The sequence below is a fragment of the Dendropsophus ebraccatus genome, chromosome 3 (genome assembly GCF_027789765.1).
Source record: "Dendropsophus ebraccatus isolate aDenEbr1 chromosome 3, aDenEbr1.pat, whole genome shotgun sequence".
In the NCBI taxonomy this organism is placed as follows: domain Eukaryota; kingdom Metazoa; phylum Chordata; class Amphibia; order Anura; family Hylidae; genus Dendropsophus; species Dendropsophus ebraccatus.
Window position 1 is genome coordinate 108,124,814 of NC_091456.1, and position 70,693 is coordinate 108,195,506.

Consider the following 70,693-nt stretch of genomic DNA (forward strand, 5'->3'; position numbering starts at 1 on the left):
ATAAGGCTACATCTATCTCAGAGACAGTTAAAAAGAGCCATGCCCACTGGTGTGACCCACAGAATTGTCACACGATACGTCTGGCAAAGGGGTTACTCTGCATCTCCTCACCGGCTCATTGACATTTTATCTCGCACTCACACTACTGTCTTTTTGATTTTTAAATAATTTCTAATAAAAGTTACATTTTAGCCACTGGGAAATCGGGTATATCATCTAGACTTTAGAAATTGATCTGAGCATATCTATACCTCCCGGTTTGGCAAGGGTTCAATATCCTGACTTTGGACATTCTTAGCATTTGGTGTCTAGGAATACCCTTCATGTATACCTTGTGTACAAAAATATACAGCATTATTGATGTGTCCGAGGAGATTTAAAATTTGAAGTACACAATAAATCTGTGACCTAAAGCTTACACACACACAGATGGGAGATGGGAATACCTCTTTAAGCTATGTTCTCACTGGACCAAAACCAAGAATCCGACCGGAAAAAAAACTTTGAGAACATAGCCCCATGCAAAAAAAAAATGCTAAAAATAGAACAGGGCCTTAGGGACATCAAGCTTAGTTCAGCTGACTGACAACTTCTTGAAAAGCCTGTAATCAAAAATGAAAACTAAATTGAGATGAAAGTACCAAGAACCAGAGTTAAAATACAGCATCATATTTTACTTACACAAAAGTTTGTAAACAAATATGAAATAGCTATAAAAAGCGTCTTCTCTTTATCATCAAATCGCCAGCAGTGAATCACATGACCTGGCAAAAAAAAGTAGTGAATGAGTCAGATCCAGTGGGGTTAGTTTTAGGTTTTCAAATACTGCAGTAACAATAAAATATTTTTGTCCTGCGGGTCAGTACACTTACGGAGATACCAAACTTGCATAGCGTCAAGGAAAACAAATTTGCTTTGCATTGTTAACTTTGATAATTTTTCTTCTACGGCTAATTATGGTTAATGTGTGGTGATCTGTGGATTTTACCTATACCATTTTGGAGTATGTGACTTTTTTCCCCTCAGATTTTGTACATTTCTGAGTACAGAGATACAAAGGGGTAATGGTTGAGTTTTGAATTTTCATCTGTTTTAGTCCCACAGCCTGCACCTGCTAAGCTCCTGAACCAAAGGTAAGCGGGAGTACATTTTTATTTTTTTTTTGCAAGTTTTTAATTTTATCCATTTTTTTCCCTGACACACAGGAATAAAGGAGCACTCTGTGGATTTTGGAGCCTTTTTTTTTTTTTTTTTTTTTTAAGGGCATTTTAGGTTGGGTTTACACTGCTTTTTGCAGTTTACTGTATCCGTTTAATGGAACAAAATGGATGCAAAAATGGATGCATTTTTGTACATCCATTTTTCCATTGATTTCTATTATAAAAAAAACAAACAAACAAAAAAAAAACAATCAAAACAGATCCATTACAGGAACGTATTGGATTGGCCAAAAACAGCAATTTTGGCAGTTTTTAATTTGTATGGGGTTGTGTGTGGTGTAGCACAAATAACACTATAGTTTTAAAGTTGTTACAGAAAAGGATGCCTAATATGTATGTGTTTTTTTCACCCCATTTTTCTGTTACTAAAGAATTATATTGGAAAAGGGCAATTTTTGTTTACACTTGTTTTATTTAAAATTTTTAAATTTTTATTTTTTGTTGCTCCCTCCCCCCTCACAGGGACTTGAACCTGAGATCGTCTGATAATCAGTATAGTATACGGCAGAACATCTGTACTGCCGTGCTCAATACCTGTCAGTTAACAACGTTACACACCAGGCAATCATCTGGCTTCAAGGTGCCAGGCAACCATCAGGTTTGTGTATGTGTACACTGTGCAACACACACACACACACAATCTCATAACAAATATACCGTATCTGCCATGATGCTAGAACGTGCACCTGCTTATGACTAATATATTTATCATTAGTTGTTAAGGGGTTAATTGTGTTAAGAAATAAATACCTCGTTCTTTCTGTAAACATCCTCCTGAGTCATCCCCTATAAAAAAAAATCCTTCATCAAAACTTATCTGATCATATTTTTCAAAATTGACTAAAAGATGTGATGTGACTGGATAGTACAATGTGCTGCCATTGGGTTTCCACTTCTCTGACTGGAAGATTCCTTTGTTGGGAAGCATTTGTACAAAGCAGGTTACTGAAAAGAAAAAGTGACACATTTATAACACAAATAAGTTTAAACCATATGACACAAGTTAGCCTATAATGGTTATGTTCACACGTTGCATGACATCGGCCGTTCTGTGACCTGGCTGGGTCACGGAACAGCCAGTGTCAGAAAATCATCCTGGCCGGTACTGCTTTACCAGCCGGATGATCTTCACTGCAGTTGAATTCGGATGCGGGTACATCCGTGCGCGCCCGCATCTAAATTCGCCGCTACGTTCCATTGTGTGCACTTACAGGTTTTCTACGGCCACTATTCATTGAATAGCGGCCTCAGAAAACTGACATGTCAATTTTTTTGCAACGCCGCTAGGGATCCCAGCTGGAGTGTATACTATGTGTATACACTCCATCTGGGATTCTATAGAGGGCAGCACAGTGAAACTTCAGTATTAATCTCGACCGTTGTTTAAATGGCCACGATTAATACTGAACTTACGTTGTGTGAACATAGCCATAACTAGTAGATTGAAAAACTACATTGTGGGCAACCTGTCGTAATGTACAGCCAATAAATAAAAAAGGAAGGCAGAGATCACGGATCAGCACCGCTACCCTAATTCAAGCTTTGCCATGGATTCTGAGTTTCACCCCTCCATTCTTCTGATATCTCTGGTTTTCTGTTAGTGTAAATGACCAGATCTGGTGCACTGAAGGCACCCTCAATGAAAAGACATATCTGTGCACCAAGGGCTCCTCCAGTGCACCAAAGATGGTCATTTGTGTGATTGCGATGCAAAGCCACTGGTGGAACTTCAGAGCTGGTCTCTAAAGTGACAGGCCACTCAGCCAATCACTAGCTGCTGTGCCGTCCCATCGCGGCCAGTGATTGGCTGAGAAGCCTGTCACTTTAGAGACTAGCTCAGAAGTTCCAGCGGCGGCTGTGGGCAGAAGTGAGAGGAACACTGGGCAGTGTGCACAGGTATGTATAAAGTTTGTTATTTTACACTTAAGGCAAGGGCTGCACGGACATCGCTAACAATGTTGCTGCATTGCTGCAGGAACCGTGTAATAAGGCTCAATAAGCAAGCGCTGATCTAGCATATTGGTGCTCGCTTACATTGGTAATTGGAATGTGTCATGCGGTCCTGCATATAGCTTCCGGTTCCATCATCATTTGCCTACGAGAGTGATGCACCCTGCATTGTCAGCTGTTTGCTATTTCTCTGCCTGGCATAAGTGTATGACATCCTCTGCTGGGAGGCATGGAGCCAAATGCGGTTACTGCATTCTGCAGTAGACTGAGGGTTTTCTCTATATTCCAAGGAATGGTGATACCCCCTCGTTCATTTCAGTACTGTCACCATGACATGATATAGGTGTACTACATAGTATGCGTGGGCTTTATTGACATGATCATAATGTACATGACAGCAGAATTGAAGCATGGGTTCCATTATAATGGAAGTCATAAGTTTGGGTGTTATTACATACCTTTTGGCTTAGTAGGGCCTTTTACACCTTCTTTGCAACCATTCGAGTCACTAAAATATCCATTCTCATATCTCTTTCTCTTATGAGCTACACCATTAGACTGTACATCACTATTCCATGCAGACAGGCTTGTGTTACACACACCATGGCTGAATGAATTTTCACATTCCATCCCAATAATTTTGTTCACACAGGCTGCCTGGATTTTAAAGAAAAAGAAGGGAAAAAAAATTATATATTTATATATATATATTTATATATATATATATATATATATATATATATATATATATATATATATATATATTATATGAAAATAATATATTTTTTTAAGTGTAGCAGTAACTTAAAAATCTTTTGACACATCACATAGATCACCAGATATAGCTGGGTAAAGCATGCAGTTGTGTTTCACTACTCAGCTTGCTGTGGCTTGTTGCACGATTGTAAGAGACATATTACAAGGCCCGATATTGCCAATAAGTGAGCGCCGATCTGCTAGATGGGAGCACACTTGCAGAGCCTATTACACTGCTTGACTATCATGCAACAAGGGCTGCATAGACATTGTTGGCGATGTCCGTGCATCCCTTGCTTTGGTGTAAAATAATAAAGTTATTACTTACCTGATCACGTTACTCAGTGTTGTCAGGCCTTGTTTGTGGGAGTTTCCTAGTCTCCACAGCTGCAGCTCTCGCTTCTGGTCCCGACTCTGAAATTACAGGCCAGTCAGCCAATCACTGGCCATGGTGCTGTCCCATCTCGGCCAGTGATTGGCTGAGCGGCCTGTTACTTAAGAGACAGGACAAGACATGAGAGCTGCAGTTGCGGGGACCGGGGAATCGCACAGCAAAAGGTTGGTGGACACCAGGGGAGCCTGGACAAGTAAGTAATAGCTTTATTATTTTATACACACAATCATCAACCGTGCTATTACATGTAGTGATGCGCAGTCTGCAGTGGATGACTTTTAAAATGAATGTACCATCAGATCCAGCTGCATCATAGAGGGGCGGGGGTTTCCTCCCACTGAGGGTGGGTAAGCCTGCCTTCAGTGCTTCAGCCTGGGCCTGATGGTACATTCACTTTAAACTTGCCAAAAGACAACAATCAGGCGATCATGGGCTCTTTGGCTGATTGTTGTCCTTATTACACGTAAAGAAATGGACCTAATTCGGCCGATTATCACTCCGTGTAACAGGGCCCTTAGTCTATTGTAGGGTATGTTCGGGTATGGTGGGCATTATAGTTGTGCAAAAGCGTGAGGACTAAAGGTTCCTTATCTCTTTGTTAGATGGACGCCCACACAGAAGGATGTTGTAACAGCCAAGATGGGAGATGATGATGAGGACACATACTACTAGTTTTGTTGCGTCAAAGCTGAGAAAAGAGCAGATTCCAGAAATATAAGTGGTGGCAGCAGGAGGTGGTAACGGATGGGATGTGGTGGTGGCGGCAGCAGGAGGTGGTAACGGATGGGATGTGGTGGTGGCAGCAGCAGGAGGTGGTAACGGATGGGATGTGGTGGTGGCGGCAGCAGGAGGTGATAACGGATGGGATGTGGTGGTGGCGGCAGCAGGAGGTGATAACGGATGGGATGTGGTGGTGGCGGCAGCAGGAGGTGGTACCGGATAGGATGTGGTGGTGGCGGCAGCAGGAGGTGGTAACGGATGGGATGTGGTGGTGGCGGCAGCAGGAGGTGGTAACGGATGGGATGTGGTGGTGGCGGCAGCAGGAGGTGATAACGGATGGGATGTGGTGGTGGCGGCAGCAGGAGGTGGTAACGGATGGGATGTGGTGGTGGCGGCAGCAGGAGGTGGTAACGGATAGGATGTGGTGGTGGCGGCAGCAGGAGATGGTAACAGATGGGATGTGGTGGTGGCAGCAGCAGGAGGTGGTAACGCAAGGGACGTGGTGGTGGTGGCGGCAGCAGGAGGTGGTAACGGATGGGATGTGGTGGTGGTGGCGGCAGCAGGAGGTGGTAACGGATAGGATGTGGTGGTGGCGGCAGCAGGAGGTGATAACGGATGGGATGTGGTGGTGGTGGCGGCAGCAGGAGGTGGTAACGGATAGGATGTGATGGTGGCGGCAGCAGGAGGTGATAACGGATAGGATGTGATGGTGGCGGCAGCAGGAGGTGATAACGGATGGGATGTGGTGGTGGTGGCGGCAGCAGGAGGTGGTAACGGATAGGATGTGGTGGTGGCGGCAGCAGGAGGTGATAACGGATGGGAAGTGGTGGTGGCAGCAGCAGGAGGTGGTAACGGATGGGATGTGGTGGCGGCGGCAGCAGGAGGTGGTAACAGATGGGATGTGGTGGTGGTAACAGATGGGATGTGGTGGTGGCAGCAGCAGGAGGTGGTAACGGATGGGATGTGGTGGTGGTGGTGGCAGCAGGAGGTGGTAATGGATGGGATGTGGTGGTGGCGGCAGCAGGAGGTGGTAACGGATGGGATGTGGTGGTGGCGGCAGCAGGAGGTGGTAACGGATAGGATGTGGTGGTGGCGGCAGCAGGAGGTGGTAACGGATGGGATGTGGTGGTGGCAGCAGCAGAAGGTGATAACGGATGGGATGTGGTGGTGGCAGCAGCAGGAGGTGGTAACGGATGGGATGTGGTGGTGGCGGCAGCAGGAGGTGATAACGGATGGGATGTGGTGGTGGCAGCAGCAGGAGGTGGTAACGGATAGGATGTGGTGGTGGCGGCAGCAGGAGGTGGTAACGGATGGGATGTGATGGTGGCGGCAGCAGGAGGTGATAACGGATGGGATGTGGTGGTGGTGGCGGCAGCAGGAGGTGGTAACGGATAGGATGTGGTGGTGGCGGCAGCAGGAGGTGATAACGGATGGGAAGTGGTGGTGGCAGCAGCAGGAGGTGGTAACGGATGGGATGTGGTGGCGGCGGCAGCAGGAGGTGGTAACAGATGGGATGTGGTGGTGGTAACAGATGGGATGTGGTGGTGGCAGCAGCAGGAGGTGGTAACGGATGGGATGTGGTGGTGGTGGTGGCAGCAGGAGGTGGTAATGGATGGGATGTGGTGGTGGCGGCAGCAGGAGGTGGTAACGGATGGGATGTGGTGGTGGCGGCAGCAGGAGGTGGTAACGGATAGGATGTGGTGGTGGCGGCAGCAGGAGGTGGTAACGGATGGGATGTGGTGGTGGCAGCAGCAGAAGGTGATAACGGATGGGATGTGGTGGTGGCAGCAGCAGGAGGTGGTAACGGATGGGATGTGGTGGTGGCGGCAGCAGGAGGTGATAACGGATGGGATGTGGTGGTGGCGGCAGCAGGAGGTGATAACGGATGGGATGTGGTGGTGGCGGCAGCAGGAGGTGGTAACGGATAGGATGTGGTGGTGGCGGCAGCAGGAGGTGGTAACGGATGGGATGTGGTGGCGGCAGCAGGAGGTGGTAACAGATGGGATGTGGTGGTGGCAGCAGCAGGAGGTGGTAACGGATGGGATGTGGTGGTGGCGGCAGCAGGAGGTGGTAACGGATGGGATGTGGTGGTGGCGGCAGCAGGAGGTGGTAACGGATGGGATGTGGTGGTGGCAGCAGCAGGAGGTGGTAACAGATGGGATGTGGTGGTGGCAGCAGCAGGAGGTGGTAACAGATGGGATGTGGTGGTGGTGGCGGCAGCAGGTGGTAACGGATGGGATGTGGTGGTGGCGGCAGCAGGAGGTGGTAACAGATGGGATGTGGTGGTGGCAGCAGCAGGAGGTGATAACGGATGGGATGTGGTGGTGGCAGCAGCAGGAGGTGGTAACGGATGGGATGTGGTGGTGGCGGCAGCAGGAGGTGGTAACGGATAGGATGTGGTGGTGGCGGCAGCAGGAGGTGGTAACGGATGGGATGTGGTGGCGGCAGCAGGAGGTGGTAACGGATGGGATGTGGTGGTGGCAGCAGCAGGAGGTGGTAATGGATGGGATGTGGTGGTGGCGGCAGCAGGAGGTGGTAACGGATGGGATGTGGTGGTGGCGGCAGCAGGAGGTGGTAACGGATGGGATGTGGTGGTGGCAGCAGCAGGAGGTGGTAACAGATGGGATGTGGTGGTGGCGGCAGCAGGAGGTGGTAACGGATGGGATGTGGTGGTGGCGGCAGCAGGAGGTGATAACGGATGGGATGTGGTGGTGGCGGCAGCAGGAGGTGATAACGGATGGGATGTGGTGGTGGCGGCAGCAGGAGGTGGTAACGGATAGGATGTGGTGGTGGCGGCAGCAGGAGGTGGTAACGGATGGGATGTGGTGGCGGCAGCAGGAGGTGGTAACAGATGGGATGTGGTGGTGGCAGCAGCAGGAGGTGGTAATGGATGGGATGTGGTGGTGGCGGCAGCAGCAGGAGGTGATAACGGATGGGATGTGGTGGTGGCAGCAGCAGGAGGTGGTAACGGATGGGATGTGGTGGTGGCAGCAGCAGGAGGTGGTAACGGATGGGATGTGGTGGTGGCGGCAGCAGGAGGTGATAACGGATGGGATGTGGTGGTGGCGGCAGCAGGAGGCGGTAACGGATGGGATGTGGTGGTGGCGGCAGCAGGAGGTGGTAACGGATGGGATGTGGTGGTGGCGGCAGCAGGTTTTGGCTAAAAGCAGCTGACTTGTGAGCCTTGGGCAATGAGAGGGACACATTGCTTCCTTCTACAAGATGTGGCTGCAGCCTGTTGCTGACATCATGAGGGGCGGCCTGAATTTCCTGAAGCAGTGTGAGGAGAGGAACAGTGGGGAGGGGTCCAGGTGGCCACAGCAGTGCTCCAGTGCCATAAAGTACCATATAGTGCCCCCCAGTACACCAAGTCATTTGCATATTGAATAAAGGAGGTCATGCTAACAACCAGCACTACAGGATAATAAAGGTACCATAGACTACACAGCCCGGCCAGGGGACAGAAATAGCCAGCAATGGTGGTAGACTCCATGTTACATCTTGTGGTATAGGAATCCAGTCCTCCTTGTGGCCGCCCTGTAAAGCTGCGCTCCATTCCGGGGAGTAGATGCCATCTGCACACACTCTCCATACACTGCAGCCGCTTCTCCCACAGCCCATGCTGCCCATAGTGTTAGCGAGCCTGCCGCCTCTTACCTACACAGCAGGTCGGCTCCCGGTCACGCTACTTCCTCAGGGGATCCCACAGGCAGCCACCATAGCACACAATGCTCCGTGTCTGTAAGCGATGGGGAAACTCAACTTCCCTAACCGAAACACACTGAGGAAGCGGGCTCGCCTCCCATTGGCCGCCGCGCGGCTGTACGTGGTCACATGACCTCTCACTGTTTACTAGCGACAGGAGAAGAGTATTAGGAAGCCATAGAATGGGAGAGGTTTGTCCCTTCCGCCGCCTCGTATCCCGGAAGTGTAACTAGGAGCCGTCTCCGCCGCCAAGCCGCTGCTCTCTCCAGCTGTTTACTGCACCACAGAGGGGACTGACAGCCAAGCCATGAAGGTCGGCTCGTCGGTGCTGGCATGTAGCTGCCTCGTCATTCAGGTGCTGGGCCTTGCTCTCTTCCTGCGCGGTTTCTTTCCAGTCCCCGTCCGGTCGCAGTCTAGGAAGAGCAGCATTTCTGAGGTTCCTGCAGAACCGTGGGCAGGTAGGTCCTCCTCAGCTGTACTTAGCGCTGTCTACTACGTCCTCATCACTATGCAGTCACGTGTTTGTGCTGCTGCTTGTACAGATATCATCCTCCTGTATCCCCTGTGCCTGCTAGGAATGAGCTGCCCGGCATCCTCTGTGCTGTCTTTGGTGCTGAAATGATCCGGGGTCTAAAGGGCGAACATCTTTTTCTTTCAGATCAACTGGTTTCAGAGTAGGGCTGGGCGATATGGGCCTAAATCAATATCGCGGTTTATCGCACATGTAGCCGCGGTAACGATAATTCAACGATATTATGACACGCCCCTTTTTTCCAAACCACACCCACTTTCCATGTCAAACTGGCGATATTTTGATTAGAAAAAGTAAAAAAAGAACTGAGCAGCAACCCATGGTTAGTCAATTATCATTATTACTATTTGTCATTATTAGGGGGTCTCAGCAGAGACCTGGATGTGTATATACAGGTATACAGCCCAGGCCCGGATTGGTAATTTGCCAGACCTGGCAAATGCCCGCTGGGCTGCCTTGATTTGCAGTCCAGGAGGCCGCCCGGTCTGCACACTTTACTGCATTAATATAAATAGTGCAGAGGCCGCCTGCTGCGCACTGCTGTGCTGAAGAGGGCCGCTGAGAGACACTGAGGAAAGCAGCCACTGACAGTGTCAGAGCAGTGAGGTGCACATGATGCCAGACGCTGTCGGCCCAGAAGAGGAGGAGGAGGAGCAGATCATCTCATGTACAGTAGTGGGTCCCGGTGGCTGTCTGTTGTCTGTGAGTGTCTAGTATAGTGTGTGCTGTTGTGTGTGATGTCTTCTTAAGCTGCTGAGGCCGGGCTGCTCCACTTTCCTGCGACTCATCACTTCAGGAGGAACAGAGGTGCTGTTGAGGTGTTGTTTCTGCTGCATACATCTATGTGTGGTGCCATTTGTCACCATGTCTGTGTGTCTGTCAGTCATTGTGTGTGTGCTGCTGTCTCTGCTGTGTGTCACTGTGTCTATGTGTGCTGCTGTCTGTGTGTGGTGGGCAGCCGATTACCTGAGTGATGATCCCTCCCATCATCTTCCTCCTCCTGGATCTCCTCCACTGGGCCTGCTGCTGGTGAGTTAACCCCTGCAGCACCCTTGTTATGTTTTCTGTAACTTAAACTGCAGGGGTTAATGAAGTCACTGTGCCATGTGCACCCCTCCCCCACTTGAATACATTGGTGTGTGTGTGTGTGGGGGGGGGGGGGGGATGGGGGGGGGTTGCAGTGCAGGGGTCACTTAGTTCCTTATACTTTGCACTGCAGCACTCTTATGTATTCCAGGGGGCTGCACATTTCACAGTTACTGTATTAATCCCTGCTATACTATGTATGTACTGTATATATAACATCCCTTCCCTATATAGTGTATACATTGTCTGCTCTATCATATGTGTGCTTTATATATAACATCCCTCCCCTATATAGTGTGTACATCATCCCCTATACCCCTGCAATTTATTAAAGGCACTGTGCCATGTGCACCCCCTCCCCCTCTTGAATACATTAGGGTGCTGCAATGCAGGGGTTACTATATTGGGGAGGGGGGGGGGGCACATGGTACAGTTACTGTATTAACCCCCGCACTGTATCACCCTTATGTGTTTTTTAATAATTTCTGTGAAGGGCATTATAAGATCAAAAATACTTCAAAGTTTCGCCAGTATTTAAGGTGTGTGAACATAGCCTAAAGGGAGGTCATCAGACCCACAGGAAGATCAGAGTACATAGAGTAAAGGCCATGTTCACATGGCGTAAGACACCGGCCATTCTGTGACCCAGCCAGGTGACAGAACGGCCGGTGTCAGAGAAGATCATCCCGGCCAAATGTCTCATATTGAAAATAAAATACAAGTTTTTAATCCACATCAGTGCTGAAAAAAAGTTTTTGGGATACATAGAGTAAATTAGACATAAAAATTCGCAAGTAAATTGCTTGTGTGAAACCGACCATATTTTTATACATTACTGCGTGAAACTGCAAATTTTGTGGGCTGGTGGGATTTGTGTGCCAGGGCTGCATTTTGGTCCCAGTCCGGCCCTGATACAGCCTCTACATAATGTGTATACACAGGGGGTCATATAGGAATACATGTGTATAACTATAAGGGGGGGGGGGGGGGAGGGGGGATAGGTGCATATGACTATATGGGGGGGGATGGATTGGGATGTATTACTGTACAGGAGGTACATAGGGATAGAAGTGCATGACTATACGGGGGGGGGCAGACAGGGGTGTATGACTATACAGGGGGGGCGGACAGGGGTGTATGACTATACGGGGGGGCACACAGGGGTGCATGACTGTATGGGGAGGACAGGGGTGTATGACTGTATAGGGGGGCGGACAGGGGTGTATGACTGTATGGGGAGGACAGGGGTGTATGACTGTATGGGGAGGACAGGGGTGTATGACTATACAGGGGGGCCGACATGGGTGTATGACTGTATAGGGGGGCGGACAGGGGTGTATGACTGTATAGGGGGGCGGACAGGGGTGTATGACTGTATAGGGGGGCGGACAGGGGTGTATGACTGTATAGGGGGGCGGACAGGGGTGTATGACTGTATAGGGGGGTGGACAGGGGTGTATGACTGTATGGGGAGGAGGACAGGGGTGTATGACTGTATGGGGAGGAGGACAGGGGTGTATGACTGCAGTCCCCCCAGTAACAGTACAGGACTGTAACATAGGAGGAATGGATTGGCTGCAGCAGGCAGGATACCACACACAACTATAAGTTATCCTGCCTGCTGCAGCACATTATTCCTCCTATGTTACAGTCCTGCACTGGTACTGAGGGGATGAGATGACAGGTCAGCTGCTCCCAAGTGCTGCTCCTCCACCTTCAGCTCTGACATGGCCGCCTCCCTGCACACACAGGACAACGTGTGCAGCGCTCGCCGGCCGGGTGGACGAGACTGGTCCGGGAGGGGGGACCAGCACAGTCCCGTCCGAGCGCTCCCCCCCCCCCGGCCGGCGAGCGCTGCACACGTTGTCCTGTGTGTGCAGGGAGGCGGCCATGTCAGAGCTGAAGGTGGAGGAGCAGCACTTGGGGGCGGCTGTCCTGTACTCCCCTCAGTGTGCTGGGACGCCGGACGAGACGGGTGGTGGGCGCATGGACGGGACAGATGCGGCAGGACGGGGCCTCTGACCGGACGGGAGGAGAGGGCGGAGAGGTGCGCACCCGGGGGTGGGGGGGATGGGGGGGGTCGCTTGGAGCAGACAGGGGCGGGCGGCATTGTCACCTGGGCCCTGTTGCTCCTCCCGCTCCGATACTGGCGTTCCTGCACATGACGTGCAGCGCTCGTGCCGGGCCGCTTGTGTGCGCGGGGGGCTCTGAGAGGACGGGTGCGGGGACATAAAAATACAAAAATACCGCAATTACCGTCCTGGCTAAGTTGAAGTCGGTTAACCGACGCCAGTGACGGTATCGGTATTTTTGCGGTATACCGCCCAGCCCTATTTCAGAGTTATATAGATTTGTAATTTTTTCTATTTAAAAAGTCTTCCAGTACTCATTAGCTGCTGTATGTCCTGCAGGAAGTGGTGTTATGATATCAGTCTGACACAGTACTCTCTGCTGCCACCTCTGTCCGTGTCAGGAACTGTCCAGAACAGTAGCAACTCCTCATAGTGCTTATAGATTTTCTCTTTTGTAATTTGTTCTTAAAAAAACCTAATAAAAACATTGAACCAGAAAAGCTCTCCTGCTCTGGACAGTTTCTGACATGGACAGAGGTGGCAGCAGAGAGCACTGTGTCAGACTGGAGATTCACCACTACGCCCTTTTAGAGGTAGAGCTTTCTTGGCTGTGGGGGCCACAAACAAGGGCCAACCAGCAAGACCAGCCGCTCATTTGCAGTGCCTTCACATGGGATGAAAAATCGAGCAGATGGTCTACAAGAACAATTCTTGTATATATTTGTGCTGTCGTTTTTCAGATCACAAGCAGCAGTATATACTTACCAGCCATGCTGCTTGTGCCTTCAGGTCCTTGCACCAGCTTTATCTTCAGACCCTGTCTCCTCCGGCTGTCAATAATTCCAGAGGAGGCAGCGGCCTTAAAGTGACTGTACCACCAGGCCCAGGCTGAAGCACTGGAGGCGGACCGACCCACCCCCAGTGGGAAGAAACCCTAACCCTAGCCCCTCCATGACGTGACTCCATTAGAATCAATGGAACCCTATCATAGAGGGGCTAGGGTTTCCTCCCACTAAGGGTGGGTCGGCCCGCCTCCAGTGCTTCAGCCTGGGCCTGGTGGTACAGTAGTGATGTCACGATACCAAAATTCTGAGTTCGATACCGATACTAACTTTTTTTATTTCGATACTCAATACCAGTTCGATACTTAGTAAAGTATTAAAAAAAAAAAAACCCACAGTGGTAGAAATATAATACCCCCTAGAAAGCAAATATAATAAATCGGAAATGTTATCTATATTCTTCAGGTCCGCACTGTTACAGTGATAACAATTTATGGACTTTTTTTTATTTTATGGCATTAAAAATAAAATTTACATTTTCTAAATAATTGTGGTTTAAACTGTCCTATTCTAATTCAGCTATCAGGCTATGCTGGGGGTTGTAGTCTTGTAATAGTTTAGCTACCGGTATGCTGGGGGTTGTAGCTCACCGACAGCCACAGGCTGGGAATACTGTGAGATGCAATAGAATCTAACAGTCTGTATACTTGTGATTATCACCACTATCCAGAGTCTGATACAATAGCTGCAGCCGTCACCATCACCAGGGACTGTGCCCAGATTCTATTGTATGCACTAACAAAGCTCTGCTAAACCAGGTGCCACGATCACTGATACAGCTCTGCTAAACCAGGTGCCATGATCACTGATACACTAGTCATTATCATTAATACAATTCTGCTCTTCCAAATAGCCTGATCACTAAAACAGCTCTGCTATACCAAGCGATCAGACAGCTCTGCTGCACCACCCACCACTAAGACAGCTCTGCTGCATCACCCACCACTAAGACAGCTCTGCTGCTATCTGCACTAGTTACCAAGATTGTGGAGGAAGAGAAGAGGAGGTTACACAGGATCGCACACACTAAAGCCGATCTTATCTGCTCCTCACAGCCCCGGCCACCTCCCCCACCTGCAGCCGGCTGGATCCTCACATGTGTTGCACATCCCCCAGCCTCTTCTCCCGGATCTCACAGACTCTGGCTCTCCCTCTTCAGCCTCCCGACCTCCAGCCTTCTCCGTCCTCCTCCACCTGACCTCCCGCTCTTCCTCTCCAGCCTTCTCCTCCTTCCTCCTCTCCCTCTCCAGCCGCTCTCCTCCGTGCAGCTCTGGCTCCTCTGCATATATCATCTCTCTGATAACAGAATCTGGCAGAGCCGGACTCTGTTATCAGAGAGACACCAGCAGCGGGGGTCTGTTACACACAGTAGCCGACCCCGCTGTATATGGAGTGGGCTCAGGAGGGGGGTAATGCCGCTGTCAGTGTGACAGCGGCATCTATACACTTAAATAGCCGGCACTAGCAATAGCTAAGCGTCGGCTATTTGAAATTGGCGCCAATGGGAGCGGAGGGAGGGAGAGCAGAGGAGGAGACTGCAGGGGGCAGGGAGAGGCACATAGAGAACACGGCCGGCGCTCAGCTAGCCGCCCACCGTGTTCTCAGCTTAACTTAAAGTTTTGATACCAGGAAATCCTGGTATCGAAACGTTTTTTTGCCCGAAATATCGATAGTAGTATCGATATTTCGGTGCATCGTGCATCCCTATGGTACAGTCACTTTAAATTACAGCAGTAGACGGAGAAGCAGATGCAGCATAGTAACATTGGTAAGTATATACTGGTTGTGATCTGGAAACTAACAGCATAGATTTGTGTGTGTGTGTGTGTGTGTGTGTAACCGCCAAGTTGGTTGTGGTGGTGGTGCAACAACTCTACATGGATGATGATGGCGCACATTTTTGGAAAGCTGCTCCTTGAAGACTGTATAAACTGGAACAATTATTTTTTTTTTAACTGTCCTTGCGCTGGCTGTATCCTCAGGCCCCTCCTCCTCCAGCTGTCAATCATGCTGGAGGAGGCAGCAGCCTGAAATTACAGTATTGGCCGAAGAACCAAATGCTGGATCACAGGCAGAGTGGAAACACTGGTAAGTATAGACAGCTTGTGATCTGAAAACTAACAGCACGGGTGCGTGGGTTTGTAAATATCCATGCTGTCAATTGTCCCAAAGTATATAACATTAGAGGAACTTTGCAAATGGTATAGATTAAACTTTTACAAAAATTTTTTTGCTTCCACCCTCTGTGCAGACTTTTTGATAAAAGCTATAAACAGTCTTCTCTTTTTTTTTTTTTCCAAATATTTTTATTAGATTTTTCAAACAGTCTTCTCTTTTATACTTATCCTCTTTTCCTTCCTTTTGTCTTATGCAACTTGGATTACCACTTACAGTTTGTCAATGCAATTATCAAAGTTAATGGGGTTTTCACTGTAAACTGATGGGTGAGCAGATGTAAAAATGTTAACTGGGAGTTCTTATATTCTTTCCAGGTAAAACATCTAACTGGACGCAACTTCCCCATCCTCTGTTTAAGAGAGCAGTCATTCTCCTCATAGATGCATTGAGACAAGACTTTGTATTTGGTGCTAAAGGCAAAGAAAACATGCCTTATATAACACAGCTTATAGAAAAGGGACCAGCCATCAGCTTTATAGCAAAGGCCACAGCTCCAACTGTTACAATGCCTCGCATTAAGGTTAGTACTTTGTGGATTCCAAATACTTCATTGTGCAAGTTTTACATACTTCTGGGTACATAGGGTCTTGTGCATCCATGGATTTTTCATGGACAGCCCATTTATTTCAAGGGCACATTGCAATTAATTGTTTCTTTTAGCCTGTAGCCTGGCGGTGACGCCGTAGCGGAGCCGAGTTGGCGGTGACGCCGGCGATTGCGATAGGCGGAGCTTGTCGCGGGTGATCGTGGGGGTGATCGAGCTTGCCGCGCGGGGGGGGGGGGGTTGTGAGCTTGCCGCGGGGGGAGCAGATTGCCACCGGGCGGGGGGCGGGGTGTGTGTGTGCTGTGGGTGAGTGCGGAGGCTATGCCGCGGGTGAGTGAGGGATGCCACAGGTGATGGGCGGGGGGCTGTGTGCTGCGGGTGAGTGCTGGACACAGCCCTGAAGCTCTGGACACGGGGTGAGCTCTGGGCTGGGGGTTACCGGGTGGCTGCTGTTAGAGAGGGAGACAGTGACATCTGCGCTGATCACTGTCTCCCTCTCTAACAGCAGCCACCCCATCAGTGTTCTCAGTCACTTCACTGTGCTGGGACTGAGGACACATGATGCCGTCTTGGAGGGTCGGGGCCAGGAGCAGGGAGCGTGTCGGGTTGGACTGAGGTCTGATGATTCTAAGCAATCCGTGGGGGTGTGGGCACCTAGATAACAGCAAAACTGTGCAGAATCCATAATAACTTTGTATTGGAAAGATGGAAAGCGACGGGTGGGCAACGTATTAATGCAAAAATAATTTTGGGGGGAATACCCCTTTAAATGACCGAGAATTGCCCTAGTCGTATTGCTGATTTACGTTCCTACCTTGATTCTGTGTTCTGTAGTGTGTGTGTGTGTGTGTGTGTGTGTGTGTGTGTGTGTGTGTATTCCTAAATTGTTGTTTTAGCTATGAAATGAAATGTTTCCTATTCTATGTCTCCAGGCGTTGATGACTGGCAGTATACCTGGCTTTATTGATATTGTAGTGAATCTCAATTCAGCTGAACTACTGGAAGACAACCTTATATGGCAGGCAAAGCAAGCTGGAAAAAGAATCGTGTTTTATGGTGATGACACATGGATAAAACTTTTTCCAAAGCATTTTGTGGAGTTTGATGGAACGACATCATTCTTTGTTTCAGACTTTACCGAGGTACAGTAATAACTTGAAATGTTTTATTTTTATCAATGTTAAAATTAAAATGTGAAGAAGAAAAAAGAATTATGATTGTATGTATTTTCTCCTTTATTGTTTTTTTCAGGTTGATGATAATGTCACCAGGCATTTAGATGACGTTTTAAAGAGAAATGACTGGGATATGCTGGTACTTCACTATCTTGGATTAGATCACATTGGGCATTTAACCGGACCACACAGTCATTTGATTGGGCCCAAGCTTTATGAAATGGATCTCGTCTTGAAGAAGATCAACACTGCTATGATGGCAAAGGCAAGAAGCTTCCTTTTATATTTTTTATGTGTCAATATGTTTACACTTTTTAAGACTATCAATGTGTTTTTATATTACACCCCTTATACAGAGTAATTACATAACAATTAAAGGGGTAATTGTAATGTATGTTATGTATGTGAATGGCCCCCTTCACAGTGTTCACCACCCCCCGCCCGTGGACCCGGAAGTGTAGTGCATTATACATACCTGATACGTGTCGACCCCCGTCTTCTGACAGTGATGTAATCTTCGGGAGGCCGGCCGACCCGCTCATGCCGCCCCCCCCCCTCTGCCGCGTCATAACTGTGCTCAGCCACGATTGGCTGAGCATAACTGTGCTCAGCCAATCGCGGCTGAGCAGCTGATGACGTGTGCCGCGTCATCAGCTGCTAGGCCGCAATTGGCTGAGCATAACTGTGCTCAGCCAATCGCGGCTGAGCATAGTTATGACGCGGCAAAGGGGGGCTGGCATGAGGGACGGCAGGAGCGGGTCGGCCCGCCTCCTGAAGATTACATCACTGTCAGAAGACGGCAGACGGGGGTCGACACGTATCAGGTATGTATAATGCACTACACTTCCGGGTCCAGGGGTGTGGGTCGGGGAACACGGGGAAGGGGGCCATTCACATTCATAACATACATTACAAAGTTGTATAACTTTGTAATGTGTGTTATTTTGTGAATAATTTCTTAGCGCCGCACTACCCCTTTAAAGTGTATCATATAAACTTCTGACATGTTTGTATTGGTGGGTGTACAGGTGCTGAATCCCCCACCGATAAGTAGAACAAAGGGGCAGATGAGCACAGCAGTGAATACTCTCAACTCCACTCCCACTGCTAAAGTACTTTATCAGTGAGTGCAGAGATGAAGGGGTCTCACCTCTCAGCCCCCCCATCGATACAAACTTCTGACATGCTGCTATGACATGTCAGAACTTTGTTTAAATGACAGGTGCCCTTTAAATAGCAGTTACTTATTGGGAGTGTTACAGCAAAAACATGCATTTTACTGACCGAGAGAGGAAAAGAGACATTTTAAAGGGGTATTCTGGTTATAAGCAATTCTCAGCTATCCATTAGGTCAGTGCTTCTCAATTCCAGCCCTCATTGCCCACCAACAAGTCATGTATTGAGGATATCCCATACAAAGTACACCTGTCATAATACCTGATACATGGAGTACAATTTTATCACCTGTGAAATACTAAGGAAATCCTCAAAACATGACCTGTTCTTGAGGCCTGAGGACTGGAATTGAGAAGCGCTGCATTAGGTGATAACTTCAGAATTGGTTGGGGTTCATCTACTGGAATCCCGACTGATTGTCAGAACAGGGAACAGCACTTTTTCTAACCTCTTAGGGTCTGCATTTTTTCCAGCAACATTTTCATGTTATCCCCACCTCCCCACCCGCCATGCCACAGATAGTAATAATGCCCCTCCTGGTAAGTATGTGCCTCTTTTAGGTAGGTGCCCCATAGTAGGTATATTTTCCCCCAATAAGTGGATAGGTGCCAATCCCCGTATGCAGTTGTTCCCCTGTAGGTAGCCAGGAGCCTTCTAGTAGGAAGATATTCCCAACCCAATAGGTTGTTTTTCCACTTGTACCTGGTCAGATATACCCCTGACCCAATAGGTAGAGAAGTGCCCCTTTCCCAAAGCTAAGGTCTTGTTTTTCTCCCTGTCTTTCTCTACACGACAGACTTAATACAGCCTGTGATCCACAGGGTAAGTGACATAAGGAACCAGCATTTTCTCACTGTTTGCTTTTTCCCCTACAAGTGGCACAAGAGCCGAGGATTCACAGTACTACCTAACACTGGCAATTTATTATGCTCAGTAAGGTGTTGGTATGTGATTTTGATCTATTATTATGCATGCATGTAACGCATCAGGAAGCATTATTATATATATTTTTTCTTTTTAACTACAGAATGAGGATCCATCCATCCCCCCAAGTTTAGTTGTTGTTTGTGGTGATCATGGCATGTCAGAAGCAGGAAGTCATGGGGGATCATCTGATGAGGAAGTGCAGACCCCACTTGTGTTAATCAGTTCAGCATTTCACAACAAAGCAGGTATAAACGAGATGGGATAGTTACTTTATAAACACTACTGTTAAGGCCGTATTACATGGCACAATAATAAGGGGGAGACTATTACACTTTCCTACAGCAAGTGGGGAACAGCTGGAGGGGCTGTGGAGAGCAGTGAGATCCTTATACCTATTGAAGCACACTGTGGCTGTAAAAATCGTGATCTTTCAACATGTTGCAAGATCACAATCAGCCAACATTTTGCATGTCGGCTAATTATGACCTTTCAACATGTCCTATTACACGAAACGACCTGAACGTCCTGAAATCGGCAAAGTAAGGCCGATAATTGTTTTGTGTAATAGGGCCTTTAGCAAAAAAACAAAATCTCAAACTCACTGGGCTATGGAGACATAAAACAAGAACTGTTACATGTAATCCGCATGTTTTGCTTCATTCTCTAGCTTTTCTTTATTTCTCCATCGACATGACAGAACCACCAGAGAGAGGGACTCCGCTCCCAAGGGACAGGAAACCTGGAGAATAAAAGAAGAGGCCCTCCTCTCCTCCCTCAGTGGTTTCTTGTCCCTGCGGGGAGCCTGGAGATGAAGCATGCTGGAGCTCCCTCTATTCCCTGGTGCTGCTGTCGGCCGAGGGGGAGACTCAAAAGGGCCCTGGTTGCATCCAAAAGACCGCACTCACCCCTTCAGAAGGCCGGACAATGGGGCTTGTTGGACTCCGGTCAGAGGCTCACGCGTGTCAGTGAATGCGGCAGAGAGCATGCATCCGGCCAGCAGGAGGATTTCTGGAAGTGACGCACCGCGGATCCTCGCGCTGCGGAAGTGTCGTCAGACGCCGGGCGCTTGGCAGTGCAGGGCGGCCCGGCAAATTCAAAACGCGCGATCGTGCAGGGGTGAGGTGGTGGCCAGCATTCAGCGTTCCTGGAGCCAGCCAACATGAGCAGCGAGGGGAAGAAGGATGCTCCTGGCCCAGCAGAAAAACCCAGGGTAATGAGCCGATGTCACAGGAGGGTGAGCTGTATCTTTCTTAAGTGTATTACTTATACTGATGGATCATATTGTTTTGGTAGGAGGAGGAAGCTGGAAAATCTAAATCTGCAAGGAAAGATTGTAGGATTTGCAGAGGGAGGCTGCCTGCTGATTGTGAAAGACCAACATGTGAATCCTGTGTTTAATAAGATGGTGGCAGCAGAAACACCAAATATGTCTTCCTTTTTGTCATCTATGAAGTGAAACAGCTTCTTCCTTCTACTATATACTATAAATGTATATATGCATAGCGATATATAATGGTCTGATAGTTGAACAGCACTCTTAGGGAATTTCTTTCTGTTTCTCTTAGGGATTTGATCAGAGAGGAAATAAAAAAATCCCTTAAGCATGCGCCTTCTGTGGCTACACCTCCCACTGCTCCGAGTACCTCTCAGGAAGCAGTAGTCATTACAGAAAATAATTCAGGAGGAGGAGGAGGAGGGGGCTATTAATGAAACAGAGGCTGAATATTCAAATGATGAAGCTACTGGAAAACCTTTGTTTGCAGTGGAGGATGTGGACGCTTTAGTTAAAGAAGTGCGCTCCACTATGGAGATTGAGGAGCAGAAAGAACCTAAATCCGTATAGGATATTATGTTCAGTGGCGTAGAGTGCAAGAAAAGTAGAGTGTTTCCTATTCACGAAACCGTGTCAGCACTAATTAATAGAGAATGGGTCAAACCAGATCGCAAAGGGTTTATTCCATGGCCAGTAAAAAGGAAGTGGAAAATTCATCCTGGGATGATCCTCCTAAAATAGACGCAGCTATTGCGAAAGTGTCCAATAAGTCTCAATTGCCCTTTCAGGATTTGGGGACACTTAACGATCCCATGGACAAAAAAGCGGACAGCTATCTGAAAAAGTCCTGGGAAGCATCTACGGCTACGTTTAAGCCAAACATAGCCAGAACTGGTCTGGCGATGCGGCCTCAAAAGCTAAAATATGTAGCTTTCCATGCGAGGGAGAATTTCTGTTCGGATCAGCAGTGGACAAATTACTAGAGAAGGCAGGAGATAAGAAGAAGGGATTTCTCTCCTCCTTTCAGCCCAGCCATTATAGATCCTTTCGTCCCCAAAGCAGAGGGGGATTCAACAGAAGAGGATCGGACAGAGGAGGAAGAGGTAGAGGATCTGGTAAATCTGGTAAAGAGGCTACCTCTTCAATTAAAAGTCTAATTCCTACAAAAAAAATCTTCTGCCCAGTAATTCTGGGATTAAGGTGGGGGGTAGACTAAAATTTATTGCCCAGGAGTGGAAGAAAATTTGTGGCAGCTCCTGGGTCCTGAGATATATTCAGGTGTGGACTTTGACGTTATCTCCTAAACCCCCCCCCTTCCCCACACACACACGATTTGTAGTAACAAAGAGTCAAATGGGAGATGTTGGGGAAAGGGAAAGAAGTGATTTCTCTTATAGGCAAAAACGTTCTTATCCCCGTACCACAGAGTGAGATTGAACAGGGGTTTTACTCTACACTTTTTTTTTTTTAGTTCAGAAACCCGATTTATCCTTTATGGTCATTATTAATTTAAAACCCCTTAATAAATTTTTGAAATATCAGAGGTTCAAGATGGAAACCATTAAGTCCACAATAAACTTGTTGCAACGAAATTGTTTTATGGCTTCTATTGATTTAAAGGACGCATATCTTCATGTGCCTATCCATAAAGACATATCCATCAAAAATATCTGAGAATTGCTGTAAGGATAAATAACCTGTGTCACCTTCAATTCCAGGCTCTTCCTTTTGGAATTGCGATAACCCCAAGAGTGTTCACCAAAATTGTGGCAGAGATGGCAGCACACATTCGGGAAGGTCCAGGTTTGTTCATTTGATACCTGGATGATTTTTTACTTGTAGCTGGGTCAGAGCAAGAACTCAATACACAAATAACAAGAACTTTAAGTATACTAGATAAACTAGTATGGATTGTAAATAACGAAAAATCTTTTTTATGCGCAGCTCGGGAAAAAAGGTTCCTAGGAACATTAAACTCATCTTTTCAAAAGTCCTACCTGCCAGAAGAAAAAATCCTCAAACTAAAGGAGACAGTAACCTCAGTGTTAAGAAACCCCAGAATTACCATCAGAAAGGGTATGTCTCTGTTAGGCTTATTTACTGCAGCCATCCCAGCGGTACCCTGTGCCCAAATCCATAGTAGACCCTTACAGATTCACCTCCTTGAAGTATGGGACTGGTCTCCAAAGGGATTGGATAGAAAAACAATCATCCCCCAAGAAGTTCTAAATAGTCTGTCCTGGTGGTTGGTAAGGGAACGTCTCACTGTAGGTCTAAGTTGGACTGTTATTTCCCCAATTATAGTCACTACTGATGCTAGCCCTAGAGGTTGGGGGGCCCATTTAGGGTAATTAGACTTTCATGGTACTTGGGATAGATCGTTTAGAGATAAATCTTCAAATTACAGAGAGTTGGCAGCAGTATTGGAATCCCTTGGATCTTCTAAGGACTGTGCAGACTTGGAGGTGGAATCTAATGTATGCTTTCCCACCATTGCCTCTTCTTCCAAGAGTCTTGAGGAAGATAAAACTAGACAGGGCCAAAGTGATTGTAGTGGCCCCCTTTTGGCCAAGGAGGGCTTGGTTTTCTTGCATGACCCAAATGTCCATGTCAGACACCTGGGTTCTCCCGGACCCTCCGGATCTTCTTCTACAAGGACCAGTTCCACACCCGCAAGTAGCCAAGCTCCACTTGACGGCCTGGCTCTTGAGAGGTTAATCTTAAAAGGTAAAGGTCTGTCGGATGCGGTCATCTCGACGTTACACAAAAGTAGGAAGCCTATAACCTGTAAAATTTATTTTAGAATTTGACAGGCCTATTTCAATTTTGTAGGCACTCATGCGATTGACTTTGACAAGCCTAACCTGGCCAGGATTCTGGACTTCCTACAAAGAGGACTAGAAAAAGGGCTACTTTGAAGGTACAGGTCTCGGCTCTAGGAGCATTATACAGTCATCCTCTAGTGAATCATCCATGGATTATTTAAAATTTTTTTTAAAGCCATAGCTAAACTGTGTCCTAGAGTTCCTAACAAAGTAGCCCCTTGGGACCTTAATACAGTCCACTCCGCCTTAATTAAAGCTCCCTTTGAACCTTTAGCAGAGGCATCGCTAAAGTTAGTAACACTCAAAACAGCCCTGTTGGTAGCAATCACATCAGCCAGGAGGGTGAGTGAGATGATACATATCTTGTCCTCTGAACCCTACACTAAGATTTTGGTGGATAGAATTATACTTAGTCCTGATCCCGCTTTCTTACCTAAAGTTTCTTCAGCATTCCACAGGTCCCAGGAAGTGGTATTGCCCTCTTTTTGTGATGGCCCCAAAAATGAAAAGGAGAGAGAGTACAATTGTTTAGATGTCAGGAGAGCAATCCTGACTTACTTGGAAATTACAAAACCTTTCAGGAAGTCTAAGAGCCTATTTGTACAGTTTTCTGGTCCAAATAAAGGAAATAAAATATCTAGAGGTACTCTAGCTAGGTGGATCAGACAGGCTATTAGTCTTTGCTATACTTCCTCGGGTCTCTCTCCTCCTCTCTCTCTTAAAGCTCACTCCACACGAGCGGTGTCAGCATCTTGGGCAGAGAAAGGGGATGCCTCCTAGAGCAGATCTGTAAGGCTGCCATCTGGTCTTCTCCTCACACTTCCTTCTAGCACTACCGTTCGGATCTTTTCTCTTACTTCTGATGTCTCCTTTAGAAGGAAGGTCTTACAAGCTGTAGTCCCACCCTGAATTCCTCTCTGGTATTCTCTCTGGTGGTGCTGTCATGTCGATGGTGAAAACCGTAGTTACTCACCGGTAATGTAGTTTCCCCGGGTACATGACAGCACCGCTACATTCCCACCCTTTAATATTCTATTTCTCACTGGGTGATCACTTAGGGGTGTTTCTAGTAGATAATATTATATATAAGGAGAGTAGAACTCTGATTAGTGAATAATATGTATGACTATTCGATTATGGTTTCATGTTTATGGTTTTGTATGATGTACATATGTGTGAATAAATTTATAAGGCTCTCTTCAGTCTCGGATATTCACTGAGGGAGGAGAAGAGGGCCTTTCCTTTTATTCTCCAAGTTTCCTGTCCCTGGGGGGCGGAGTCCCTCTCTCTGGTGGTGCCGCCATGTACTCGGGGAAACTACAATACAGGTGAGTAACTACGTTTTGTTTTTTTTTCCTCTTATTGCTTTCTGAGTTCCCAGCAATGCTCTTCTTGGCATGCTGCCCAAGCTCTGCCGCATGCTCTGCGCTCGATGTCCTTTCCCGGTGCTCTTTCTTCCCTCTTGCACACTCCCTCATCTCCTCTTAGTCTCTCTTATTAGCTATTTTACATAACACTACTTTTTTTTTGGGGGGGGGGGGGAGGCAGATTCTGTACATTTACAGTTATGCAGAGGAAGATTAACATGGAAATTCTGCAAATTATGTGTGCAAAATCTGCAACACTTACAGTAGCAGCAAAGTGGATGAGAATTTGAAAATCTGCAAAAAAAAAATCCACACAATTTGCAGTGAGTGACCTGCAGTCTGGATTTTAAATATACAGCATATCAGTTGTGTCGGACTTGTCCACAAATAAAAAATATGCATATATAAGCAAATATGCAAGTGAAACTTCAGCAAGTTAGACATGTCTAACCTGTTGATATGTCCCTATAGTGCTTGGGCTGCTGAGGGTGAAGGTAGTTTTTTTACTTCACCCTAGGAACCAGTTCCATGATATTAGGAGTTTATTCCATATGCTAATAAGTCGTTTATATACACTGGGGTGGATCCGCCTCTCTTAATCAATATGAGCAGAGCAGGCCATATCATGAAAATGGCATGGTAAGAAACATATCTTCACCCTCTGCTCCCTGTGCACTTTAGGAACATTGCAGCAGATTAGATGCTTCTAACCTGCTGGTAGTTTCCTTTTATTAGCCTTGCTTCAGATAACTATTCATGTTCAGCAAAATATGCAACTGCGGAATTTAAATGCATTGAATCTTTTACTTCGACATATTTGTACTAAAATCTATTTGTACTAAAATCTACAGTGTCACATCCACAGCAAATCTGAATAATTTGTTGTGGTATTAAACTACAAATTGGTCATTCACATTGTTGTTGTATTAATGCAGCCGGGTTTTCCGTCCATGTAGCCATAGGCGTAAAGGTTTGGATTATAATTTCGGATCCATGCTGTCACAACCTAATGTTTGTGCAAACTTTATTGGCCTAGTATGGTTTATTGACTTTTTTTTTCTTTTTTTTTTTTTTTTTTTTTGCTTTTTAGGTAAAGAACCTGAGGTGATTCAGCAAACTGATTTGGCTCCCACTCTAGCACTAGGCCTTGGGCTGCCTATTTCCATGGGCAGCTTAGGAATGCTATTACCAGCAGTAGTAGAACATAAGACCATGAGAGAACAGCTGCGTTTTTTCCATTTAAATGGTTATCAGCTTTGTAAACTCCTGAAAGAGAATCTGAAGACATATGAGAAAGGTAGGTCTTTGAAATGTACCTTGTTTTGTCTAACTTGTTCTTTAATTCTTAACTTTAAGAACATTAAGGGTGTTGTCCAGCAACCAGTTGTTGCTGCCATTTTTTTTTCTTGCATTTGCAGTTTTTCTTTTTGTTATTTCCAGTAATAAATGTCATCAAACTGCACCTTATCTGATACCTCATAGAAAAGTTGTTAGCATTTTTAGCTATGCAGATATTATTCTTGCAGCAATTTTGGACAAAGCATGTTTTTCTATTAGTTGTAGAGTTTGCAAATTTTCTTTCATACAGAATCTTATTTTCAGTGATTTTATTTTCAGATGACGGTGTAGAACAATTTAAGAAGGCAGAAAAGTTACATGCAAACTGGATTAAGCTATACCTGGAAGGGAATACATCAGAAGTCCTCACTAATCTTGGCAGAAAACTGATCAAGCAGTATTTAGAAGCACTGCAGAAGCTAAGCTCTTCATTAAGTAAGCAGGTGGCAGAATATGACATTTATTCAATGACCGTTGGAGCCATCATAACTCTAGAGGTAAAATCATGACTTCTTAGGTTTATTCTTTTTCAAGAATGTATAATGTATTGCTAATATTAACACTAAGTTTTATTTTTGCACATGTAGAGTATTATTGAAATTTACATAATCTCTTGTTGAGCAGGAAAAGCCAAATCCATTATGTGGGTGTAGCCAAAGGCCATGTTCACATGCTGTGGTGTAAATGGGCAGTGTCATGAAATAAAACTTTTGACACATTATAGAGAAATGTCAAAAGTTTTGATTGGTTATGGCCTAGGTGTGCTCAGACTCTGATCAAACAGCATAATGAGCCGGGAGAAGTCTGTGCCACATGTTCCTTCCTGGTCTGTGTCATTTTCTGAACTGTCTGGCCCCATAGGCCTACATAATGCAGGTCACATAACACAGAGCCAGGAGAGAAAGTGTCACACACACACAGGTCTTTTGGCTGGTTCTCCTGACTGGTCTCAGACCCCGAGGGATCAAAACTTTTGACATGTCTCTCTGAGCAAAGAGTGAACAAGTGTTAGTGGAGTGCTAGCCATTCGTTTGCTTTTTATGTCTCTCTGATATGTCAAAAGTTGTTTTTCATGACAGAAGCTCTTTAGCTTAAATGGCCCCATCGTAAACAATGACATTTATTCAGCATGACTTAAAAGGGCAGCTTTTGAGTCCTGCCTAATAAATGTATATGTGTGAGAAATATTAATCTTTATGTCTATTTAAAATTTTGCCCAACTTTTTTAACATACCAGTGTAGCAGCCTTTGGCATAGCACGGCTATTGGTGTATTCATTTAAGAAAAATGTAACAATATTCAGAGAATGGAGGAGCTAAGGGCTTACCATAGTCACGCTCCCCCTTCCGCCACAGCTGTGTGGTCCCAGTGGATGATGTTTATGGATACTCCTGCTTACCGCACGCATGGTATCCCATAATCCTCAGCACCACGGTTGTATGCATAGGATTGCTGTTAGGGCTTCTGTAGCTGCCCCTTCTTTGCCTTCCATTCTGGGTCCCTTCTCTTCTCTCTTCTTTTTCCCTTTATCTCATTCTTCTACTCCCCTGACTGACCTTTATCCACCACTTGCTGGTAGCCTATGTTGAGGTTGTCTTGAGATTTGCAGCCCAAAATTTCTGTTATGTTATATTAATGAATGTTCACAACTCTGCTGAAGTGATACCTAAAGGGTTATGTTGGCCCAGTTGGAAGATCTGTAGGACATTCTGCTTCTGGAGACAGTCTGCCCTCTGAGTGTGAACTGTTTAGTTAGAGGTCACCTCACCTTGTGTCAAACATTCTTGCATGTTACCCTACCCTCCTTCTTTTTTGTATCCTCATTATATTTTTCAATAAAATCTTTGAATTAAAAAAAAAAGAAAAATGTAACAGTTGGAAATGTATATTATACCATATGGTGTGTAATATTAATCAGAAGTATAGTATTCCCATGTTACTGTTCTGCTTTACAAATATTAGATGATTTATTTAGTGTAACTTTTTCATTTTTAACTTTTTGCAGATGTTCATCCTTCTTATACTCTGCATTCCAAGTGCTTTGAGCAGCAAGGCTGAGTTTGATTTGCCTCTAGCCTCTCCAGTCTTCTCACTCTTCTTTTACATGACATGCCTTGTGCTTGCTGCTGTCCACGTCGTTGTATGCACATCAGCTGAAAACATGTGCTTCTTCTGTAGCATCTCATGGGTGATGGTTATGGGCATTGTGGTACTCATGTCAGCACTTCTCTGTATTCTTTTGTCAGTCTCAGGAAAAATGATTTTGAGGCATAAACTATTTAATGAGGTGAGTAAAATTATACATATGGTTGTTTTTTCCCTCCCAAAAAAATTGTTGTGTCTTTTTATCTTGTATTAGTGGAAATGCATAAAAGTTAATTGCACACATTTAGATCTATGTGCATGTACAGTAAGCCTGGAATCTGCACTAGGCAGGGTTGCTATAATTAATTTATACTGTACAAATCCTTCAGTAAGGCAATTATGGCGGCACCATCCAGCCAATCCAGCTTTAGGTAAAGTTGGGTTCACACTGTTTTTGCGTTACACTTAATGTATACGTTTTATGAAAAAAGTAAATGCAATTGTGTGCAATACGTTTGGATCCATTTTTCCATTGAATTACATTATTATAAAAAGCTGATTAAAAAGAATGCTTTTTTAAAAATGTTTTAGCTTACACAAAAACGTGGTTGACCACGTTTTTGTGTACATTAACCCCTCAAGGACAGAGCCTGAAATGGCCTTAAGGACAGAGACAAATTTTATGAATTTGACCTGTGTCGCTTTATTCATTAATAACTTCGGGATGCTTTTACCTATCCGGTCGATTCTGAGATTGTTTTCTCGTGACATATGGTACTTTACATTTCTGCTAAAATGGAGTCGATACTTATAACGAATCTTTATGAAAAACACCAAAATAACGTGAAAAATTGTGAAAATATGCATTTTTCCAACTTTGAAACCTTTCTGTTTAATCAGAAAATGATTATGCCACATAAATTATATATTAAATAGCATTAGCAACATGTCTACTTTATGTGGCAGCTTTTATTAAACTATGTTTCATTTTTTTTAGACAATAGAAAGCTTAAAACATTAGCAGCAATTTTCTAAATTTTCAGTAAAATTTCAAAATCAGATATTTTTAGGGACCTGTTCAGGTTTACAGTGTATTTGAGGGGAATGTATGTTAGAAAGCCCCACAAAGCACCCCATTTCAGAAACTGCACCCCACAATCTCTGCAAAAGCACATCCAGAAAGTTTTTTAACCCTTTAGGGGAGTCACAGAAATAAAAGCTAAGTGTGTAAGAAATTTGAAAATTTTAATTTTCTGTGCAGAGATTTTATTGTAATCCAATATTTTTTATAATAACCTATTGCCAGAGAAATGCACCCCAATATTGATTGCCCCGTTTCTGCAGTTTATAGAAATACCCCATATGTGGCCCTATTGCGCTATTTGATGCAACCACAAGCCTCAGATATAAAGGAGCGCCTAGTGAATTTCAATGCCTTCGTTTTATTTGGTCATTTTTGACTACCACTTCAGCTTGGAAGAGGCTCTGGGGTGCCAAAACCTAAATACCCCTAAAGGGACACCATTTAGAAAACTACACCCCTCAAAGATTGTAACAAGGCGAGCGGTGAGCATCTGGACCCAAAAGTGCTTTAAAGATTTTCAGAACAATGTGGTGTAAAAAAGGAAAAATTCTATTTTTCACACTAAAATGTTGTTCTAGCCTTCATTTTTCATTTTTACAAGGGGATAAAAGAAAAAAAACACCAAACGTGTAGCGCAGTTTCTCCCTAGTACGGAAATACCCCACATGAGAACATAAAGTGCCAAGCGGGCGCAGGACGAGCCTCCAAAGGGAAGGAACGCCAATTGGCCTTTGGAAACTGAATTTCACTGGAATGGATTTCAAGGGTCATGTCGCATTTACAGAGCCCTCGTGCTGCCAAAACACTGGAAACCCCCCACAAGTGACCCATTCTGGAAATACACCCCTCAAGAAATCTATCAAGGGGTGCAGTGAGCATATGGACCCCACTGGTGACGGGCACAAATGTGGAACAATGTGATGTAAAAGGGAAAATTTTCATTTTTTTTACTTTCACGGTACAAATGTGCCCGTCATCAAGAAGTCCCTATCCTCACTGCACCCCTTGTTAGATTCCTTGAGGGGTGTAGTTTGTAGAATGGGGTCACTTGTGGGGGGGGGGGGGGTTTCAGTGTTTTGGCAGCACGAGAGCTCTGTAAATGCAACATGGCGTTCATCATCCATTCTGGCCAAATCCAGCCTCCAAAATCCAAATGGCGCTCCTTCTCTTTGGAAGCTTGCCCTGCTCCCACATGGCGCTTTATGTCCACATGTGGGGTGTTTACGGACTCAGGGGGAATTGCTCTACACATTTTGTGTGTTTTTTTTTCTTTTTAAACCTCTTGTGAAAATGAAAAATTTAAGGCTAAACCAACATTATAGTGTAAAAAATGTAATATTTCATTTTCACGCCACATTGTTCCACATTTGTACCCGTCACCAGTGGGGTCCATATGCTCACTACACCCTTTGTTACATTCCCTGAGGGGTGTAGTTTCCATAATGGGGTCACTTGTGGGGGATTCAACTGTCCTGGCAACACAGAGGTTTTTTAAATGCAACAAGGCCCTCGAAATCCATTCCAGCCAAATCCAGCCTCCAAAAACAAAATGGCCCTCCTTCCCTTTGGAGGCTTACCCTGCATGCGTATGGCACTTTATGTCCACATGTGGGGTATTTTCGTACTCAGGGGAAATTGCTCTACACATTTTTGTGTTGTTTTTTTTTTTTATCTCTTAACCCCTTGTGAAAATGAAAAAATCAAGACAAGATCAATGATTTAGTGTAAAAATGAAACCTTTTTTTACACTAAATGTTGGTCTAGCCTTGATTTTTTTCCATTTCCACAAGGGGTTAAAAAAGAAAATGAACACAAAACATGTAGGGTAATTTCCCCCGAGTACAAAAATACCCCACATGTGGACATAATTTGCCATATGGGCACAGGGCAAGCCACCAAAGGGACAGAGTACCATTTAGAGGCTGGAATGGAGGATTGAGGCCATGTCGCAATTACAAAGCTCCTGTGCTGCCAGGACAGTAGAAACCCCCCACAAGTGACCCCATTCTGGAAACTACACCCCATAAAGAATCCAACAAGGGGTACAGTGAGCATATAAAACCCACTGGTGACGGGCACATATGTGGAACATGTGCTGTGAAAATAAAAAATACAATTTGTTCATTTTAACGCCACAAATATGCCCTTCACCAGGGGGCCATATTCCCGCTGTCCCCCTTGGTAGATTCCTTATGGGGTGTAGTATTCAGAATGGGGTCACTTGTGGGGGGTTTCTACTGTCCTGGCAGCACAGAGGCTTTGTAATTGCATCATGGCATCCTCTAATGCGAATGGCGGCCATACCTATTTAGCTGGGGAAAAGGGACCATTCTAATTTATTTGGGGGTATTAGGCCAATTATTAGTTATAAGGTTGAAAATGACAGGTGTCCATCAAATTCAACCTGTGTTGATCCAGAGAAAGGCAAAAAACCCTCGTAAGGCAGACTACAGTAGCCTCATCACTGGGGAAAAATTCCTTTCTGACTCCATAATGGCAATCAGAACAATCACCGGATCAACGTGACCCCTGAAATAGGAATAAGGGACAGAATTTAGAATATGTAGAACTCCAATGACGTGTGGTATGCCTTGAAGCGATCAAGTATGCAGAGGCCGGGGTGATCAGGACAGGTGTCACACTGGAAAATGGTGTCCTTCCTGATCCCCCTGTTACGTCACACTCTGCACTTCTTCTGGGGTCTCCTGTTTTCCAGTGTGGGGGACGTCACCTGGAAAATGTTGTCCTGGTGCGATACGGGGTCCTTCATATCCAGAAGTGCTGGGTCCGCTCCATGGCTGCTAAATATTAGGGCTTTATTACTACTTCTGATATTTTCGGATCGTGCCGCAAGCTACTGTAGCTCGGGCAGCGAGGGACCGGAAGAGGGGGTGCTGGTATAAAAGTTATCCCCTTACAGGTGGTAAGATCAGTTGGAAGATCAGTTCCCGAATGATCTCCCCACTAACTCGGAAGATGGGGGGGGGGGGGGAGAATCTGGGGGCTGAATTCGGGTGTCTCTTCCTTCATGCACTCTAAGGGTACGTGCACACTGCGGAATGGAGAAGGATAACCCTTTGTGCATTCCGCAGCTGGCACCCACCGGCGGACTGATGGAGGCGCGTGTCTCCTCTCGTGTCACACTCCATTCTATGCACGGGCGGATTCTGCCCTCTGTCCAAAGAATGAACGTGTTCATTCTTTGGACGGACGACGGAATCCGCCCGTACATAGAATGGAGCCTATGACACGGGGGGAGGTGCGCGCCTGCATCAGTCCGGCGGCGGGTGCCAGCTGTGGAATGCACAAAGAGTTATCCTTCGCCATTCCACAGTGTGCACGTACCCTTTATCTGTAAGAGTACCCTGAGGTACTCTCACAGAGTTTGTAGAATTTCACGCCATACCGTGATCTCTTATTGGGACGGTACTGGCGGAAAAGACGTGTCTGGGGGGCAGCATACGCTACGCTACCCCCAGACACGTCACTGGATGATGAGGATGAATGGAGGAAAGAAGGATCCCCCCCATTCATCCTCACTGGCTGTTTCAGTGTCGGAGGCAATAATAACATATGCGTCCAACGCCGAAAACACCCTGGGGGCCATCTTTATACGGGGATTGGTATATGGGGTATGTAAATGTGTAGTGTTGTAGTGTAAAACTTTATTTCATGTAGTGTGGTGTAATGTAGTGGTTTTTACGTGTTTTTTTTTTCACAGTAAGAAAACAATATACCTACGCCAAGAAAGGATCAGCTGATAAATGCCGCACTTATGTGCGGTACTTATCAGCAGACAGTGGCGGTAGGATATAGGGGGGAAAAAAACGCCCCTACGCCAAAAAGGAGGAGTTGCTGATCAGCGGCGCACTTATGTGCAATGCTGATCAGCACTCAGCGGCGTTAGGGCGCAAAAAAAGAAAAAGAAAAGAATTGGGAAAAAAAAATCTTTTTAACCCAAAGCAACTGATCAGTGAATGATATTCGCTGATCAGCCGCTAGGGGGCAGTAGGGCGAAGCTGCCGGAGATTGCAGAGGCCCGCCGAACCCGAAGACCCGATTGTTTCCGAAGATTTCCAACGCTGAACGACAGAACCCGGAAGTGACCCGACGAAGACACGAGGACGCCGCAGACCGCCGATCGTCGCTCCGGATGCCGGGATCAGGTGAGTATGATGCACCTACACCACACACACCTGTTCTGCACCCCTCAGCTACCAAGCTGAGGGGTGCAGAACCCGGCAACACTGTTTTTTTACAGTATGATCGCCGTGATGGGCCGGCCGGTACTGGCCAGCCCATCACGGCGATCGTGGGGGTGGCACCGGCGCCATCTTTGGTGGTGACACTAATGGCGATTGGTGCTATCTCGGAAAGCAACAATCGCCATTGCTTTCCGGGTCACCGATGACCCGGAAAGCTGTTTTCAGCTGCTATATGCTGATCTGTATTGATCAGCCTATAGCAGCGATCGTCGGCACGGGAGGGGCTAATCACCCCCCGTGTCGACGAGCAGAGATGGCCTGCTATACATTATAGCAGACCATCTTCCCTGACCGCTGTGTGTGAACACACAGTGATCGAGGAAACATCGGGCGTAAGTATACGCCCGTTTGCGTTAAAGCCCACCCTGCGGGGGCGTATACTTGCGCCCCATGTCGTTAAGGGGTTAAAAGTGGCCATTTAAAAACAGATACACTAAACGGACTGCAGTGTGAAGCTAGCCTATTGTGTTAACACTGGTGGGATTGATTCAGTGGTTCTTTGGCTTAAAGGAGAAGTCTGGTGAAAATTTTATTAAAGTATTGTATTGTCCCCCAAAAGTTATACAAATCACAAATATACACTTATTACGGGAAATGCTTATAAAGTGCTTTTTTCCCTGCACTTACTCCTGCATCAAGGCTTCACTTCCTGGATAACATGGTGATGTCACGACCCGACTCCCAGAGCCGTGCGGGCTGTGGCTGCTGGAGAGGAGGATGGCAGGGGAACACTGAGGGACACAGGGCACTGGGGGGACACTGAGCATTCCCTGCCATCCTCCTCTTCAGCAGCCACAGCCCGCACAGGTCTGGGAGTCGGGCGTGACATCACTATTTTATCCAGGAAATAATGCCTTGACGCAGTAGTAAGTGCATGGAAAAAAGCACTTTTTTATAAGTATTTCCCATAATAAGTGTATATTGGTGATCTGTATAACTTTTTGGGAGCAATACAATACTTTAATAAAAATGTTTGCTAGACTTCTCCTTTAATTCAGTAGTCTTCCATAGCATATAATAGAGGAAGTGCACAGCACTTGCCAAACTAAAATCTTCACCTTTTATTTTTAGCTTTACATAGCACATTCACAGAGAAGGACAACCTTACAGCATTGTAGCCTATGTTTACACAGCCCATGTAGTGGAGAATAACAAACTCAAGCTTGTATCAAACAGTGGATTCAAAGCTTAGACTGCTCAAGTACTGCTCTATAATGGCCTTATGCTGCTGCATCTTTTGAGGGTTTCTTGATTTGTAGTGTATAGGAGCCAACATAGAGGATAGTCTTTCTCCACTCTGCTGTATACAAGTTCTAAAAATAAAAGGTCTGAAAGAGTGCTAGTCCTAATAAATGCACACAAGACAAAGTACTCTGGGAAACTACCTGAAACCACACTTACCGCTTTATAGGTACCTCAGAGTTTCACTGTAATCCCTTTACATGCCCTGTGGTGCTCCTATAACTACATTTGAACTGACAGATCTTTTCCCATTTTATTTAATTGGTATAAACATGTGTTTGTTGGATGTTTTACATCTCATAATGAGCAGTATGTGTGCACCGTAGGACCCTTCTCTTATGTTTCAAAACGTGGGTATTTGTGGAGTAATTTCTGTGGCTACTGGATTATAACATGTTTTTCAAGGTGCAATTGGCAGTTTTTACTAATTGTTTTAATTATTGTAATATTATGTCTTTCAGAAATCACACCCTGCTACATCAGCCTGGTCAGAATTAGACCTGCTTCTGTTAGTGGGGACACTTGGCCATGTTTTAAGTTTGGGGGCAAGTAGCTTTATAGAGGAGGAACATCAAACCTGGTATTTCCTCATCAACACTTTATGTCTGGTTTTATCTCAAGAAATGTGTAGGAAATACTTTCTTGTGAAAAAAAAGAATAAGATGAGCACTGCAGACTCAGACCATGAAACACAAGAAGACATTTACATTAATGAAATCTATGATGCACACAAAAAGGAGTTAAAAGAAGAACGGTTATCAATTTTAGAACGGTTTGTTAAAGACAATAAAAAATGGATTGCATTGACAAGTCCTGGTGTTATCCTTATATGTTGTCGGTTATTACGTCCCTTAAATCAGACTGGGGTTCAGTGGATCCATCGATCAGATTTTGGACACTGGTTGACAAGGTAACCATACACTTAGAACATTTGATTTTTGTTCTATATATTATGTTGGACATGTCCTCTAATTTCACTGGAGTACTCTTTTTTTTTTTTTTTTTTTTTTTTTTTTTTTTTTTCTATAAAGCCATTTGATCTGATTTTTGATAATGTGGATTTATTCAAATTTATTTTGGTAAGTGCTCCATCAATTGGTCCACGCAGTCAATCTTATGATTCTGGAAACTAGCCTAATGTAACTTGTACATGTAACAGAATCCAGACCTATTATAGGAGCACCAGTGTAGTCAAACAGGAGCTTCTGACAAGTAATTTAACATTTAGGGTAGCTTCACACACCGAATTGCAGCGCATTTTATGCTGCGGATCCGCAGCAGATTTGATCTAAATAACTGAACACGCCATCAAATCTGCTGCAGATCCGCTGAGTTGTGTTTAGATCAAATCTGCTGAGGATCCGCTGCGATACAGTACATGTGAAGCTACCCTTAAACAGAATCTTGCAATTACCACAGTTACATAGTGACTGGGATCTTTCCCTATAAAGATGATGTCTGTAGTGGCCAACGCAGTGCAAGGTTGAAACCCTAGCCAGTTATTGAGTTGCTAGACTCCTATATTTGTCTTTGATTTGGATTTATAAGCTAATTGTGGTTACTTAACTGATAATACTGATCTTAGAGATGAAATTTGTGCAAAATACTGTAAGGAGGAACACTAAACCAAGACATCGGATAATTATTAAAAAAGTTGTCTTGTGAAAGGCTGCATAGAATGTAGCTTTTAAAGGGGTTTTATGGCCTCTTTGACAAAATAACACAAGCAAGCAATGGCAGAAAAAATAATGGTAAAGGCCTCTGCTTACTCCTGGCTGTGCACCTCTACAACTCTGGATTGCCCGATGCCCCAGGGATTACTCCATACACTAAGCGTGGGACGCTGCTAACAATATATAATATATATATATATATATATATATATATATATGTTCTGCCATTGTTTACTCCTGGGTACTTTTGTAAACCTTTTATTTACAAAAACTTTTATTTACAAATTGGTAAGGAAACCTATAATTATCTTATCAGATAGCTGGATACATGTATGTATGTATGTATGTATGTATTTATACGTTTAGGGGGAGATTTATCAAAGGGTGTAAAATTCTGTTTAAACACAATCTGCAAAAGAACCCTGAACAGAGCCTAGATTCTAGTCTAGGTGTGGCACCCATTATGGAGATCAAGTGGCAAAAATCTTTACAGGTGCTAGTTTTAGGGCCCTATCACACATAGAGATAATCTGCTGACTTAGGCCAATTTGGGCAAATATCACTCCATGTAAGCGATCAGCTGAGGAGCTGATCGGCTGATCTTTGTCTTTTAGCAAGTTTAACAGTCAACCACACACCGCTATTTGTATGTGATGCATGGCTGATGAGAGTATAGAGAAATTAATAAACATTTATACTTACTGCTCTCCAGGTTTCCCTGGTGTCCTGCTGCTCTTTTCCCTCATTGCCCACTCGCTGCAGCCGCCTCTGAAACTCTCTGAAGTGACAAGCCACTGGGCCAATCACTGGCTGTGGCACTGTCCAGGCTGAGACGATTGGCTGAGGGGCCTGTCACTGCACAGGGTGGTTCAGAAGCTTTAACGCCAGCTTCCGTCAGCAGGTAACAAGTAGCAGGACACAGGGAGTGTGGAGAGGTAAGTATATACTTAATTACTTTCTATGTAAGCAAGGGCTGCACAGACATTGCTAACAATGCCAATGCTGCACTATCGAGCCGTTTAGCAGATCAGCGCTCTCTTACTGTGCCAAATAGCATGTGAAATTGCTAAGAAAAGTTTCCATATGAAAATAGTTATGATCTTTGCAGGCATTTTGCAGAGTTATGAATTTAAGCATACATTGACCAGTGTGTGGACATTATACTGTGTTTTTATGACACTATATTTTTTAAAGGACTGACTCAACATTGCTGTCAGAGTAATTTATTGGGCTCTTCTACTGATCATAAATGTTTTTTAATATGTCAGTATCTCTTCTGATTCCATGTTTCTTTTTATACTTACAGCTCTGAACACAAAGCTGAACTGTCATTTCTGGTAGGAATCTGCCTGGTGATGATCTTTATTTTAATTCAAGGGAAATGCTCATTCGTTTCTAAAGTAGCATTGATGTTTGGACTGCTCGGGGTTTATTGTTACAGAGCCTCCATAGGTCATGTTTTGTATCCTTGGCAGCAAACTACTAAAGAAATCATGAAGTAAGTAAATGGTGAATATTTTTTGCCTTTTAAATTTACAGAAAGGATCAAAAAGTCACATAAAAAGAGGAATCATTTAAAACCTAAAGGTCATGGCACAGATAAAGAGCCCTCAAACAGCCCCATTGTTAAGAAAATAAAAAGATTACAGTGGTGCTTTGTATTATGAGCGTAATTCATTCCGGGTCCACGCTTGTAATCTAAATCACTCTTTATATCAAAGCAAATTTCACCATAAGAAATCACTGAAATGTAGACAATTGATTCCACACCCCAAAAATGATTTTTTTTTTTTTTTTAATTCTGAATAACCTGTTAAACAAATGAAACAAATATTTGAAAACAGCTGAATATGTAATATTATAAGTTACTGTACAGTATAGCAACCAGCATGTGGGGTATAATGTAAATTAACATGGATACATGGATCAGGCATGAACATTTACTCTGTTAGGGTGCGTTCTCACCTACAGGATCTGCAGCAGATCTGCAGCAGATTTGATGCTGTGTTCAGTTATTTAAATGAAATCTGCTGCAGAAAATCAGCTGCAGATCCTGTAGGTGTGAATGCACCATTAAAGCCCTATTACACAGAGAAATAATCTGCCAAATCAGGACGAATCTGCAGATTATTGCTCCATGTGATAAAGGACATCGGGGGATCCTGGACAGTTAAGTACGTTTCTTTATTTATTATTTTTACACCAAAGCAAGAGCCGTACAGACATATCCAATGATATATACAGCCCTTGCTGCACGATAATCGAATTGCTGTATGGGCTTGGTAAGAGAGCGTCGATCAGCGCTCGCTTACAGTGTAATGTCAGGCCGTGTAATACTGCCCTAACAGTGCAACCCACAATGCCCAGAATTTATCAAACTTATCTGCACTGATAGAGGAGCTTATAAGGGGGAACACGTGTTTAAGGGGTTATCCAGCTTTAGAGAAACATGGCCACTTTCTTCAATAGACAGCACCACTCTTGTCTCCAGTTCAGGTGTGGTTTGCAATTAAGCTGCATTCAATTCACTTTCATGGAACTGAGTTGCAAAACCCCACCCAAATTGGAGATAAGAGTGGTGCTGTCTCTGGAAGAAGGTGGCCATGTTTCTTCTGGATAACCCCTTTAAAATGAATCCTGTTAGCTAGAGGAGGAGGAGTGTGCTTTGCCAGTTAGCTCCTTGAGTCATTTTGGCACTACCTAGCAGAATAATACATCACAGTACTGTAAAAATCTGACAATGGGCCAGTCCTACTAAAGATGCACAGTGTAATATACTACCAAGAAACATCAGTGTTTTTTAATTAATGAGCCATGTTTTTGTTATTTGTCTTTGACAGGGGAATTACTGAAGCTCGATTTGTCTACATATTTGTACTTGGGATTCTTATAACTGGAATAAAAGACTTGATGAAATCCCATTTTATATGCACAGATTCTAAAGCAAAGTCTATGGGATTATGGGAAGTATATAGTGGGTTGGTCCTTCTTGCAGCACTTTTATTTCGACCTCACAACCTTGTGGTTTTAGTATTTTGCCTCCTCATCCAAATTATTCTAACAAAGTTCATCTGGAAAAATCTGAAGTATGATGCAGCTCAAATCACTATAATGCATTATTGGTTTGGACAAGCGTTTTTCTTTTTCCAGGTAGGTGATCCAAGCAAAAATATAGCTTTTTTTTTTCCCAAACGATGAAATGCAGTTTTCAGAAAGAAAGAAAAAACTATAAAAAGTGTAAGCATAATATATATCAAAAGTAGGGGCAGGAACAGTAAAACTGTCGGAGCATGCTCCCTGCATTGCATTGTCCTTAATTTATATACACAAGCACAGCAGGTACTTTGTACAGATGTGTGATGTGTCTGGAAGCTTTCCCTATAGAATTTTTTATTATTTTTAATTCCCACTGTGGTTATGTAGATATATGTATCTTAAAAAAAATCACAACTACTTTACACATGTTTTTTAAAGACAGCAAGTTTTTATATAGCTGTCACCATAAAAATAATTTTGCCACACTGCACACAATAATGTGAGCACTGTGTTCAAAGGTTTCAATGGCAAAAATGCACATAAATTACCAGGTGTGTGACACAGGAGCTGTTACACGATTTATATATTCCGTTATTTTGTGGATCTTCTTTATTTATAATGATCAGATACTGGAACAAATATACCCTAATCTTCAAATGTTCCTGTGTACAGTGATAAAAGATACTTCTATACTGGTTTAACACTATTCTGATATGGGGCAGTGAATAAAGACCTTACTTTAGTTTGTGTAGCTTCAGTAGCTTTATACCGGTAATACAGATGATAATCAACTAAGAACAGAATATTTTAATCGAGGCACCAGAGCACACACAAGATTGGGTATTATTATTATTATTATTATTATTATTATTATTATTATTATTATTATTATTATTTTATTTTTATATCTTTAAACCCCTTTATGCTGCAGCTACTTTGGATCTTATTGACCAAGATCGAAATATTCCAAAATCTAACTTATCTCACTTTAGGTGGTTATAGCTCCGTGATGCTTTTAAGTGTCACCGTCGTTATACCTTTCAAAATCTAAATCAACAGTAGATATAAAGCAAGTTTGCAATTTACATTCATTATTTATTTTTTTGTTATCATGGAAAACACGGCACTTCCTGTTTTCTGACTTTTTTTTTTTCTCTCAAAGAAATGGAAACAGTCAGAAAGCAGGAAGTCCTGTATATCCCAGGCCATCGGAGTGCTCAGAGAGAAGGCAGTCATGTGATTGATGGACACATTGAGCCAGGACTCTCTGTACTGGCCAGAATTCCTGTGTTTAGTCTTTTTTTTTTTTTTTTTTTTTTTTTTTTTTTTTCAACCAGCACAAGTCAGGAAATCTGCCTGCAGGAGACTGGACCTGGATTTCTTGTAAGTTCAGCTTTGTTTTACATCATAACAACAACAAAAAATGACTGTATATTGCAAACTTGATTTATATCACATCTACTGTTGATTTAGATTTTAAAAGTTAGAACGACAGTGACACTTGTTAACGTATGCTAGCAGTTCTAAGTTTTTTTGTTTTTTTTCGTGACATTGTTCTTTGTTAGTATGATTCACTATTTTGTGTCTGTGTTTTTTCTCTGAAAGATCTCAAAATATCATGACAAATTATCATTTTAATTTTAAACTGCCATTCGGAGTGCGGTAAAAATAACCATGTATTCTTTGGGTCACTACGATTACAGGGGTCTCTTTGGGTGGAAATAAAGGGAAGGACGAAGAAGAATATTCTTATAGGAGTGAGTTATTAATCTTCAAGTATAGTGGAAGCAGAAAATCTCCTTTAACCCCTGGGCGTACCTGTAAGTCCTGGGCCGCTTAGGGATGTTTAGAGTGGTGCCGCGGTCCTGGGTGCCGCTCGTAGCCTGGGACCGTGGCTATTAGCGGGCACGGCAATCGGGCTGTCAAAGTTGACAGCTGCATACGATTACTTACTGCAGCCCATCCCTGGTGTCTAGTGGGGTGGATCGCCCTCCAGGACGTCGTCCCGGAGGAACGATCCACACATCCGTCTTGGGCCGGAGTCTACGCCATAATGGCGCTGATCCCGGCACAGCAGTTGATTGCTTCCGGCTGCAGCAGCCGGAAGCAATCCAGTGCCTATCTCATTGATCTATGCTGTATAACTATACAGCATAGATCTCAATGAGAGATCAGTGTACTTATACTAGAAGTACCCCAGGGGGGCTTCTAGTATAAGTGTAAAAGTAAAAATAAGTGTCATTATTAATAATAAAAAAAAACTCCCCTAATAAAAGTTTGAATCACCCCTCCTTTTCCCATGTTCTAAATAAAAAAAAAATAAACATGTTTGCTATCGCCGCGTGTGTAATCGCCCGAATTATTAATTTATCATATTCCTGATCTCGCACTGTAAACCGTGTAAGCGAAAAAAATCCCAAAGTGCAAAATTGCGTATTTTTGGGTTGCATCAAATCCAGAAAAATTGTAATAAAAAGCAATCAAAAAGTCGCATATGCGCAATCAAGGTACCGATAGAAAGTAAAGATCATGGCGCAAACAATGACATCTCACACAGCCCCATAGACCAAACGATAAAAGTGTTATAAGCATGGGAATAGAGAAATTTTAAGGAACATATATTTGTTAACAATGGTTTGAATTTTTTACAATCACACATAATATATAAGTTATACTTGTTATATATCGTTGTAATCGTAAGTACTTGAGGAACATATATAACAAGTCAGTTTAACCCCAGGGCGAGCAGCGTAAAAAAAAAAAAAAAAAACAAATAAAAGAAATGCGTTTTTTTTCACCACACATTGAATTTTTTTCTGGTTTTGCAGTGTACTTTATGAAAAAATTCAGCCTGTCATTGCAAAGTACAATTAGTGGCACAAAAAATAAGGGCTTATGTGGGTCTCTAGGTGAAATAATGCAACTGCTATGGCCTTTTAAGCACAAGGAGGAAAAAACTAAAATGCAAAAATTAAAATTGGCCCGGTCCTCTAAGGGTTAAAAGACAAATAGATGCGGCATTGAAGCACAGTGAAGTCATAATTATGGGGGCCTTAAACTACACAAATATAAACTGGAAAGCAGAAACCTGCAGATAATTGCCTTTCCCAACTAGTACAGGAACCAACAAAAGGGGAGGCAGTTCTGGACCTGATTTTAACCAATAGGCCAGACAGAATATGAAAAGTAGAGGTAGGGGGTCACCTAGGTAATAGTGACCACAACATAATGGGGGAGATTTAGAATTTAGACTGGTGCAAACTGCTCACAAAAACCAATCACAGCTCCTCTTTTTCCTTTCACCAGAGCTGGAAGCTGATTGGTCGCTGGGGGCAGTTTGCACTAGTCTAAATTTTACACCCTTTGAATAATCTCCCCCAATAAGTTTTTGTTTATCCTTCAATAAAATGCTTAGTTTTGGGCCTAGAAAAAAGCATTAAATTACAGGAAGGCTAATTTCCAAACACACAGAGGACCTTGGGACATAGATTGGAACAATGCGTTCAGAAATAAAAATCCACAAGAGAAAAGGGAGCATCCTGGATACATCTTGTGAACAACACATACCCTATGAGAATAAACGTAGTAGAAATAGGAGAAAACCAATGTGGTTAACTACAGCTGTTAGGGATGCAATAAATGATTTTTAAAAAACAAGCGTTCAGACTACTAAAACAAGAAGGTAGTGGGGAATCATTGAACAATTATTGGCAGATGAATAAATTGTGTAAAAAAAAAAAAAATCCAAACAAACAAAAGAAGCAAAAATTGCAACAGAAAGACGAATTGGCACAGAAAGTAAAAAGAATCCAAAAATTAAACTTAAAACTGAAAATGTTGGTCCCCTCAAAAATAATCTGGGTGTAATGGTGGAGGGGAATGAGGAAAAGGCCAATATACTAAATACATTCTTCTCTACTGTATTCACAGAGGAGAATCCTATAACAATTGACATGGCTAGGTATAATGTAAATCCTCCCATAAATCTCACCTGCCTAACACAACAAGATGTAAGACGGGACCTTAAAAACATTAAAATCCACAAATGACCAGGCCCAGAAGGTATCTAGTGGGTAAAGTATTTGAGGGATTTGTAAGAGATTATTGGAGTATCTTAATAAACATTAATCTTATAACACAGCACCAGCATGGGTTTATGAGGGATCGGTCCTGTCAGACTAACCTGTTCAGCTTCTATGAGGAGGTCAGTTATAGATCGGACCTGGGGGAGGCTGCAGACGTTGTGTATCTGGACTTTTCAAAGGGATTTGATATTGTGCCGCATGAAAGGTTGGTCTATAAAATGAGGATGCTGGGACTAGGAGAAGATATGTAAATCGGTAACTGGTTGAGTGATAGAAAACTTAGGGTGCTCATTGTTGAAACATGCTCTGATTGGGTAATAGTTACTAGTGGGGTGCCGCAGGGGTCAGTATTGGGTCCATTTCTTTTAAATATTTATTATTTATTAATGGCCTTGTAGAGAGGCTACAGAGTAGTGTCCATTTTTGCAGATGATGCTGAACTGGGTAAAGTAATCACCACAGAGGAGGATAATATCATATTACAGAGGGATTTGGAGAAGCTGGAGGCTTGGGCGGAGAAATGGCAAATGAAGTTTAATGTGGATAAATGTAAGGTTATGCATTAGGGCCATAGAAATAACAAGTACAATTATGTGTTAAAGATAAAACACTGGGTAAAATTGCATCAGACAGGCACTTGGCACCTGGGGGTATTGGTGGACAGTAAACTCAACTTTAGTGATCAGTGCCAGGCAGCAGTTACAAAGGCTAACAAAATAATAGAATGCATCAAAAGAGGCATAGATGCTAAAGATGAGAACATAGTTTTTCCTCTTTATAAATGACTGGTCAGACCACATATGAAATACTGTGTACAGTTTTGGGCACCGGTATATAAGAAGGACACAGCTGAACCGGAGCGGGTGCAGAGGAGGGCGACCAACGTCATTAAGGGAATGGATGGGTTACAGTACCAAGACAGGTTAGCAAGATTGGGGTTATTTACACTAGAAAAAAGACGTCCTAGGGGCGATTAGATCACAATGTACAAATATATGAATGGACAGTACAGAGATATTTGTAGTGATCTTTTTACACCTAGGTCTGTAACCATGACAAGGGGGTGTCCTCTACGTCTAGAAGAAAGAAGGTTTCACCATGAGCACAGACGTGGATTCTGTTGTCACATTGCAAGACCCATAGCGTTTTTCTTTCTCGTGACAAAGCTGGTTTTGGCTAATTTTTTGCTCAAACATGTATAGTTTTTATTGATACCAAGATTTACATATATATGACGTTTTATGATGTATTTCTGAGGCGGATTGACAAAATACAGCAATTCTGGTGCTGTTGCTTTTATTTACTATTTTATTTTATTTGGGGGTGGATGGGGGGGTTAAGTTTTTTACACTACTGTAAATTACTGTACATTAACCAGTATACAATATACTACCACTGTAGTGCAGTGTATTGTATATGTCATCATTATGCTGACACAGCCATGCCTCATGTTAAAGTGTCACTGTTATTAAAAACTTTTAGCAGAAATCAATAGTACAGGCGATTTTAAGAAACTTTGTAATTGGGTTTATTAGCCGAAAAATGCATTTTTATCATGAAAAAGCAGTTTGAAGCTCTCCCCACCCTGTCTTCATTGTTCTCTATGGAGAGGGGAGAGATGAGGCCCCAAAACAGGACAACAAAGAGTTAATTTACAGCTACATCAGCTCTGACCTCTGAATAGAGGCTTTCAGCGGCTCCCTGTGGTGTAATCCTTTGTTCTCTGCTCTCTGCTGCCAACTAATCCCCCTCCTCCCCCCTCCCCTCTCCATAGCACAGACAGGATCCAACTGATGAAAAACAGTCGAGATTTCCTCATAATGAGCAGTGGATGAGAGAGAGGGGGGGGGCTGGGAAAAGGCTTTTTAAATGCACATAATGGCGTTATGGAGCGGTACAGTAGAATATCAGCTATCATACTGTGGTTCAGGAGTGCAACACTTACTTATCCTGTTCCTGTCGTAAAACGCTGACCGGATCATAATAAGGCCCAGTACTGACCATAGAAAGCCATAGCAGTGGTCAGGGTTAAAGGGTAAAGGGTTAACAATGTGACACAGGTTAACATGTTTCCTGCTATCACTATGAGCAGATCACTGATAGCAGTAATCTATGGGTCAGTTCAAATGCAACAGGTTTGTTTCAGAAGTTTCTCCAAATGAAAAATTCATTCTGTATGCTATATTGCGGCCTATATATGCTATATTGTTTCTGCAGACAAATGTAATGCTCGCATGCAGAAATGTCTTTGAAGTGACTCAGTATCCACAATCTGACCTCCCCCAAACTGCTTGTACCTTCAGATAGCTGCTTTTAATCCAAGATCTGTCCTGGGGTCCATTCGGCAGGTGATGCAGTTATTGTCCTAAAAAACAACTTTTAAAATTTTAGCCCAATGGCTAGGGCTTAGAATGTCTATGCATTAGGCTGGCACAACCTCTGTCCCTCCTCCTCATCATTAAGAATGCTCCAGGCAGATTGACTCCTATTCATCAGCTGTGTGAATACTGAACATGGGCTGGATCGTTAAGGCACCTGTGCAATGTTCAGGCAGGAGAAAATGTTCCAGTGGCATTCCCAATGATGAAGAGGGTGGGGAGGAGGACGGCGGGGTGGTGCAAAGTTAGGGCACAGATATTATAAGCCCTGGCCATTGGGCATGGGGCTGCAAGTTTAAACATTAGTTTTTTAGGACAATAACCGCATCACCTGCCAAACGGACCCCAGGACAGTTCTTGGATTAAAAGCAGCTATCCGAAGGTACAAGTGGTTTTGGGGGGTCAGATTGTGGGCACAGAGTCACTTTAACAAATCTGCTGTGTGTAAATCTACCCTAGTGCTGGCATCAAACATGCTGTTTTTGTGGAACAATTGGAACAATTTTACCAGCCATTCATAGACTTGGACACAATACAGACAAGTATTAGTGTTTTTTCTTTTATACTTTTTATTTTATTCTATTTTGGGTCTACTTCTCGTTTTCTCTTAAAACATTGCATTAGAAGCTGCTACAAAAACTGCAAAGTATGATTGTAGCCTATATTATTCAGCCCATGTTAGTGATATATAAACAGGATTGGTGAAATGGGCAGGAAGGAGTTAAATTGCTCAACTGTACGCATGGATGAGGTACTGTTTTCTGTTGGTTTTGTGACCCTAATAACAGCATTGTTTTGTTTTTCCAGGGAAACTCCAACACCATAAGTACAGTGGATATTTCAGCTGGATTTGTTGGGCTCGAGAACTATGTTGAGATACCAGCTATTTTGCTTACTGCATTTGTGACCTACAGTGGGCCTCTACTTTGGTCTATGCACCTGTTGTGTTACCTGAGCGGAGAAACCAATAAGTAATTATTCTGTTTATAAAAATCTACTCGTAGAAATAACTTGTATTTTATAATGGTCTTATACAGCATGGTTACTGCATACAGGAAACCACTCATGGTAACCTTGCATTTTCTTTATTTTTACTCACAAATGCAAATATTCTTGCCATCTCACAGTAACCCGGTTACTGAGAGTTGCTGAGAATCCATGACAACTAAATATGTACAACGAACTATGGAGAAATAACATATAAAGTACATGTTATGTAAGATCACCCTTACTGTTAGTACGGTAGCTTATATTCCATGTATGCTACAGTGTTGTTACACTGTATCTATAATTTAGGAGTTGTGGAAACAGAGTAGCTCGCAATGTTACATTGTTTCTGTATTTCCCATTTACTTCTGTGGCAGGGACAGAAACAGTGTTTACCAATCCTGGCCACCTCTGGCTGCCACTACCAGGGAAGATGGTTTGGGGCAAAAGTTGTGACTGATTTACATTTAAAATGATCATATTTTTTAGACTGTACTGCTGTATTTTAGCACTGTGCACTTTCATTGACAGAACTGGACAGCCATTAATATCTGTACACCCTCCACTCTTTTTGTGCAGGGCACCAATCTGTGTGATCAGGGCAGAAGAGGGTGCTGGATCTGAAGTGCCTATAAGTAAAGGGTCCTATCACACCAACAGATTTATCTAACAGATTTTTGCAGCCAAAACCAGGAGCAGACTATGGAGAACAGGTCATAAAGGAAAGACTGAGATTTCTCCTCTTTTCAAATCCATTCCTGGCTTTGGCTGCCGAAATCTCAGATAAATCTGTTGGTGTAATAGGGTCCTAAAGGTCCATTCTGTACTTACCCAGAATGGAATTACTGAAGGTCTTACAGGATCACAGTCATGTGATCAGTCTAAAGACTAGGAGATGCTTCAATCTAGGCATTGATTGGGTAGGGATTTATTTGTGTTAACATGAGTAAGTGTCTGTAGCAGAGCTGTTTGTTAGGCTGAACTGAATGGAGGTATGTCTTCTCTCAGCCTTTTACCCTATAGTTGACCCTATGATGTACCCTTGTTGTCTAAATCCAGGGTATAAATAATGGGAGAGATCATTTTACTGTCTCCTGATGTTTTTAGGCGTAGTTATTATGTCACTGTTCAGCCATGTTTTTTTTCTAAGCTAAATAACCATAAATGTAATAATCTTTCTGGGTACTGTAGCCCTCCCATTCCATTTATTACTCTGATTGCCTTTCTTTGTGCCCAAAACAGTATACAACACACTGTGTGCAATGTAACTAGCTATTCATGCAGTGGTAGAACTATTTCTTTGTACTGTGCATCTATGTCCTTTTTTTGCACCTGGCAAGGGGTTACTAATTAACTCCTGTACAGTATATTCAAGAGACTTGAATTAGTATGGACACACCCCTATTTTTCATTTTATTTTTTCAAAAATAACGCCCTGAGAGGTCAACTTATCAAAAGAATAGTTTTCAATTAAAATATTTTGGCTTTAAAGGTACTGGAAATATCCTCCCTATTTAGCCCATTTTATTTCTTCAGAAGCCCTTTAAATTACAGAGACTGTTGAAGTACACAAACTAATGTGCAAATGTTCTTTTTCAGGACTTCTACAGCTGTGGCACATGGATGTTACTGCCATGCCGTCATTCGTTCACTACCAGTGACTGTTTACATTATTCTGGTGACAGGTCTCCGTTACCATTTGTTCATTTGGAGTGTGTTTTCTCCCAAGCTACTTTATGAAGTGATACATTTAGTTGTGTCAGCTGGGATTTGTGTGACATTTACCGTTGTAGATAAGAACCAGGTAGCAAAAAGTGAAATATGAGTAGTGTTGTCTTATAAAGGGAAACAATCAGCAGGTTAGACATATCTCTGTACTTCTAACCAGCTGATTGTTTCCCTGTAAAGTGAATCTCCTCTTTTAAAATCATGACATAATTTGGTCCAAATTTCTGTTCTAAATTATTTCAAATTTTTTTACATCACTTACAGCTCCATCTAGTGCTCCAAATCCTGCCCCTTCTTTGCTGCTAGTAAAAAGAACAGAAGCGCAGATTTTTTTTCCCGTTTACAGCCAGATGTTAAAACATGTTGTTTTTTTTAATCTGTTTGTTTTTCCTAATTTTTTTTTTTTTGTACATTGTTATGGGGGCTGCCATCTTGCCTGATCTGTTAACAGCAATTAGTCATATGCTTTACAGCAAACTCCATGGATGACGATGGACAGGAGATGAATGTAAAACATTATTGAGCATACTCTGTAGAGGTCCTTATTCCACAGGGAGCTGCTATTGTCCAATACTGGTACTATCTACTGGTGTCACCTATCATTGTAATTCTGTAGGGATCACTTTCTAGCAGCCTCCAGCTTATCACCACAGACAGAACGGGAAGTCTCCACTTAACTTTACACCTAGTGGTGAGAATGAAAATATAGGCTGCAAGATGTAAAATTTTGAAAAAAACATCACGAATATCTCTGTATTCAGTGGGACGCCCGAACGAATCAATTTTATTTTATAGCCCTGTGTACCCTTAATCTCTTTCTATGCTCCCCTGTTTTTCAGATTTAGGGGTTTTAACGTATGCCTATCTATACTTTTCATTGAAATAGTAATAAAAAACTTTATTGGAAAATATGTGAATATGATTCACAGAGCCTCCTAATTACAGCTCTTAGGATCCTATCACACGGGCCTATGGGGGCCCGATGAATACTTTAAGCAAACGCCGATTTTCTAGATTGGTGCTCGTTTACTGGGCCTATTACACGGCCGATAATCATTTTGGCAATGCATGGACATAGTTACCGATGTCCTTGCAGCCCTAGCCCAAACAGTCTACATTACTCATCCAAGCACGAAGGGTCCTCCTGTGGCCTGCCTTCTCCCTGATCCAGCACGTGGAAGCTTCAGGGTAAATTCACACGAGCGGATCCGCAATACACGTATTAATAATAATAATAATAAGAATAATACGTGTATTGCGGATTAGCTGCGCATTTCGTGCGTGAGACTCCCGGTGGATCCGCCCGTGTGAATTTACCCTCAGCGTAGCCTGTCTGAGCTAACAGGCCGCTCAGCCAGTCACTGGCCGGGACCAACACAGGTGGAGCTCTGGAGCGTGGATGGTCAGTGTCTGATGATTTTAGGTTTTGGCCTAAAGAAATGATCAGCCGATGATAGTTTTATCGGCTGATTATTGTCTCTATTACACTGTGCAATAATCAGCCAGGCTGATTATCGCTCCGTGTAATAGGGCCCTAAGCCTGTCATACACACTCTTTCTGGGGGTTTTTTTTGTCTATTAATTGCAAGATACAGGTACATTTTTTTTTTTATCTCCAGAGGACAACTTAAAAAAATTATTGATTTATTCTGGAAGAGCTTCTGCAGATTATTAGTTTACATTTCACAGTAAACATTGCCAATTTGTTCATATTATAGCAGTCGAGCTACAGGCATAGGTTGGAAACCCATACAGAATCATATACATAATTACCAATATAATGTTTCACCAAAAAAAAACAGATTTATTTACTTATTTTTTTAATTAAGGGATATTCACATCTGAATGTGTTTTACCATCCTGAAAATGGGGGGTGGGGGATGGGAAGATTTATCAAGACCAGAATGCAAGAACACCAGTCTAATATAAAGCATAGATACCATGCAGTACCATGCTCCTAAAGGTGTGAAGTTTTACTGGGGTATTGAAAAGGATTGTCCAGGATTATAAAAACACATCTGTTTCACCTTGCTGCCCCCCCCCCCCCCCCAGCTCACTTATTAGGCAAATGGAGCTTCCGTCCAAATATAATTGCTGATTTTTGCACAAACCATGGGTTTATGCAGAAATACTGATTTGTAGCAACAATAAAGATATATTAAAAACTTAATCAGCAGAAAAGTTAGGACCATACAATGATATGGTAATAAAAGATGGATAAAGACAATACATTTCTTTTTTGAGACTTGCTTTAGTGGCATAAAAATGCATGTAAATAGTTTTGGGGTGTAATATTTTTCTTAAAAAAAAAAATCTGTACATGAACTTTTGTATATTTTTCTTGTTTGTTACCTCACTGTACTTTTATATGTACATAAGATGACGTTACTTTGCATTAAGATATGATCAAGATTAAACAGAAATCTAATAAATATTTTATCCCTTACCTCTACTTAAAGGAGTGTACATGACTATACTTTAGCTGTTCTGTTGCTGCAGTTGGCCAGTGAAGGCATTAGACAAGGGTTACACTTCAATTTTGTGTATTTTTGTAGTGCCACAAAGTTTATTTTATTTATTGAGCCACAGCTGCAGTTCAAAGCAATTTTTTTTTTGTTTTGTGAGAACATTTTATGTACACTACATATTATTTGAAAAATGTAAATTTTTCACTTTTACATCTTAATCTGTGGGGATCAAAAGCTCACTACCCCCCTAAATAAATTTCTTAAAGTGGACCTGTCACCCCTCCATGTAGGGGATGACAGGCTCCCGACCCCCCGCTAGAGCCCCCTATACTTACCTGATCGCGCCGGGTCCCGCTTCTTGATCCGGTCCGGAGACTAAGATTTCAGCACCCGAAGCTCGGTGCGCGCGCTCCTGAGATAAGTCCGATGCCCATAGAGAATGAATGGTGAGTCCGACGCTCCATTCATTCTCTATGTGCGTTGGACTCATCTCAGGAGTGCGCGCGCCAGGCTTCAGGCGCTGAAATCTCAGTCACCGGACCGGATCAAGAAGCTGGACCCGGCGTGATCAGGTAAGTATAGGGGGGTTGGGAACCTGTCACCCTGGCACGGGGGGTGATAGGTTCCCTTTAAGGAGTATAGCTTTCAAAATGGGGTCTTTTGGTGTGTGTGTGTGTGTGTGGGGGGGGGGGGGGGCATATTTTATAGCACCTCCTTTACAAACCCAAAATGGTACCTTTAATAAAAAGAAGACACCAAAAATCCACAATTGTCCTTCATTTCTGAGGCCTTTGTGTGAGGCAAGGAGTGCACTAGCACCACACGTGGGATATTTTAACCCCTTTAAGACTAAGCCCATTAATGCCCGGGTCAAATTAATGCAATGTTTCTCCCTAAGAGCCTGTAACGCCTGGAGTAGTGGATCCACTGGACCGTCACCAGCAATGGCACTAACCTCACCAGGGAGCGGAGTCTAAGGGGCCGCTGGTATTCACCAAAGCCCGCCGCAAGGCGGGATGGACTTGCTGCGGCAGGCGACCCCCAGGTCGCTACCCCTGGCTTGGTTGCTAGTGACGGCAGGCGAGGCGTGGCAGGAGTAGTAGGCAGGAGATAGTGCAGGCAGAGGTCTGTAGGCGTAACCGCAGGTGACAGGCTGAACACAGGAGCAATGGTGTAACAGGGGAGCAGGAACCAGGAATAAGGACTAGGGACCAGGTAGCGGATAGGAATCAGGAACAACAGGGAGCTGGGCCAAACGCTATAGGAAGCATGTAGAGGCTCCAACACCTGGAAGGGGGCAGAGCTGGAACTTATAGGGGAGTGATTGACACATGGACCAATTAGGAGCGCACTGCCCCTTTAACTCTGAGACAGCCGGCGCGCGCGCCCCGGCCGGCACAGTGAGAGACAGGAGCGGAGGAGAGGTGAGGCGCCCCCAGGGGCCGAACTAGCAGCAGCGCCGGGTCCCTGCACAAGGACCCCGGCGGCTGCATGGGGCAGGAGGAGGTCGCGGCGGCGGCCCGGAAGACATGACGCCGCCGCGGCCGTGACAGAGCCATAGCGCTTTTAATTTTCCACCTACAGGGCTCGTTGAGGTGTCTTTTTGCGCCATGATCTCTAGTTTTCTATAATATCATGTTTGTGTAGAAGAAAAACTTTGATCACTTTTTTATTATTTTTTATTTATTTTTTTCTGATATATAATTGTTAAAAAAAATCAGCCATCCTGGTGTTTTTTTTCCTGCTGTTCACCATGCAGGAACAATAATGTTATATTTAAATAGATTGGACAATTCCGCACACTACAATATACAATATACATTTGATGAATGAAAAGTGGAATCTGGTTGCTAGGGGCAACTAAATTAGTTTCACTTTATACCATTATTGATAAATCTCCCCCAAGATGTTTTTGTTTATTTTTTTTAATATTTTTATCATTGGCAAGGAGGTATATGAAAGGGAACCAATCAGCCCAATTGGGCTGATTTTGGTTCCCAGGAGCGCATTATACAGCTCCTGCAGCAGCCGCGTCACGTACCAGCGCGTAAAAAAAGTTTTATTCTTCGGGGCCTGACAGACACGGGCAGGGAAGTAGTCATCTGGGCGGCTTTCCGTCCTTGTCTAGTCACCGCTCTCTGCCTGTCAGCGGGCTCCGCAGGATGATTGACAGGCAGAGAGACCAGTAACGGACCTCTCTGCCTGTTAATCATCCCCTCCGAGTGCACTGATAGGCAGAGCTCAATGGCTAGACAGGGGCGGGGAGAGGCCCAGATAAATACTTCCCCCTCCGTGTCTGTCAAACGCCCGGATAATAAAACATTTTCTCTGGTATAAAGCTCCTGCTGTGGGAAATTTATACAACGCTCCTGGGAACCATATCAGCCCAATTGGATTCCCTTTAAAATTTTATTAGGGGGGGTTATTAGGGTTTTTTTTTTTTTTTTTTTACTTAAAGTGTAGTAAAAAAAATTGAAACTCCTAGACTACCCTGGGCGTACGTCCTGAGTCGCCTAGGGGACTTCAGAGCAGGGCCGCTCAGCGGCCCCGCTCTGAACCGCCATGGTCCTGGGTGCCGCTTGTAGCCCGGGACCGTGGCTATTAGCAGGCACGGTCCGATTGCCGTGTCCGCTAATTAAGTATTCAGACGCAGCTGTCAAAGTTGTCTAGCCCATGGAGCAGCATGTGTTCTCTCCCCTCATGAAGTATAGATCTGGGGGGCGCCTGCACACCCTCTCTGGATTTAAGGGCTCAGTACCTTAATTATCCCCACCTGTGGCTTAGGTATATAAGGAGGCTTCCTGCACATGTGCCCTGCCTGAGCATCAAGGTTTTTTTGGTCCTGCTAAGGTCTATTCTGCAATATTATTGCAAGATCCTTCTGTACCTGTATTCCTGCACTCTCCATCCTGGTTCCCATGTTCCTGCTGTGGTGTTTATGTCCTGGTGTTCCTGCTGTCTGGCCCTGAACTTTAAGATGGTCTCTACATTACTGCGTGTTTCCATCCTGAGTGTGAAACTGACCCAACCTGTGTTTGTACCAGCAGCCCGTTTCTGCACCAAGTTACCTATATTGTGTGACCTGTACCCATGTCTTCATCTTCAGCATCTGTCACCTGCATCTGGTGTGTTCCGTGTCTACATATTTACCTGTACTGTTTGGCGTTACTACCCTTGCAATCTCATTTGCCTGGACCAGCTGTTACCTGTTTTGTTTGTCTTAAGAGGTAGCAACCTGATGTGTCCTCCAGGAAAGCCTATCTCCACCATCAGGAGTATTTTGTGAAGAACTGAGCATACGCTTAGACAACACCCTTAGGGATACACGAAAAAACAAAAAATGGTGAAAGGTGTTCTAGGAGAGTTGACCAAATTTGTGTTTGTTTGTTTTTTTTCTGTGACCCTTAGGGATAGACAGTCAGGCAAGGAGTGACAGAAGCAGCTGCTGCAACTTTACTAATTGTGGAAAACTATGCAATGCAATTAGGGCTATGTTCACACATGTTGGAGTTTAATTGCAGTACTGCAGCGTCTTCACAAAAAGGATGCAGTACTGAAATTAATTTATGCAGTAACGCAATTAAATGATGCTTAACAGCACAGAGGATCAGACCCAACACTGCCAATACCACCCACACAAAAAATTAGGCATAAACAGTATATCTAGTGTAAGATAAAACTGGATTATTTTTATTGTGGGGTTTAGCTTCAATGCCTGGTGTTACAGGTAGAGGATACATCGCCCATTTCCTTTCTTTGGACCTCAGTATGCCTCCAGTACAACAGGAATTAATTCTTAAACATAACTACTTCACATTCAACGGACATATATACCTCCAGGAGTGTGGCACCGCTATGGGGACGAAATTTGCTCCCAGTTTCGCAAATCTTTGTGGGCCTTTTCGAGATTGAAACCATCTATACTCACCCCCTGTTTTCCAAAGTTGTCACTTACAAAAGATACATCAATGATATATTCATCATATGAAAAGGGTCACCTGAGGAACTCGATACATTCCTGTGCAGCATCAACGCCAACTGGGGCCTACAGTTCACACACACAGTTTTTACCAATTATGCTATCTTTCTGGATATCATAGTATCACCTACCACAAGCAATACCATGGAAACTAAAAAATTATTTCAAACCAGTGAACAGTAACAACTACATCCATTTCAAAAATGCACATTTTAAAAAATGGCTCACCAACATCCCTTTCGGACAAATCAGAAGAAAACGTTGGAATTGTTCCAACAGTCGTGATTACCATACACAATGTAAAACGCTTTCCAAAAGGTTCAAAGCCAAAGGATACCCATCAACTCTAATCAAATGATCCCAAAGGAGGGCAAATACACTCACTCAGCAAACCTGTTTACTTCCCAGCCAACGGACCAATATACCTATGGAGACAATCTGCAACTTCATCACTACTTTCACCAATGAAAATAAAGCCATTCTAAAGAAACATTGGCCTATACTCAAACAAGATCCCTATCTAAAGGACATCCTCCATGCAGCCCCTCGTATCACATTCAGGAGAGCACGCACGCTGAAAAACCTTCTAGTCCCCAGTAAACTCAAAAGTAACAAACCTTCCCAGAGAAATAACAGTAACTTTCTTGCACTTTCTAGGAGCTGTAAGTGTGTCTACACCACATGTAAATGTTGCAGCACCATAAACCATAAACAGAAATCCTTTACATCCAAGCAAATAGGTACCACCTACGAAATAAAATCTCATATGACTTGTAAATCAGAGTATGTCAGCTATCTGATAAAATGTACCTGCAGACTACAGTATGTGGGATGGACCATCCAGACCCTAAGAAGCAGGCTGAACAAGCATAGAGCCAACACCAACAATGGATTTATGTTACACAGCATCTCCAGACATGCAGCACTAGAACATAACAGTGACTTCTCAGAATTTAAAGTTACCCCAATCGAACAAATACACAAAGACAATTGTCAACAATTCTCAAAACAAACAAATGTAAAATTTCTGGATTTACACCTTGCGAACCCTGGTACTCGCTGGACTAAACGAATGCATTGCAAACATAGGTTGATCATATGTCTTGTATCTACTTCATTATGTCACTGTTCATCCCCCTCCCCCCATATTCCCTCTTCCTTTATACCAGCTCTGACCATTTATCAACTCCCCCACGTATTTGATAACATATCCACAGGGGCAGATTAACTTTACCATAGGCCCCGGGCTGTTCACAAAGCCTGGGCCCATTAACCCCCCTGTAACTACTGCAACACTAGTGTGTTGTTCATAGTACAGGATAGATAATGTCATGATGCCCTGATTTGTGCTAAATTGTGGTAAAAAAAAGCTGGGTTTTTTGTTTTTTTTGCAAATCATGGCAGAACACACATTTATAACATACAGGGAGAGATTTATCAAACATGATGGAAAAGTGAATATGGCTCAGTTGCCCCTAACAACCAATCAGATTTCACCTTTCATTCCTCACAGACTCTTTGGAAAATGAAAGGTGGAATCTGATTGGTTGCTAAGGGCAACTGAGCCAGTTTCATTTTACACCATGTTTGATAAATCTCCCCCTGTACAGTTCACAAGCATACACATATGACACATGCACAGTGTTCACATGACACACACATATACACACACCTTACACATGTATACATACCTTTCCTGAAGAGAAGTATGCAGGAAGGGGTCTGTAGATGTGGTGGCAGGCAGGGAGCTGCATTGGAGCTGCACACATCCCCATCCTCTCTGTCCTGACAGATGCTGCAGACCAGGAAACAGAGGAGGCTTGTCAGAGCCTTGTCCATGTGCTGCAAACACCAGAACTTCTCTCATCTGAGGGGAGGGAGATTTTTAAAGGGGTAGTCCGGCGCTAAACAATTATTCACTAAATAACACACATTACAAAGTTATACAACTTTCTAATGTATGTTATGTTAGTGAATCGCCCCATTCCCCCCACCCACACCAGACCCGGAAGTGTAGTGATATATACATACCTGCCTCTAGCCGACCCCCGTCCGCCATCTTGTGCCATGACGTCATCTTCGGACGGACGGACGAACCGCTCCGACCGTCCCTAGTGCCGGCCGCCGTGTGCTGCGTCATCAGCTGCTCAGCCGCGATTGGCTGAGCACAGTTATACTCAGCCAATTGCTGCTGAGTAGGGGTTAAAGGGGTTATCCAGTGCTACAAAAACATGGCCACTTTCCCCCCCTCTCTTGCCAGATTGGGTGGGGTTTCAAACTCAGTTCCATTGAAACAAATGGAGCTTAATTGCACCTAAACTGGAGACAAGAGAGGGGGAAAAGTGGCCATGTTTTAGTAGCGCTGGTAACCCCTTTAGGGTATATTCACACGAACGGTCTCGCAGCGAGATTCTCGCTGCGAGACCGGCAGGTCCTGGCAGTTCCCACAAACTATATACTCGCTGCGGTCTGAACGACCGCAGCGAGTATGTAATTCTGCCGCCCTTAACCCCTTCTGCTCCAGGCCGGCTGCCCCGTTGTAAGCATACATTACCTGTCCTCGCTGCAGGGGTCCAGCGTCCTGCTCTTCCGCCCGGCCAATCAGTGTGTTGCCCAGCCGCAGCCACTAATTGGCTGGACGGGAGAGCAGGACGCCGGACCCGTGCAGCGAGGACAGGTAATGTATGCTTACCCCTTGCCTCTTCAGCCTGTTTTGGCCTTAATGCCCAGGGCCTATTTTTCAAATTTGACCTGTCTCTCTTTATGTAGTGATAACTCTGTTAACTATTGTGGTTATTATGAGATTGTTTTTTCGTGACATATTCCTCTTTATGTTTGTGGTATACTTTGGTTGATACACTCAGTAGTTTTTTGTAAAATAAAAAAAACATTTGCACAAAAATTTCTTTGTATTCAAAACTCTCTTTTCGTAAGAAAGATAGTTGTGCCACATGAACTAATTATTAATGCAACATCTACAACATGTCTGCTTTATGGTGAACGTCCTTTTACTTGTTAGGATGTTAGAGGGCTTCGAAATTTTGCTGCATTTTTTTTTCAAATTTTCATGAAAATTTCAATTCAGATTTTATTAGGAACCAGTTCAGTTCTGAAGTTGATTTGTGGGGCCTGTATGTTAGCTACCCCCATAAATCCCTCCACTGTAAAAACTGCACCCCTCAAAGTATTCAAAGTAACATTTCATAAGTTTTTTTACTCTTAGGTGTTTCGCAGGAATTTAAGCAAGTTGGAGGGGAAATTAAAAATTTTCATTTTTTTTGGCAGATATTCTATTTTAATTATTTTTTTCTTCTAACACAGCACATACCAACTGAGAAATACCACTCACTATTTCCCTTAGTCCTCAGCAGCAGAACATAAGGGGATGTTTCCATCTCCCTGCAATTATAGGACAGATGATAACAATTAAGCAAGGGTAATAGACCTGCCTATATAGCTTTCCTACTGATCCCTGCTCAGTGTGTTTTTTCTGTCCTCTTGCTGTGGACAGGTGGTATCAGGGGGCAGCCTATGGCTGTCTCCCTTCTATTTTTTTCCTCTCCCTTCTTCCTCTTCCAGCATGGTCGGAAGCTGGGGATGAGGGAGGGGAGCAAGGTTAGTGGAGGGAGATCCTTCCAATGGTAAAAAGGAGGAGAAGATCCACAGCGTCCAAAAAAAGGTTTGTTGTCTTTATTATGAGGCATATAAAAAGTTACAAAAGATCAATCACTCTTGTGACCGTAGAAGTATTGTTTTGCTTGCGGTCACAAGAGTCCGGCTCCGTCTTCCCCCGGCTGCTGTGCGGCTGCCGGGGGTGTTGCGTCTTATCCCTGGCAGCGCGCGCATCCCAGAGCTCCCTGGGCACCTTGGGCCCTGACTTCCGGTTCTGGCGCCCAGGGAGCTCTGGGATGCGCGCGCTGTCGGGGATAAGACGCGACACCCCAGCAGCCACGGACAGACCAGGAGGAGAGAGGATCAACGTGGGAGCGTGTTGTCAGGTGAGTTAAGTTTTTTTTTTTTATCAGCCTGCACGGGTGGGGGGAAAGAGGGTGGCATCTATGAGGGTGGGGGATAGAGGGGGCCATCTATGAGGGTGGGGGGAAAGAGGGGGGCCATCTATGAGGGTGGGGGAAAGAGGGGCCATCTATGAGGGTGGGGGGGGGAAGAGGGGGCCATCTATGAGGGGGGGGGAAGAGGGGGCCATCTATGAGGGTGGGGGGAAAGAGGGGGGCATCTATGAGGGTGGGGGGGAAAGAGGGGGGCATCTATGAGGGTGGGGGGGAAAGATGGAGCCACCTATGAGGGTGGGGGGAAAGAAGGGCCATCTATGAGGGTGGGGGGAAAGAGGGGGGCATCTATGAGGGTGGGGGGGGGAAAGAGGGGCCATCTATGAGGGTGGGGGGGGAAGAGGGGGCCATCTATGAGGGTGGGGGGGAAGAGGGGGCCATCTATGAGCATGGGGGGGGAAAGAGGGGGGCATCTATGAGGGTGGGGGGGGAAAGAGGGGCCATCTATGAGGGTGGGGGGGGAAGAGGGGGCCATCTATGAGGGTGGGGGGGAAGAGGGGGCCATCTATGAGCATGGGGGGGGAAAGAGGGGGCCATCTATGAGCATGGGGGGGGAAGAGGGGACCATCTATGAGGGTGGGGGGAAAGACGGGGGCATCTATGAGGGTGTGGGGGGGAGATGGAGCCACCTATGCGGGTGGGGGGAAAGAGGGGTCATCTATGAGGGTGGGGGGAAATGGGACCATCTATAAAGGAGGGGGGGAAGGGGACCATCTATAAGGGAGGGGGGGAGAGGGGTCCATCTATAAGGGAGGGGGGGAGAGGGGAGAGAGGGGGCCATCTATAAAGGGAGGGGGGGAAAGGGACCCATGTATAAGGGTGGGGGGAAAGAGGGGCCATCTATGAGGGTTGGGGGAAAGGGGACCATCTATAAAGGAGGGGGGGGGGAAGGGGGCCATCTATAAAGGGAGGGGGGAGAGGGGACCATCTATAAGGGAGGGGGAGGGGAGAGAGGGGGAAGAGGGGGCCATCTATAAGGAGGGGGGAGAGGAGGCCATCTATAAGGGAGGGGGTAGAGGGGGCCATCTATAAGGGAGGGTGGGGGGAGAGGGGGCCATCTATAAAGGAGGGGGAGGAGAGGGGGCCATCCATAAGGGAAGGTGAGGAGAGAGGGGGCCATCTATAAGGGATAGGGTAGAGGGGGCCATCTATAAGGAGGGGGAGAGGAGGCCATTTATAAGGGAGGGGGTAGAGGGGGCCATCTATATGGAGGGCAACATAGGGGGAGAGGGGCCATCTATTTGGGGGGGCAACATAGGGGGAGAGGGAATACACAGAGGGGGGCATATATTATTAGGGGGTCACATAGAGTCAGGGATACCCACTAAATGAGGGTGTAAAGGGGCCAATACAGATGTGCAGTGTGTATAGAGATGAGGATGGTGCCAGAGTGAGGAGACTAATATGTCTGTCTGGCAGATTCTGTGGATTCGTGGCTCGGAGAAGTTCTCATAACGGCCCAGGACGGATGGAGAAGAAGATGAAAAGGAAAGGACTCTGATCAGAAAAGACGTCTCCTGTGAGTCACCTGATATAACTGCACTGTAATGTATATGGTGTATAGAACCTGTGTAGAGCTGGGGCCACCTCTATATGACTGGATGAGGTGATTTAGTATACTGGATTTGGTCAGTAACAATATGGTGGTGAATAGTAGTGGTTGTGGTGTGGCGGTAATGTTTCCTTCCTATATACTGGTATTACTGGTAATATTGGTCTTAGTATACAGGATTTGGTCGGTAACAGTATGGCGGTAATATGTACAGTGATAATACTTTCTCTACCAATATGCTGGTGTTATTGGTAATATCTGTCTTGGTGTGTGTATATATATATATATATGTATATATATATATATATATATATATATATATATATATATATACACACACACACACACACCAATAGCATCACTTGGTCGTGAATGGAGGGGGCCCAAGTTGGCCTCTCGCACCAGGGCCCAGGAGACATTAGCTACGCCCCTGGCCCCGTGGGTGGGTGTGGTTACGTATGTGATTAGGCACAATTGCTAAATGCTGTACATAACACATGACTACTAGTGTGCACAATGCATATCAAACAGATGAGAGAAACATAAAAAAACATGAAAAAAAATTATATGAAAAAAAGAATCATCTCTCTTCGAGTCATCCCTATAGAACGAGTGTTTAAACCAAAACGAGGAGGAGATTGGGTCCGTCTCCTACGTAAGCGAGAGGCTTTTTGGATTCTCCGCTTAGAAACCAGGACACCCAAAGGTTTAAACTTTAAAACAGACTTATCATATCTATACTGATGATGATGATTCTTTTTTTCATATAATTTTTTTTCATGTTTCTCTCTTATCTGTCTGATATGCATTGTGCACACTAGTAGCCATGTGTTATGTACAGCATTTAGCAATTGTGCCTAATCACATACGTGACCACACCCGCCCACGGGGCGTTCCCTTCCCCACTGCATCCAAATGTTTGGCATATATACCTGTGATTCTGTGAAAGTCTGTACTGCCATGATCAAGGGGGTGTGCTTCCCCGAAACATGTAGGCCTACGTTTTTATCGTTTGTAACTTTTTATATGCCTCATAATAAAGACAACAAACCTTTTTTTGGACGCTTTGGATCTTCTCCTCCTTTTTACCATTATTACCGGGTGTGGCCCGCTACTACTCTACTTGCTCCTGCCTGAATGTCCACCATCACACAACAAACCACCTATGGTGAGCTGAGTTTTTTCTTTGTTCATGAGATCCTTCCAATGTTTTCTTTTTTTTCTTTTACCTTCTTTTTCACTGCAGCCAGGCTCCGGACACACGGGTACGGTTGTGCGCATGTGCGATGACGTTGCTAGGCCGGGGGCGGTCTTTGCTGCCTCCTGGTCTAGGCATTTATCTCGTAATCATTGCAACACTCCCTTGCCTGTTGGTTATGAGCACTCATGTTGTGATAGCTGCAGGATTCAGAGTCATTCTGAACAACAACCGCAAATGTCGTTGCAACAGATTATGGAGTGGGTAAAAAAAACTTTGTCCGTGAGTCCATGTCAGGTACTTCAGCACAACAGTGTGTTACAGAAGTGGCTACCTGTTCTGGTTCAGTACAATCTGCTGTATGTCATCTGCAGGAGTATGTAGATCTAGATGGTTTTGAAGTGATTGATGAAGTATACACGTCCCTTTCAGACAGTGAGGAGGAACAGGACATTAAAGGGGTTATCCAGAGCTACAAAAACATGGCCACTTTCCCCCTACTGTTGTCTCCAGTTTGGGTGGGGTTTTGAAGCTCAGTTCCATTGAAGTAAATGGAGCTTAATTGCAAACCACACCTGAACTGGAGACAACCGTAGGTAACCCCTTTAACCTATTTCCGTTTGACAAAATAAGCAGGTTACTCAAATCCATGGGAAGTGAGAATTATGTACAGGCTGAAGTCGAGAATGATGAAGGAGTTGCTAAGAAGGTAAGAACCTTTAAAATTGATCCTGTCATTAAGAGGTTAATGGTTAATGAGTGGAAAGCTCCAGAAAAAGCTCCCACTCTAAATAAAAAATTTAAGACCATGTTTGCGGTTGATCCTGATTAGGATAAGGTATGGGGAAACCCACCTGAAGTGGATTATGCTGTTTTGCGTCTCTTTAAAGGGGAACTCCAGGTAGAGGTTAAAAAAATGAAACTTCTGCAGAAGCAAAACACTTTACTTACCTGTCTATCCCAGTTTTGAAACTACCAAAAATCCATTTGTTTTGGGAAGGGGGGGGGGGGGTTTGCTCTGTTTTGTGTTTCTGTTCTTCCTGGTTTGGCATTTCCCAGAATGCAATGCTTTCCCTCATGTGATCATCACAGCCCCCACCCATTACAATCAGAAAAATTAGTGCAGCAGCTGCTTCTAGCAGATTAGAGATGGTGAATCAGTCAGGGGTTTGGGTTATCCAGCCAAGTCTTCTGTGAGATCACGCCCTGCCCCCTGTATGCATCATCAGCAAACACACACAATGTGAGACAGAGGCATGGAAGACTTGTCTCCTAGGGGGGGGGGGGGGGTAGCAGCAGGAGCTGGAGACAATGTTAATTGGCACAGGGGCCATTTTTTTCACTTCCTGGATTTCTATCAGCTACCAGTGTGGCAGAATTGTACAGATACAGTAACAGGCTGCGTTCACACTACGTATATTTCAGTCAGTATATGTATATTTCAGTCAGTATTGCAACTAAAACCAGTTGAGTGGATGGCTGCCATTTAATGGCAAATATTTGCTGTTATTTTAGAACAACCGCTGTTATATTGAAATAATGGCAGTTATTTACTACTCAATTTCAACATTGTGTGAACAGATCCTTTCTGTGTTTTTAATCCACTCCTGGTTTTGGTTGCAATACTGACTGAAATATACTGACTGAAATATACGTAGTGTGAACGCAGCCATACATTGTATAGACACATCTATATAACTTTTAATGTACTTTTAATAGAAAACAAGTTTTTCTTATCCGGAGTTCCCCTTTAAGAGAACCGTAGTCCCCAGTGAGGATGGGTCTAATTTTGCGGACCCAATGGAGCGCAAAATTGAGACTGCCTTAAGGAAAGGTTACATTGCTGCTTCTGCCCAGGTGAAAACTGCTAAATCCGCACACGTTATAGCTAAAAACCTAAGGGCATGGCTCCTCCGAATGAAGTAGGATATCGACCGCAGGGTTTCTGGGGATGATATCCTTAAAACCTTTAAGGGTATAGCCATTGCCTCTGATTTTCTGTGTGACACCTCAATCCTACAGGCGCGTTTTGGAGCAAGGTTATGGCACTGTCAATAGCGGCAAGAAGAGCACTATGGCTGAAGCCTTGGGGTGCAGACATGCACTCGAAGAACTCCCTATGCTCCATGCAGTTCCGCCCAGATAGGCCGTTCGGGCCAGAATTAAACACCCTTACGGAAGGCATGGCCGAGAAGAAAGGGAAGTCTCTTCCCCTGGCCTATAAGAGGAAAACAACAGGAGCACAAATTCCTCCAAACCAGAGGGATCTTATTCCAAAAGAGGTCAAGGATCATGCAGACGTGGCCGAGGTCGTGGACATTCCAGCAGTAATCAGAAATCCACCTCATGACGCCAGGACCCTGCCAGTGGGGGGAAGACTGACTCACTTCTATCCCCAATGGAGCAGGTACGTTTCAGACCGATGGGCCTTAAATGTTGTACGGCAGGGTTATGCTATAGAATGGCGAAAAACACCTCAGGTCAGGTTCCGATCTACACTTATAATGGGAAAAGAGAAACAGCGCCTGCTAGAGAGTATGATTTTAGAGTTTGTGCAGATAACGGTCTTGGAAGATGTTCCTCTGGAAGGAGAAGGACTGCGTGTCTATTCCCAAGTTTTTCTCGTCCCAAAGAACACAGGAAAATGGAGGATGATCATAGACCTAAGGTTCTTAAACCAATTCATTTGTCAGAACAAATTCAGGATGGAATCCATCCAATCGGTCTTCCTGCTCATAAAGAGAGGCGATTACCTTGCGACACTAGACTTAAAAGACACGTACCTGCATGTACCTATGTGCAAAGATTGCCGAAGATATCTCAGGATAAAAGTTTTTATACAGAACAGGTGGCGTTAATCCGCAGTTCACAGTCCTTCCTTTCGGGATCACCTCCGCGCCATTTGTCTTTACAAAGATAGTTTGGCTGTGACAACAGACACAAAGAGAACAGGGCATAGTCATAGTGCCATATTTAGACGATTGGCTGCTGATCGCCAATTCAGAAGGAATCTTGTCGGGTCACATTTCCACCACCCTAGACTATATTCAGTCATTGGGTTGGGTGGTCAATCAAGAAAAGTCTCATTTGCGTCCTGCTCAAATAAAGCTTTTCTTGAGCTTCATTCTAGACACCCAGACCATGAATTTGTCTCTTCCTCCAGAGAGACTTACCAAGCTGAAACAGGCGGTATCCGAGATCAGATACCCTCGCCTGGTGTCCTTACGTCAGCTTATGGGAGTCTTCCAGCACGGGTTAGGGAGCCCACATAGGAGGTTTCTGGAAGAAAGGGACTTGGTCTCCTACAGAGAGAATCCTGTCCTCCAATCTAAGAGAATTAGAGGCTGTTCGCAATGCACTACTGAGTTCCGCTCCTCAGATTCTAGGGAAATCCGTCAAGATCATGTCAGACAACATGACGACAGTCTTGTACATCAATCGCCAGGGAGGCACTCGATCCGTACCTCTTCTTCTGCAAGCAGGGAGGATTTTCCGGTGGGCAGAGGAGAATCTTTTCCAGTTGTCAGCAGCCCACATCAGAGTGTTCCTGGGACATGCTAATATTGGGAGAATGGTCTCTGAACTACAACATCTTTCTCCAGATCTACTGGTGTCACCTGTCGCTGTTAAGGTCCTTTTATAGTGAATAACCTTAGCAAGTCTGCAGACGGGGCGGTAATCAGCAAGATAAGTGTTTGACTGTAGTGCCTTTGCACGGAACTAATCAAGCGGCTGGGCCGCATGAACAATCCCTGTATTGTTGGTGCAGCCATTTCAATAAATTGCTATCTGCCACACATGTCAACTGGGACACCTGCTACCATCACCACTAACTGCAGTATAACTGTAGTCTAGGTCAGTGTTTCTCAACCTGCGGTACGCATACCCCAGGGGGTACGCGCCGCAGGCTGAGGGGGTACGCCGGGAGGTGGGGGGAAAAAATAGTTTTGGGTGCCGGGACACTGCTATCACCCAGCAGTGTCCCGGCACCTATCCCCGCCGCTGCTCTCACATCCTTCCCCCAGCAGAAGCCTCACCAGTGTTCTGTGGGGTACAGGACATGGTGAAGCTGCGGGAAGGATGAAGTCGGAGATCACTGACCAGCAGCCTCGCAACTGACTGTCTCTCTGAGGCCCTGCTGGTCCGGCCGCCTGCGGGAACATCAGCCTGCCGCTGCCGCATCTCCTCTCCTCTCCGCCGGGTCACCTCAGGCAGCCTGTTCGGGATTTGTCCCCAGGCTGCCGCATATACTCCTGCAGCCCCCGGCTGGACGCTGCAACCCGATCCGGCAGCCGCGGGGGAAGAGCGTGAGGTTGCCTGAGGTGACCCGGCGGAGAGGAGATGCGCCGGCGGCAGGCTGATGCCCCCGCGGGCGGCCGGACCGGCAGGGCCTCAGAGTCAGTCAGTTGCGAGGGGGTAGTGGTGCGCAAGGCTACCCCGTCCGGAGCTCCTGCATTGGAATGTGGACCAGGAGATGGGGCACCCCCATGTCCACCTGCCGCGCTTCTCCCCGGTCAAGCAGTGGTTTGTGGACCGGGAGATGGGCCCCCCCACGTCCCCGATCTCCCGGTCCACAATCCACTGCAGCAGAAGCCCCCGGCGGGGTAACCCAGCGCACCACTACATCATCTCCTCCCTACCCCCATAATCACCTCTGTACCCCCATCATCACCTCTGTACCTCCAGCTCACCTCTGTACCCCCTCCACCTCCTCTGTACCCCCATCATCACCTCTGTACCCCCATCATCACCTCTGTACCCCCTCCACCTCCTCTCTACCTCCATCATCTCCTCTCTACCCATCATCTCCTCCCTACCCCCATCATCTCCTCCCTACCCCCATCATCTCCTCTCTACCCCCATCATCTCCTACCTACCCCCATCATCTCCTCTCTAACTCCATCATCTCCTCTCTACCCCATCATCTCCTCCCTACCCCCATCATCTCCTCTCTACCCCATCATCTCCTCCCTACCCCCATCATCTCCTCTCTACCCCATCATCTCCTCCCTACCCCCATCATCTCCTCTCTAACTCCATCATCTCCTCTCTACCCCACCATCTCCTCTCTACCTCCATCATCTCCTCTCTACCCCCATCATCTCCTCCCTACCCCCATCATCTCCTCCCTACCCCCATCATCTCCTCTCTACCCCATCATCTCCTCCCTACCCCCATCATCTCCTCCCTACCCCCATCATCTCCTCCCTACCCCCATCATCTCCTCCCTACCCCCATCATCTCCTCTCTACCCCCATCATCTCCTCCCTACCCCCATCATCTCCTCTCTACCCCCATCATCTCCTCCCTACCCCCATCATCTCCTCCCTACCCCCATCATCTCCTCCCTACCCCCATCATCTCCTCCCTACCCCCATCATCTCCTCTTTACCCTCTCCACCTCCTCTCTACCCCCATGACCATCACCTCCTCTCACCCCTCACCTCCTCTCTCTCCCTCTCCCCCCTTCACCTCCTCTCTCTTCCTCTCCCTTCTTCATCTCCTCTCTCCCCTGTCTTCCTCTCCCCCATCACCTCCTTTTTCCCCTGTCTTCCTCCCCCATTCACCTCCTCTCTCTTCCTCCCCCATTCACCTCCTCTCTCTTCCTCTCCCCCATCACCTCCTCTCTCTTCCTCTCCCCCATCACCTCCTCTCTCTTCCTCTCCCCCATCACCTCCTCTCTCTTCCTCTCCCCCATCACCTCCTCTCTCTTCCTCTTCCTTCCTTCCTTCCCTTCCCTTCCCCTTCCTTCCTGAACAAGACCCCCTCCGTGCGCGGATAACGTGAGTATGAATTTTTTTTTGTTTGTTGGGGCAGGAGGGGGGGGAGTAGAATGGTGGTCATTACTATGGGGGCAGGGCAGGGGGCATTATTACTGTATGGGGGGTCATAGAAGGGGATATTATTTTTAAATGAGGGATCCTAAATACGAGGACAACCCACACACCTACTCACTTTACAGCGCATGACACCAAACAGCAGAATTATTACTGTATGGGAGCCTATAGGTTGGAAAAAGGGAGGGAAGTTAAAGGAAAACTATGACGCCTAAGATGTCTGGCAGGTTCTCTGGCAAGAGGTAAATTGTAGCTGCGAGAAATCATCATGGTGGTCTGGGCCAGATGGAGAAGCAAAGGAAAAGTGATGTCTGGCTACATGGGGAGGTATCTGGCTATAGAAGGAGGTATCTTAACTACATGGGGAGATGTCTGGCTGCAAGGGGGTAGGTATCTGGCTACATAGGGGGAGGTATCTGACTACATAGGGGGAGGTATCTGGCTACATAGAGGGAAGTATCTGACTACATGGGGGAGGTATCTGGCTACATAGAGGGAAGTATCTGACTACATGGGGGGAGGTATCTGGCTACATAGGGGGAGGTATCTGGCTACATAGAGGGAAGTATCTGACTACATAGGGGGAGGTATCTGGCTACATAGAGGGAAGTATCTGACTACATAGGGGGAGGTATCTGGCTACATAGAGGGAAGTATCTGGCTACATGGGGGAGGTATCTGGTTACATGGGGGAGGTATCTGGCTACATGGGGGAGGTATCTGACTACATGGGGAGAGGTATCTGGCTACATGGGGGTAGGTATCTGACTACATGGGGGGAGGTATCTGACTACATGGGGAGGTGTCTGGCTACATGGGAAGAGGTATCTGGCTACATGGGGGTAGGTATCTGACTACATGGGGGGAGGTATCTGACTACATGGGGAGGTGTCTGGCTACATGGGAAGAGGTATCTGGCTACATGGGGGTAGGTATCTGACCACATGGGGGAGGTATCTGACTACATGGGGGGAAGTATCTGACTACATAGGGGGAGGTATCTGGCTACATGGGGAGGTATCTGGCTACATGGGGGAGGTTTTTGGCTTCATGGGGGAGGTATCTGGCTACATGGGGGAAGGTATCTGACTACATGGTTGAGAGGTATCTGGCTACATGGGGGGAGGTATCTGACTACATGGGGGGAGGTATCTGGCTACATAGAGGGAAGTATCTGACTACATGGGGAGGTATCTGGCTACATGGGGGAGAGGTATCTGGCTACATGGGGAGGTATCTGGCTACATGGGGGAGGTTTTTGGCTACATGGGGGAGGTATCTGGCTATATGGGGGAGGTATCTGGCTACATGGGGGGAGGTATCTGACTACATGGTGGAGAGGTATCTGGCTACATAGAGGGAAGTATCTGACTACATGGGGGAGAGGTATCTGGCTACATGGTAGAGGTATCTGGCTACATGGGGGAGAGGTATCTGGCTACATTGGGGGAGGTATCTGACTACATGGGGGGAGGTATCTGGCTACATGGGAGAGGTATCTGGCTACATGGGGAGAGGTATCTGGCTACATTGGGGGAGGTATTTGGCTTTATAGGGAGATATCTTGCTACATATAAGGAGGTATCTGGCTACATAGGGGAGATATCTGGCTACATAGAAGAAGGCCTCTTTACTACATGGGGGTAGGTATCTGGCTGCAGGGGGACATATCCATCTCTGTGGGTTATATCCCACCTGCTTCTCTGGCACCTGGTTCACTGACTGCAGGCTCAGCCAATCAGTGCACGTAAATCTACCCTGGGCAATGTTATTAATGGATGGCTTCCTTGGGGGTACTCGGCTGGAGCATCTCGTCGCATGGGGGTACTTGGCCTGAAAAGGTTGAGAAACACTGGTCTAGGTCATCGGTGAGGGCTGCAGGCCTATGAGAGTGCTGCACTATGAGAGTGCTGCATAGCACAGCCTAGCACAAAAGTTATGTTTCAGTGGAATACACCTTTACTGGTCTCCATTGGGCTGCTTCCAGCATGCTATAGGAGTTAAGATCTAAACCTGATGTCATGAGGGAGACACAGAGGGACTTTTACTAAGGAGTCTAATGTGTGTGACTCTTCTAATGGACTGGTGGTGTATATTTTGTTCCAATATCTTGTGACTGATTAATTAAAATGTAGCACTGCTATAGTGAATGTATCTAAGGGGCCTATTCCACGGAGAGATAAACTGGCCGTGGCCAGTGATTGGCTGAGCGGCCTGTCAGCTGAGACCGGCCGCTCTGAAGCTGGAGCTGGTGGGACTCGGGGAGAAGACTGCAAGAGGAGCCCTGCAGCCTGGACAGGTAATGTATAAAGTTTAAGCAAGGGCTGCAAGGACATCGGTAACGATGTCCATGCAGCCCTTGTTAAACGATAATTGGGCTGTGAAATAGGTTTACAGGTATTATCGGGCCCCCATCAGTCCGTGTAATAACACCCTAAGTAAAAAGTTGCAAAAATTGTGCAAGCAGTCACCCAGTTCTGAGCAGACGTAAGCTTGCGCCTGTTTGTGCGACTTTTTAAAAAAGGTCGCAAATAATAAATTGGTTGCTAATCCCTGATTATGCAAACTTTTTGGTGAATACTCAAAACAGGCAGATTTTTTTTTTAAAAAGTTGCATGTAAAAAATATTCGCCTGTCAAAAATACAATTGTTCACTTTAAAATAGACAAAAACCCTTGATAAATCCCCCCCCCCCCCCTCGCTAGGTTACAAACTAGGTAAGTTTTCTTAAAACCAAGCCATAAAACCTTTGTGCAACTTTGTGAGGTAAATTTCATTGACAGCTGTGCAAGTATATGGACTCCTTGGACGTGTGTCCTGTCAGTGGGATACTGCCCCGCTGAAACGTGCATGAAATGTGGAAGAAGTTATATTTGTAGATGCAATGTCTGAGAAATAAACGCATTCGGATTGCCAACAAGCGGTTTGATCTGCGTTTTTTTTCTAATC

General features: G+C 45.0%; 1 protein-coding gene across 1 annotated transcript; it reads left to right on the plus strand.

The window, feature by feature from the left end:
• The first annotated feature begins 8,705 nt into the window (after window positions 1-8,705).
• On the plus strand, window positions 8,706-51,095 carry PIGG (phosphatidylinositol glycan anchor biosynthesis class G (EMM blood group)). The gene is made up of 13 exons (XM_069962472.1): window positions 8,706-9,203; window positions 15,770-15,975; window positions 16,932-17,141; window positions 17,251-17,439; window positions 19,378-19,522; window positions 25,833-26,039; window positions 26,360-26,577; window positions 28,086-28,367; window positions 35,218-35,666; window positions 37,736-37,927; window positions 39,270-39,579; window positions 46,736-46,899; window positions 48,515-51,095. The coding sequence occupies exons 1-13, from the start codon at window positions 9,053-9,055 to the stop codon at window positions 48,738-48,740; spliced, it is 2,949 nt and encodes a 982-aa protein (XP_069818573.1). The 5' UTR covers window positions 8,706-9,052; the 3' UTR covers window positions 48,741-51,095.
• The last annotated feature ends 19,598 nt before the right edge of the window (window positions 51,096-70,693 follow it).

Coding starts and splice junctions, on each gene's coding strand:
- PIGG (XM_069962472.1), top strand. CDS start 9,053: ATGAAGGTCGGCTCGTCGGTGCTGGCATGTAGCTGCCTCGTCATTCAG. Junction 9,204..15,769: donor TCCTGCAGAACCGTGGGCAG/GTAGGTCCTCCT, acceptor TATTCTTTCCAG/GTAAAACATCTAACTGGACG. Junction 26,040..26,359: donor TCTGAAGACATATGAGAAAG/GTAGGTCTTTGA, acceptor TTTTATTTTCAG/ATGACGGTGTAGAACAATTT.